The sequence below is a fragment of the Helianthus annuus genome, chromosome 4, assembly GCF_002127325.2.
Source record: "Helianthus annuus cultivar XRQ/B chromosome 4, HanXRQr2.0-SUNRISE, whole genome shotgun sequence".
Taxonomy (NCBI): domain Eukaryota; kingdom Viridiplantae; phylum Streptophyta; class Magnoliopsida; order Asterales; family Asteraceae; genus Helianthus; species Helianthus annuus.
Window position 1 is genome coordinate 49192063 of NC_035436.2, and position 72089 is coordinate 49264151.

General features: G+C 37.7%; 3 protein-coding genes and 1 long non-coding RNA gene across 30 annotated transcripts; 3 read left to right on the plus strand and 1 right to left on the minus strand.

Annotated features, from left to right (window-relative positions):
* Positions 1-22892: 22892 nt before the first annotated feature.
* Positions 22893-26952, minus strand: LOC110936386. 17 transcript variants are annotated; one of them, XM_035988890.1, is made up of 10 exons: positions 26837-26952; positions 26148-26488; positions 26007-26080; positions 25864-25938; positions 25220-25382; positions 24846-24964; positions 24469-24521; positions 24206-24255; positions 23220-23278; positions 22893-23108 (listed from the first exon to the last, which is right to left on the minus strand). In XM_035988890.1, exons 5-10 carry the CDS (start codon positions 25238-25240, stop codon positions 23048-23050), a joined length of 363 nt encoding a protein of 120 aa, XP_035844783.1. In that variant the 5' UTR covers positions 25241-25382; positions 25864-25938; positions 26007-26080; positions 26148-26488; positions 26837-26952; the 3' UTR covers positions 22893-23047. The 17 variants fall into 17 exon arrangements, 7 of the variants coding, with proteins under 7 accessions (XP_035844783.1, XP_022034450.1, XP_022034448.1 ...); XM_022178758.2 differs by having other exon boundaries at positions 25220-25388; XM_022178756.2 differs by having other exon boundaries at positions 25220-25427.
* On the plus strand, positions 26733-31425 carry LOC110936385 (protein RCC2 homolog). The gene is made up of 15 exons (XM_022178753.2): positions 26733-27112; positions 27209-27270; positions 27663-27730; positions 28522-28643; positions 28744-28849; positions 28943-28994; positions 29089-29206; positions 29292-29322; positions 29433-29456; positions 29542-29666; positions 29755-29836; positions 29919-30041; positions 30128-30181; positions 30511-30580; positions 30674-31425. The coding sequence occupies exons 1-15, from the start codon at positions 26926-26928 to the stop codon at positions 31229-31231; spliced, it is 1782 nt and encodes a 593-aa protein (XP_022034445.1). The 5' UTR covers positions 26733-26925; the 3' UTR covers positions 31232-31425.
* A 1584-nt stretch (positions 31426-33009) lies between these two features.
* LOC110936384 (60S ribosomal protein L7a-2) lies at positions 33010-35636 on the plus strand. The gene is made up of 7 exons (XM_022178752.2): positions 33010-33088; positions 33168-33209; positions 33313-33514; positions 34542-34711; positions 34809-34937; positions 35182-35274; positions 35362-35636. The coding sequence occupies exons 1-7, from the start codon at positions 33086-33088 to the stop codon at positions 35491-35493; spliced, it is 771 nt and encodes a 256-aa protein (XP_022034444.1). The 5' UTR covers positions 33010-33085; the 3' UTR covers positions 35494-35636.
* Positions 35637-39134: 3498 nt separating this feature from the next.
* On the plus strand, positions 39135-42113 carry LOC110936382. Of its 11 annotated transcripts, none has more exons than XR_002589944.2 (6): positions 39135-39383; positions 39475-39678; positions 39803-40150; positions 40422-40469; positions 40562-40975; positions 41796-42113. It is a non-coding gene; the product is annotated as an uncharacterized LOC110936382 (long non-coding RNA). The 11 variants fall into 11 exon arrangements; XR_004891076.1 differs by having other exon boundaries at positions 39803-39956; positions 40088-40150; positions 40422-40975; XR_002589947.2 differs by having other exon boundaries at positions 39803-40699; positions 40848-40975.
* Positions 42114-72089: the final 29976 nt, after the last annotated feature.

Consider the following 72089-nt stretch of genomic DNA (forward strand, 5'->3'; position numbering starts at 1 on the left):
CTTGCTAGATTATGTGTTTAATCACAATCTAGCAAGTTTCATATGATGTTTAACATCATAAACACAATCAATCAACAATCAAGAAGCAAAACAACACTTATCAACATGTATTCTTATGGTTTTAAGCTTATGTTAAAGTTTTAAGTTCAAGGTTCTTGATGTTCTTTGAGATTAACAACTAGTATCTTCTTTTAACCACTTAAACATGAGGTAAAATGAAGAGTAGAGTGTGCTTACTTGTAACACCACGAAAATTCATGTCCAATAGAATAAAGACACGTGTCAAGTAAGACAAACGTGTCAGGAACCCGGATCAAATAAGGATGTATGCTAGGATTTGAAAAAGGGCGTCATTTTATTAAAATACCTCTGAACGATCCAAGGGCGACATGTTATTAAAACACCTCTGAGCGACTCAAATTTATAAATCCCAAGATCCTTAAATCGTTTGATAAACATCTGATATATTAGCCGGTTGTTTCTAAATAAATACTTCCATTCTTATATGGAAAATTGGATTCTTTAAATTGTTACAGTAACATTCAGTAAATAAATTCCGGATTAGGGGAATTACACTTGAAATTTAATTCTTGTCCAACTATATGAGAATCCAAGAGAAATTCTTGAGATTTCCGTCATTTCAAAATTCCCACAAGATGCCAAAAGTTGTAAGGCATGCTAGGCATGCAAAGGCTGAGCAAAATGGTCCCCATCATGGTTAAAGGACCCAAAATTCGGAGTCTACGAAGTTGCATGGTCAAGGCTTGAAAGTTATAAAAATTTTTGGTTCTGGTCATCGGATACGGACCGTATGGCCCTAGGCTTACGGTTCGCAAGATGCATATCTGGGCGTATCTGACCAGGGTCGGTTACGGACCGTAACCGTTTAATCATAAGGTCCGTAAGAGGAGCATACGGACCGCAAGAGCTTTGGCTTACGGTCCGTAAGGCTATCGCTGGCAGCAGAAAATGGACAGCTGCTTGTTCAGCCAGTTCCACCACCTTTCATGAGTGGTTTTCGAAATCAGGGACTTACTAGGCAGTATATAGCATAGTAGGAACACCTGGGATGATCTTGTAACACATGTAGACTATTTTGACAACATCTTGTGACATCTTGTTCACTATATAAGGAGATGAAGTTGTAACCACTTCACTTGCTCACTTGCATTTTTGTTCAAGCATCTCTGGAGCTCTCTGGACATCAAGCCAACTTCCTAGTGATCCCTAGCAGTAATTAGGACTCTTGTAAGTGTCCTTAATCCTCCTTAATCCATTTAGCTTAGTTATTTAGCTAAAAGTCAAACCGTCGTAATTAAGGTTTGACTTCGAGATTAGTCAATAATTAGTCAGTAAAATCTTGAATTAAAAATACCTATAAGTAGGTAATTAGGTGGGTAACAAACCCTTAAAAGGGTATTTCCGGATTCCCACTCTAACTATGTTAATTGTCGAGTCAAAGCTTACCTTAAAAAGTCAACAGAATGTTTATCCTTCAAATTAATGCATAATTTGCAATGTAATGCAACCTGCTTGTTCATTTATATAATTTGGTAATTAATGTAAGAACATGTCCCAACATGTTCAACTCGACAATTTTCAGTTTAGGCTCGGTTTGGAACCGAAAGTCGCATAGTTTGACTTCTGCTTTGACTTTCAGTTCTGACCCGTTTAAGCCAAGTTTAGGATTGCCTTAGAGCTTCTTTTGGACCTATTTACATGTTAGTATAACCCTCAGTGATTATACAACTTGGTTCATTAGATATCCTATTCACATGCATGTTTTCATTAAATGCTTATATGTTGACCATTATGCCCAAATGACCTTAAAATATGATTTTTGAAAATATAAAAGGGTAGACACCTTAGCTACTGATTTATAAGCTTGCACCTAAAATTTGAGATCAGTTTGAGGTATAGATTAAGAGTTATGCTCATTAGCGTAATTAGAAGCTTCTTTAGTAATTAAATGGCGTAAATTGCATATAGCCTATTTAAGCCCAAATTTTTATACAAAACTGTATACCTACTGACATAAAATAATATTTTGGGATTTTTAAAGATTTTTATTTAATTTTAGGCTGAGCATAACTTAGTGTTCTAAGCTTATTTCGGCTAATGCCGGTTTTGTCCTTTTTGGCTATAAAATGAGTTTTATAAATCCTTTTGACCTCAAACCTTTTTCTACTGATTTATTATGTTAAAATAATTATGTTGAGCCCTCTGGAATATTAAAAATATCAGCTTTTTATACAAAACCCGGAAATGGCTCCAAATCGCCTTCTTAGGCATTTTTACGACATAGTTTGTATCAAAACAAGTTTATATGTATAAAGGTTGATACCTACTGATATATTCAGTAAATTTTTATATTATAACAGTAAACTAAAGTTTTAAACTCAGGTTTCCAGTTTTGACCTTTTAGGCTTATGTGAAATTACCAAAATGCCCTTTCGGTGCATAGGATGGCTATAATTAATAAAATTCACATATATATGATACCCTACTGTTGTAACATAATAAATTAAGTATAATTACTGATTTATTCAGATATGTAACTCAGGTTACTAGTTTAACTCTTTTACACCCTTTAAATGACCAAAATGCCCTTATGAGGCATAGTTGGGTTTAAAACCATTTGGGACATAATGGAAGGTATCTTGCTGATATCACAACATGTTCAAGGCATATTAACTTAGGAAACTTGTATATGATTCATATGGTTACCCGTTACGCACTTTCGCGTTCGGATCGGCTTATGTAACTAGTTTACACATTCTAACCGAAACGGGTCAAACCATGTCTTTATTGTCTCAAATCCAGAATGTGATTTTGTTGCCCATATTAAACAAGCATGCAAGCTTGTCGGGTTAAAAACCACATTCTAATCCGGTCTTCGCCTTTCATGCGATTGAACCGTATTCTTTTATTAAAACTAACCGGTCTAAGCTTAGGCAAATTAAAGACCCGTTAGGATTCTAATAGGTTATTATAAACCTTCGTTCCAGAATAGGAGATCCAGTAAAAGAAACTTGCACTTGCTTGTTGTGGTTTGTACTTGCTCAGGTAAATACTTTTAACTTATTTTCCCTTATACGGGCTTGGGGTACGGTATATAAAATACCGCTTGGTCGGGCATTTAACCTTAATCGATTAGTGGTTAAGTATTATCAAGATGACCCGTTTGAAAATTGGTTTTGTTTGTTTTACGCCTTTGGGAGTTTAATAACCATGTCCCGAATATCATTGGCATCATTCATGAAATGGCCACGACCTTGACACGCGGGTGTAGGCGTACACCCGACAATGTGTCCATATTTGTTAAGGTATAACCGTTGGTTTCCCGCCGCGGATATATACTATGTGGTGTGTCTATTAATCTTAAACCCGACACGAACCGGGCGACTAAACGCATAACAAACATGTAATTCTTTTACAAGTTTAAACTTGATTAATTATCCCAAGTTATAAAAAGTTTTGTGCCATGTGCATTCAAATCAATTTTTAAAACCTTTTCAAAATGAGTCAGTTAAATTGTATTTACCAGTGTAAACTGACGTATTTTCCCCAAAATATTAAGTGCAGGTTCTACACGTAATAGGCTGGCCTCTCCTTAGCATCGTTTAGAGTCTCGCAAGCTTGGATGCAATGAATCTGTTGAACAATTCTCCTTTTTATTTTGATCCGCCTGTGGATCTATTTTGATCCGCCTGTGATACTTAAAATATTACAATAATCATTTGGTTGGAATAAATCTATCTTTTGCTTCCGCTGTGCATTATAATTTGTGTTGTTTGACTATGATGATATCAATTACGTCACGATACTCCCCCACCGGGCCCACCGGTGACACGTGGAAATTAGGGGTGTGACAGGTTGGTATCAGAGCCAACACTGAGTGAATTAAACACTAGCCTTTTGTGTTTAATCTCAGTGCACAAATTGCACATTCCTCGAGTTCCGAGTCTAGACAAAGAACATAGGACAAACTCTGTTTTGTTTGTTTTATTGGTCTTTATTTTATTATATACTTTGGTTGTTATCTTAGTCATGTTTACAGGTAAGAATGCCGCCAAGGTTTTTGAGAGGAAGAGGCAAGGGCCCAATTACGGGCCATGATCATGAAGTCAGACCTTCGCACCGGCGTACCCCATCGATTACGATGAGCACTAGCCCTCAGGAGTCGTGGAGGGTTTATGTTGAACCCGGGAGGCGATCAGTCTCCTTAAGTTCCTCACCGTCTTATTCGCATTCTTTCGGGTCGCAATTCGAAAACGAGCCCGACCACCCTCCGCCTTCCTTCATACCGTTGCAGCGGTCAAACTCTCACCATTCTTTTGGTGACCCTACCCCTGCTTTCCAAAGCCGGTTTAACCCGGCTAATTTCATTCAAGAACCCGTGGGTTTTAACCCACTAGGACCCGAGGATCACTTCTCGGGTGAAAATGACATGGATGAAGATACGGATCCCATGGAGCCTGCCACTGGGACCCCGAACCACCCCATCGAAATCTCTGATGGGTCATCTTTTCACGGATCACCTTACCGTGGTCCTGACAGCTATCAGGCGAGGTTCAACCAGTGGGACTGGTATTTTACCCCATCTGAACACTCGTCTCCTTACCAGCAGCAACAGCAGCAAGATCCTTCCGAGGATTCTCGATTTGTGGCAGTTACTCCGCCACCACCACCACCACCAGTGGAACAGCAACCGCCTCCGGAGCCACCGAGGCGGAGAAGGTCAAACGCACGGATGTCCGTGTGAGGAGGAGTCCGCATCAAAACTCCTCAGCCCTTGAGTGGCAGTCATTATCCGCCACTCCAAGAAGAAGAAGACCCACAGATGGGGGTCCATCAAACCCCATCCCAGAGATCAACTCTGCGCCTATGGCGCCATCGTTGGGTTTTGACAACCCAATCCCTGCATACGCCGGTTCAGCGGCGTATAACCCTTTTGAGCAGCCGGCTCATACCCATTATGAATACGCCAATGTGGACCCATACCAGGAGGCATGGGACTACAATGCTCGTCACCCAGAGGGACCCTATGGTGGTCTTTGGACCACTGGTTACCCAACTTATGGGTACCAGCGTCCGCCACCTCCTCAACCTCTGTATCAGCCGCCGCAACCGCAGCTGATCCCGCCGGAGCGCCAGCAAGAGGTCCTCGATAGATTGGACCACTGCGAAGAGGAAATTCGAACGGTACGGGAGAGCAACCGAGGCTTCTTTAAGGGTCTGTCGGACCTACTCAAAGGGAAGTCCAAGAGAAGAGGTCATTAAAGACCTTTGTTGTTTGTTTATTTAGTTGTAATCAGTCCCTGTGTGGACTTTTTGTTTCTATAATCAGCTCCTGCGTGGGCTTGTTTGCTTCAGTATTCTGCCCCTGCTTGGGCATGTCTTTTAGTTAACCCCTGCGTGGGTTTGTTGTTTGTTTCGCCCCTGCGTGGGCATGTCTTTTTCTAGAAGTCCCGTTTAGGGCAAAATGTACTTGTTTGAAAAATTATTTATGAGATGTTTAATTTAAATTTTCATTTTTGCTTATAAATTATTATGTGCATAATCATGAAATATAACATAAATGAAATTAACTTTTTATTAAGGGATCTACCATTATATTAAAATGGCAAAAATCTAAAAAGGACAAGACCTAGCCATATGTCATCTTAAGACAAGGCCAAGATGGCAGTTCCATAATTAGATTTAGATTCAATTTAACATCTCAAATTAGGATTGCTCTGCGTTAATTATTAAAAGAATCTTGGGGGTAAAACCTAGCCACGTGTCATTGTAGACATGGCCAAGACGGTAGAACCTGTCCAAAGGATTCCAATCTTTGATAACAGCTCTGAGTATGTTAACATTCTTGGCAAACTGTGAATCAGTAAAGTCACACAGGCCATCTTTTAAAAAGGGTTAATTTAAATTCCCTTAATTATATAACCGCCCCTTAAAAGCGAAGTGCCTGTGGGCAATACTTAAATGTCCTCTGGGACTAAGGACAGTGGTAGCTTACGACTCCCTGTCAAGAAAAGGTGATGAACTGTGGTTCAAACCTAAATACCTGGATACTGTAAAATCCTGGTTTATAAATAGATTAAATTGTCCTTGTGACTAGGCGTTATGTGCTAATATTAATTTAAAATTTAGGGTAATGATAAAGATCCTAAAATTTTAGCAAATTAACCTAAAATGGCAATTTAAAACCATGGTTAATAAAATATAAATTACTGTAAAAGCTTATAAATAAAACCTTGCCCATTATTTTTACATGTAGCAATTGAAGCTACATGGCCGGGTCGGATGAAGCGAATAGTCATCCGGTGGAAAACCACGATAACGCTAGAATATAGTTAACTGGTGTGGAGCTGCAAGCGCTAGTGGATAATGCTATCGCAAACGCTTTGGATAGACAGAACAGTGAGTCCTCTGTAACCCAAAGTAGAACCCTATCTACACCACATTCTAAGCCTAAGACCCATTCTGAAGCTCACAGCAAACCACCACCTACCCCACCTAAGTCTAAGAAGGATGAGTCTAAGAAAGATGATGATCGACATTCTTCAAATGAGAATAGTGTTCACCCCAAGAAGATAGTGTTTGATAATGCACCTCGCGCTAAAGGATGCACGTACAAGTACTTTGTTTCATGCAAGCCCCGAGATTTTACTGGGGAGAAGGGCGCTGTGGATTGCATGACTTGGCTGGATGAAATGGACACTGTTGTGGACATTAGTGGTTGTGCTGAAAGGGACATTGTAAAGTTTGTATCCCAGTCATTTAAGGGTGAAGCCCTAGCGTGGTGGAGATCATCGATTCAAGCTTCAGGAAAAGTTCCATTGTACAACATGTCATGGGAGCAATTTGTTGCTCTTATCAAAGAAAATTACTGCCCTCAGCATGAGGTTGAAAAGATAGAGTCTGACTTTCTATCTCTGGTCATGAAGAACCTGGATTACCAGGCTTATCTCACAAGTTTTAATACTATGTCAAGGTTGGTTCCTTACCTAGTGACCCCAGAACCCAAGAGAATTTCATGTTTCATTGGGGGTTTGGCCCCAGAAATAAAAGCAAGCGTGAAGGCCTCTCGGCCCGCTACATTTAGATCCACAGCTGATATATCTCTGTCCCTCACACTGGACACAGTGAGACAGAGATCACTGAGAAATGCGGATGCGGAGAAAAGGAAACGTGAAGATGATAATTCCCATCGATCGAGCAAGAAGCATAAGGGAAATCAGGATCACAAGAAGGGGTCAGGAACTAAGAAAGGTGATCAGCAATCGGGTGATAGACCCAAGTGCAAAATTTGCAAGAAGCGCCACTTTGGGAGGTGCAGGTACGAGCAGAAATCCCAATCCCTGCCGAAGGCATGTGGAATTTGCAAGTCCTCTGAGCACAGGACCCTAGATTGCAAAAAGCTGAAAGATGCAACTTGCTATAGTTGCAATGAAAAAGAGCATATCAAGACCAACTGCCCAAAACTGGCAAAGAAAGCTGAGGAAGGGAAAAAGACCAACGCCAGGGTCTTTCAAATAAATGCTCAGGAGGCCATCCAGAACGACAATGTTATAACCGGTGACACGTGAAAATTAGGGGTGTGACATTACTACTAGCTCAAGGCTAGGGAAGAACACAAGAAGATGAAGATGATAAATGTGATGAATAAAAGCAAATGAAAGAGGTCCTTCAATCTCCAAGAGCTCCAACCTTACTTGTATGAACTTTAACACCCTTGTATGGTCTTGTAATGGTTGAAGGAGATTGCATGATACTAGCTTGTTAAAATGCTTATTTTTGCTGAATTATGCTGAATTCAGCACTTTGGGTGAGTTTTAGGCACTTTCTGGCACTTAAACTGTCACTTAGGAATGCAGTTTTGTGGTCCTTACTTCCCTACACTCTATTCTAGTGTAGTACTTAGTCTCTGGCCCATACTGGGTCTCAAAACACTTTCTGTCTATGTGCTGAGTTCTGTCAGCATTTTCAGAGTTATCCGCTAACTGTGCTTTGTGCATCATTTATGTCAATATGGTTTGCATGTAATAATGATGTGACATTATGCAATATGTGATGCACATGTAAGTATGATGCAGTAATCAGAAAGCAATTAATTGTAATTCAGCACAGTCCTTAAGCACTAATCATGGTTAATTAATTGTACGGATACCTGGATTATTGACGGTTGTCACAATCAGTTTATCTCATAGGTCCTGAAGTATCGATTTAACGTCATCCTGAAGCATTTTGTTAATAGTATATAATAAACAAGTAATGTATATCCGAAAAGGAGTATTATGAATCGGATATACATACATATACATTTCCTAACTTCTCTCCCCATGTATATGTTCGTCAATTATTTATACTAGTAGGGTGCCCGTGCGATGCGGCGGGGGCGACACTTTAGATTGCGGCACCCATTTCTGGTAGTTTTCTTATTCGTATGATATTTATGGTAACATTATTGGGGTGGATATATGTCATTAGTTTTACACATATGTAAAGTTTTTTTTATGAAAATTAATAATCAAAAGACAAAAAAAATGGTTTTTTATGAAAATTAATAATCAAAAGACAAAAAATAAAAGATAAGTTGCTATAATTGTAAAGTATGTTTATTTTATTGGTTAAATTATAAAGTATAAATTTATTCTTTAAAGTTCATAACTTTTATTAAATATCCACATAGTACTCATCCAATAAACTTTAAGTTTAAAATTTTCGTTTTTATAAAAATAAAAAATAGTATTTGACTCGTAAGTACGTTTTAGAGCTTTAACTTAAATTGTTAAATTTCGGTTTTTAATAGATATAAAAAATTATATTTTAATAAAATTTTAAGAACTGTTTTTATAAAAAAATAGGACGTTAAGAGTTTATATCTTTATTTACTTTATATCATACTAAGTTCAGATTTTTAGTTCCTAACTAATCTTATCTACATGAGTCTACTTTTAACTTATAATCCATAAAAATATGCAACACAAGTCATGTATCTAGTCAAGTTAGTAAAGAATTCTTTTGAAACTAAGTAATGTTATCTAGAACAATATAGTTGAACTTACAATTCCTAAAAAATTGCAACACAATTTAGCATTTATCTAGTAAAGATTGTAAATTTATGGAGTATTTTATTTATATTAGTTGTTACAAAAAAATGTTTATAAAATAATTATTTTTTTGTAAAACAAAATGTTTTGTTTATAAATAAAGTAAAAAATTGTTTTACACATGTAAAGTTTCGTTTTTTTTTTATTTTAAAGATGATAATCAAATGACAAAAAATAAAAGATAAGTTGTTATAATTGTAAAGTAAGTTTATTTTGTTGGTTAAATGTTAAAGTTTATAATTTTATTATTTAAAGTTCATAACTTTTTTTAAATATCCACATGGTACTCATCCAATAAACTTTAAGTTTAAAATTTTTGGTTTTAAAAAAATAAAAAATAGTAGTTGACTCGTAAGTACGTTTTACACCTTTACCTTTAATTGTTAAATTTCGTTTTTATATATATAAAAAATATATTTTTATAAAATTTTAAAAACAATTTTTGTAAAAATAGGATGTTAAGAGTTTATATCTTTATTAACTTTATATCATAGTAAGTTCATTTTTTTAGCTTTAAAGTTTATTACTTTATTATTTTTAATTAAGAAATACAAAATATTAGATTAATATCCAAGAATAACTGCAATATTTAATAATTTCAGCTTGACTATATTTAACTGCAATTAGGGGTGTGTAAAAAACCGAATTAACCGAACCATAACCGAATTAACCGACAAAATCAAACCGAAAAAACCGAACCAAATAAAAAACCGGTGGGTCGGTTAATGGTTTTTTTGAAAACCGAAAGTAGCGGGTTGGTTATGGTTATTATTTTTTCCATACCCACCATAACCGAACCGAACCGACATATAATAAATCTTTGTAGGATTTAGGAATTTCACCATATTTTTATTATTTGATGTTTTTTTATTGAAGATTTTTAGTACTTATCGGTTTTTCATATCATTTTGTGGTTTTGGTTAAATGTTTATTTGAATTTATGGAATGTATCATATCACTTTATTTGAATATTCGATAATAATTGGTATTAATATTGTAGATTATATGTATTTTTAATGCTATGTAATATACTAATATATACAAATGTGCAAAAATAATTTATTTTATGTTAAGAAAAATTAAACTATTTTTAGCTAAACGAAATAGTAAATAAATGGTTAACCACTCATAACCGACCCTCTATAACCATCAAAACCGAATAACCATAACCATCATAACCGATCGGTTATGGTTATAGTTATCCAATAACCGACATCGCGGTTGTGACACTCTAGGTTTTCCCGAGTAACCCTCTTGTATTAGCAATGTGTACGTACGAATTATTAAATGAAAGTTGTGATCATATTGTTATGCTATGTGTTGTATGTATGTATAAAATATGTATGCGTGTATATGCGTGAGCCGAGACACAAGGACCCGACTCGAGACCGCTTGGTCTTGAGTGAACAGTTGGGCCGCACCCCTCCCTTGAGCCCACTCGGAACCCATTAGGGTGTACCGACCTTAGAATGGGTATAAAACCCACACCCAAGCCAGCCATTCCTCATTCTTTGACATTTCCATCATTCTCCCATACTCACTCCCACACACACTCCTTCATTCTCTCTCACTAAAACCCTAACAATCAAGCTCACCTCCTTCTCTCTCTCTCTCTCTCTCGGATTCAATCGGCAATAACAAGGAGCCTCGGTCAAGCTCATCATCATCACTCGGACACTTCATTTTCTCACTTTCTTCCTTGACTCGGTGCCTTTTCATCAACCGGTTAGTGTTTAGATATTCACTAGGTGTTATGTGTATAGTGGTGCTACTTGCTTTGAATGATTAAAATGATGAATGAAATATGTGAACTCTTGTATGATAATGAAGTGCTAAGATATTTGAATGATGAATGATTGTAGTTTAGGATGCTTATGGTCATTTGTTTTATGTTAGAAATTATAGGACAAATGTTGTATAACATGTTCCTGTTTTGGGTAAAATGCATGTTAGATCTAGGAATTTAATATCCATGTTGCTGAATGATTATGAAAAACCATAAAAGATGAACCATATGAATATGTTATGAATATGTTATGAATATTTGAATATGCCATGTTTGATCTGTTTTGTTTAGAAATTAGACAAGGAAACATGTTTGTGCGATTTCATTGGATAGTACACCAAATCACAACAGTGGAATTCTATTGGTTAGTACAAGTCTCGCAGTTGCATCAGAATTAGCAGGCAAACGAGTCGAGACCACTGGTTTCGACTCGAGACCACATGGTGACAACTCGAGACCGCAGTGATTGCGACTCGAGACCTAGACCAAGCAACTCAAAGCAGACTTCAGGGACTCGAGACCATCAAGGTCTCGACTCGAGATCACCTAGTCTCGACTCGAGACGGGACTCGAGACCTCCGGGGTTTTGCGAGCCATGCCTGCACCGCTCGAGACCAGCCATTACAACCCGAGACCTCCTGGTTGCGACTCGAGACCGCATGTTCTCGAGTCGAGACCACCTTGTCTCGACTGGGCTGCTTACTTTAGTTATTGGGCCACAACGTGATTTGTTTGGGCTGCCTGTTTAACTGGACTGTATGTTAGTTGTTACTGTTGACTGAATAGTAGAACAGGCCTAATAGCTCAACATGTAACTGTATGCATGCTATGTGTTAGACTATGTGTAAATTATACATGACGTCTCTGTACCCAACCTGATCTATACTGGTGACCATGCTAGGACGTGGTGACCAGCGTGCTTGACCAAGTAACCTAATCTGCCGAGCAACCCAAGGTGAGTTCACACACTAAAAGCATGCGTCCCAGGGAGGGACACGGACAAACTGCCAACTTTGGGAAAAATACTTTTGAACTATTATTTCCGGGGGAATTATGAATGGGTACTTTTAACTTACTATCTCCGGGGGAGATACGTTTGGATATTATTTATAAATCACAACTAGCCAAGCTAAACGAAACTCTATCACCTTAAGTCCCTGCTTACAGTACCGATTAATCGCCGGGAGTGAACGGGTTATTAGTTGATAGCGCTATTAGGTTTGACAACCTCACACCGTGACCGGGGGGATCGGGCGTGAACTAGTAGACCTTGCATCTTGGTCAATGACGATAGACATTGACTCGGAGCACAACAACTTTCCGTCAACAGTTTCGGTATCTACAGTTTAGTGAGCTTACAGATGGGGTAGCTCCCCATAATGTGATTATAAATGCTTTATCTAAACAACTTACGTTTTCAAAGACTAAAACTTGACACCTTGTGGACTCGCCAACATTATGTTGATACCCTACTGCATGCTTTGCAGGTACCCAGTGACTCAGGAGCTTGCAGCTTGTGGATGTGTAGTGCTCGTCTAACCCGTATGTTGGGTTCTAAACAAACTTGAACTAAGAACCTTGTTTTTAAACTATTTTGTCTATGCTTCCGCTACTTATCTAGACTACTACTTGAACTTAAAACTTTTGAACTTTGACTATGATATTTGCTAACTGGTGGTTGGTGAGTATTAATTATGTTAAAATTATATTGCTCAGTATAATTGGTGGCTGGATCCTGGTCAGTCACGCCTTCAAGCGGTGGTACTTCGCATGTGGATTTTTGGGGGTGTGACAGCGGTTATGGTTATGGTTTTTGGTCAAAACCGACCCGAACCGACCCATGCACACCCCTAACTGCAATATCTATTTATTGCAACTTTAGGATATTAACTTATATAAGTTTAGTTGACTTGTAAATTTAGGATACTAACTTTATTTAGAATTTTATTAATATGGTCAATAACTGCATTATATTAACACCAAAAATAAAGTTCAAATATAAAATAAACTTTATTCATACGTCTAGATCAAACATAACAACTGAAAATGAAAAGAAAAACATAAAAACACTTGATATATTTCATATTAGACTGCATGAAATCTGTTTCGCTTCTGAATTGACACTCGAGGTATTTTTAATCGGGTTTTCTGGTTTGTGCTTGAATCGGCAGTAACTTCTAATTCCTCTTCTTTGTCATTGTCCCTAGAATCGTTTAATTTAATAACCTCACTCCATTTCCATTCAGAGAGTCTCTTCCTTTGAGTCTCAAACTTCCGATCCTTAAAAAGGACAAAAATTGAAAACAAAAGTTAAAAAAAAAGATTAAATAAACCTTAAAATTACCTTTTCACTAAATTCACGTTAAAGATTAGCCTTGTATGGACTAAACACTGTACCATAAGAAATAATATCAACACTTTTATCATTGTCATCCGGCAATAAAACACACATATAATAACATAACGAACATGTTAAGACGAAAGATATGCGAAAAAATAATACTTAAAAACCAACAAAATCAATACCTTAGAAGCTTGTTCGACAAATGGGTTGTTTAAATTGGCATGTTCATCATGGAACTGAATCTGAAAAAAATCAAATAAGTTAACATTCACATAAAATAAATAAAAGAAAACAATTATTCCCTGCTGCGATATAACAGAACTGACCTTAAAATTTTGAATCTTGCATGCTTGGTTTTTCGCAACAATTGAATTCAGAAATGGATCCATTTTTTAACTTTGTTTAGCAATAGATATAGGGGTGTCTTGCTATGTATTTATAGTAGTAACTATAGAAGTGCATTAGGGTTTAATTTTAGATTTGACAATCCTTTATTTAGGAAGTTAGTTGTAGTTAGTTTTTAAGTTTTTATAAGATATATCTAAGTACAAATATTAGGCAGTTTTAATAAAATAAAATGTGACACATAATATCTTCATTTTATATTACGGTACTTTTAATTCTTTTTGTTTTTGTTTACATAGATGGAGCTCATATTTGTAGATTAGGCGTATTAGATCACAAATATTAATTACTTGTACATTAAGTATTATCAACTTGTACCTTTTAATTTGTGCGTCGATATTGAACAAGACAACTACCGAAACGTTGACAAAAATGTGTTGGTCGTCATGCTATCTTTGGATTTTTTTAAACAATATAGCTTATAAGATACGTCAAGAATACGTAAAAAAATTATAAGTTTGTTATGAATGGGTGAATTGTAACTAATTATCTATAATTTTGTTAAAAACTTATGGATTTAAGTGTAATAAGTTTAGGGGCTAAAAAATAAATAGTGTTTAAAAGACTAAACTACCCTCATTTTAGGGTCTTTCTATAAATAAAGTGGGGGAAAAGTTCTTATTTTTTGGGTATCTTAAAATACCTCTCCCTCATGCATTATAATATACTAGTAGGGTGCCCGCGCGATGCGGCGGGGGCGACACTTTGCATTGTGGCACTCGTTTCTGGTAGTTTTCTTATTTGTATAATATTTATGATAACATTATTGTGGTGGATATATGTCATAAGTGTTACACATATTTAAAAAGTTTTGTTTTTTTATATAAATTAATAATCAAAAGACAAAAAATATTGTTTTTTTTATAAAAATTAATAATCAAAAGATAAAAGATATTGTTTTTTTTATAAAAATTAATAATCAAAAGACAAAAAATAAAAGATAAGTTGTTATAATTGTAAAGTATGTTTATTTTATTGGTTAAATTATAAAGGATAACTTTATTCTTTAAAGTTTATAACTTTTTGTAAATATCCACATAGTACTTATCAAATAAACTTTAAGTTTAAAATTTTTGTTTTTATAAAAATAAAAAATAGTATTTGACTCGTAAGTACGTTTTAGAGCTTTAACTTAAATTGTTAAATTTCGGTTTTTTACAGATATAAAAAATTTATATTTTTATAAAATTTCAATAACTGTTTTTATAAAAAAAAAAGGATGTTAAGAGTTTATATCTTTATTAACTTTATATCATACTAACTTCAATTTTTTAGTTCCTAACTAATCTTATCTATATGAGTATATTTTTAACTTATAATCCCTAAAAATATGCAACACAATCTACTATGTATCTAGTCAAGTTAGTAAATAATTCTTTTAGAACTGAGTATTATTATCTATTACAATATATTTGAACTTATAATTCCTAAAAATTTGCAATACGGTTTAGTATTTATCTAGTAAAGATTGTAAATTTCTGTGACAACCCTCAATTTACATGTATTTCGTACAATTTATTAGTGTTAATTAAAGTGCTTGATGACTGTGCTGAATCATTTAACTGCTCTCTGATTACTGTGTTATACGTACATGTGCGTGTTAGAATACTAGTAGTATACAGAAAAGTTACTAAATAGTCCGGTATGTTTTCCTTTGTGTTAGGAATAAATTTCGTTACAAAAATATATGTGTAAGACGCCTTACGGAACAATTAAACAACTTAACGGAATAGTATCCTACCGAACAACCAGACATTACCCGGGACACCAGATATTTGTCAAACCTATTGTTTAATTATTTTTGGCTAGTCATGATCCTCGTTTACCATAACACCCGTTAAATATCAAGTAACTAGTATATGTAAGTTTATACTTAACAATAAACTAACCTTTGCAATTTAGTTACAAAAACTTACATCAAGACCCCCCCCCCCCCCCCCATGTGCAACCGTCCCCAAGGGACCCATAAATCATCACCTCCATACTCCATAAATCCTACTAGATTTCCCCATATATTTTGTGTAGATATGATTAGATATGTTGTTTGATATCTTTGCCAAGATATTATAGAAATATTGAAAAGTATGGTGCAATCATTATAAAATCCCACCAAATCATCACCATATCTCCTAAAGATTATATCTATATTTTATTGGATTTCTTACTTGTAATCTTGGACATGATATTTGAAAGATTCTATAAGTATGCACACTAGATCACTCCATCATATCTTTACAAAAACCAACTCCCTCACCTCTCTCCTCTCTCCTCCCCTCGGCCACACTACAACCGCCACCACCTTCACCATTTCACCACCATCTTAATCCATTCTTGAGCTTCATCCAAGACTAGAAGGTGATTCAAGGAAGCTTGCAACTTGTAGATCATCAAGGGCTTCATACATTGCTTTTTCACCATCATTTTCTTCATCTTTCTACTAGAGATTCTGTGACACCTCGTATTTTCGATCTTTCCATTTTTGGCAAGTCTGCTTGTACTTTCTATTTTTGTAAGTTGTACCTTTGTCGTATTTGATTCTGTTCCCAAATTGTACTCGAGACTTGAAATCATAATGAAAATGCATGATTTTATTCATATTTGTGTTTGAATGCAATGTATTGTCGAAACAATTGAAAGCATGTTGAAACTATGTTAAATACGTAAAAACAGTGAAATTACATCTTAATCTCAGCTCTTAAAGTCATCATTGCCAAGAGATTACCCTAAACCGTACAAAAATTGGGAACTTATGCGTTAATTCGGTAAAAATATCAAAATTTGGGTTAAAATGATTTTTATATTATTTTAAATAAATAAATTAACAATTAAAATTAAATAAATAAATATTTTACTGATTTTTTTTATGATTTTTAAGTATTTTGGGTTAATTAAACTAACTCCGTTAGTGAAAACCTAGTTAAACCAGCTAACTGGGTTAATTTTATCAAAGGGCAGCACTAACTGAGTTAGAAAACTCAGTTAGTGGCTAACCCAGTTAGTTAGTCTGTTATTTAAAAAAAAGGGGTTCATATGCGTGGAACCGGAATCGAACTCAAGACCTCAACTTCAAAAAACACGCGCTCAACCACTCGGTCGAGAATACCACATCCGACATATGTTGAAATTAAATTGTATTTAACCTGACATTAATGATGCTGAATTCAAATTAAACCGCCGAAACAGTTTGTCTTCTCCGGCCTTTGGACTGCTTACCGGCAAACCGGTGACCTTCCACTATCCGAAACCGACAGCCTCCAACTCTATATATATTCGACCACACTTTCTGAATTGTTCCTTTCATTATTCGATCCTTTCACCCGAAATAAACTAAAAACAAACCGAAACCAAACCCGACTCGATCTTCGTCACGTGTCGCCGGAATCCTGCTCTTCGCCGGAGTTCACCACCTTCGCCGACCACCAACTCGCCGGAAACTGCAAACCACCACCTTGTCCGGTAACCGTTTTCCGATTTCTTTTTTAGATATATACATTTCAGTTCCGTTTTCTTTTTACAGTTTCTATTATTCTATGTTATTTATTATTATTATTATTATTATTATTATTATTATTATTATTATTATTATTATTATTATTATTACTATATTTATTTAGAAAACAGGTTTATTAATATTGTTATAAAACAGATTTAGTAATTTTTAAATCTGAAAATAGAATTATTATTTCTGTTTTTTATATAATCAGAATTTTTATTTCAGAAATATTACTCTAGTTAAATCAGCATTTTTATTTCAGAATTATTACTTATTTAAAACCAGAATTTATATATTAAATCAGAATTAACATTTTATATATATATATCAGATTTATTAGTTTAATTTATTTAAATCAGAATTTTTATAAACAGAATTATTATTATTTTCTGATTTATTATTTAAATCAGAAATTTATTTTTAAATCAGAATTATTTTCAGAATTACAAAATCAGAATTATTATATAACAGAATTTTTATTATTAATTAAATGTGAATTATTATTCTTTAATTATTCCGATTTATTACTTTATTTAAAATCAGAATTTTTTTATATATATTAGAAATAAATAATCTATATAATCTAGAATCTTAGAAATATTATTTATTATTGTTCACTTATTTATAAATAAAATGTTATTTATTTTGTTAATTACCAAATATTAAAAATGAAACATATGATTATTATTTAGGAATGTTAATATTATTTTTGGCCTTATTATTTAAATAATCACTAAATTCCCTATAATTGACAAATCCTCAAACTTAATAGGGTAATTCTCTTGTGCACATCCTCTTGGGAAATCTATTATTCTTAATTTTATTCCAAGAAATACGCAACGCACTCTAAGGTGAGTATACTTGACCCATTTTCTTTTTCACACTTTTGGGTGTAGTATGCATTTCCTATATCAAAAACACTATGTTAAACATTTTTGCACTATCTATCCACATCTCTTGTGAATCTATTTGAATCATGTTATCCATGTTATGCTAATGTTATACATTTATGACTGTGTGTTCATTAACTTTGCAAGCCTGCCCTAACAATGGCAGCGCTGTAGGTTGTAACGCCCCTCCCATAATATTATGGGTATTGTTAGGTTTATTCTATGTTACTCATGTTACCACCCTTCTAGGGTTAGGCTATGTTAATTGCGTTAAACTTTGGTTTGAACACATAGATTCATCGTTACGAGTATAACTGTTAATATGAAATCATGTATTCACGTGGATTTGATCATGTTAAACTATTTCAAACATATTATACTATATTCAAACTTGTGTACTCGCCAACATGTTTTGTTGACTTTATTTTAAATGCATACTGCAGGATGAGGAATCAAGATTTGGAAGAAATAAATAGGATGGCTTAGAAACCCACCTTGAAATAATCTATGTTTGATGTTTTGTTATTTCCTTTCTTATGACTATGTATGAAACTTTGGTATTTTAATAAATGAAACTTAATTATATTGTCACATTTAGTGTTATGATGTCTTTGAACAGTTTGTACGTCTCATCCCGATGTTTCCGCCATCGGTTGGGGTGTGACAGATTCATCCCTGGCCCTTGTGCTAGTAGTAAGCTCTTGACAAACCCTTGTTCATCTTGTTTTATGGCTGAAATATTGTAGTATGATACTTATGTTTAAAACACTAAATAACAAGAACTAAGAAGATGAACATGAAGCTTTATTAAAGATGAACATGATGTAATAATGTTAGTATAATGTTATCTTGAGATGTTACTGATTTCTTGCTGATTACTTGTTAATATTGATTATTAGAAATGTTGTTGATCATTATGCATGTTAACAAAACCAATAGAACTCGCATTAGAATGTAAAAGCTGAAAAACAGAAAGCTGTTTGATGATTACAACCAACTTCAGTTGGCTGTAACCGAACCTTAATAAAGCGAAAAATGTGTTTTCTGAACTCTAAAATTATGAAATACGGTTCTAATGGCACTGGAATCATAATTTTTGGACTTCGTTTACTATTTTTAAAAGGTCATTTTGTAACAGCAGCTCAAGCTGCATTTTTGCTGCTGAAAATAGGTGTTATGTTTTTGGTCATAACTGGAAAAATATGATGAATCAGCTCATGAAATTCATACAGTAGATGATAACTGATGTATTTGTAATTACCCCACTGGAATTTCGTAAATCGGACACTCGATGAATTTTTAATAAATTGTTCCGTGGACTGTGGTCAGAAATACATAAATCTGAGTTCAGTCCGGAATATAAATTTTTATAAAATATTGGTAGTGAACCGGACCCCGATATTTTTACACAATTAAATTTGGAACGTTTAAGACATTCTGTAAAAATTTGGGAATTTTTGGAATAATTTAACTATTTTATTTAAATGTCCGAAAACAGCCGGTTTTGAATAATTATGCTGAAATGACATAAGCTGTAATTTGCATGTCTAAAGGTCGAGTGTGCTATTTGTAAATGATCTAACATGTTATATGTGTTACGTGCACTATCGTATGTTTGCTTATGAGTAGGGAATGGATGGGAATTATATATATACGGGCATAAACGGTTAAAGTAATGCTTGCTATGTGATAGATACGTGTAGGAACTTTGTGCTCTATTTGTAAGCCACTAAATGACTAACTGGTAAATCATACTAGGACGTGATTGACCGACCTTGACTGTTAGCGATATTTGAGAATCTAACTGAGCAAACCGAGGTGAGTTCACACTTTTCTACAAAGCATGGTAATTTCCCGGTGGGAATGGGAATGGGTACAGGAATAGGGATTCCTCGTCCTTTGGGACGCGTTCAGGAATGTGAATTCCTCGTCCTTGAGACGTGTTCAGGAATGTAAATTCCTCGTCCTGTTGGGACGTATTAGACTTACTAGACTAGAACTCTATCAGCGAAGTCCCTCCCTTTTTGTATCGACTTAATCGCCGAGGCTATGGCGAGCGGGTCATTAGTTAATAGCGCTATTAGGTTTAACAAACCTCACACCGTGCCAGTCGGACGGGCGTGTACTAATGGACTATGGCACGTCGGTGGTGATAGAACACCGACGCTAGGGCACAATTGATTTTTGTTAGTAGTCGATATGATAAACGAGTCTGGTAGTTTAAAATACTGGGGTAGCTCCGCTCCCCACGGCCAAAGTGCCGGGCTGGATAGCTAGGGAAGGTGGACATGGGATGGTTAACTAATAAACGTTTTCGAACTATGGGGTAACTCCCACAGCTGGATAGCCGAATGAGATTAAACTATGTTTTTGGAAACAACTCTAAAATGGACAACCAACCGTGAACTCACTCAACTTTGTTGTTGACTTGTTATTACATGCTTTGCAGGTCATTAGATGCTATGGAGCTTGCATATGGAGGTGGTCGTTGTGGGATGCGAACTGATATGTCCCGTATTTAATAAATAAACTTTATGAACTTATTAAACCTACGTTTTGGACTTTTAACTTAAGAACAATGGACTTATGTTTTGGACTTACGTCTTATGCTTCCGCTGTTAACTTAAAAACGGTCATTTTAGTTTGGTCACCAATAGTATTATGGTTGGTTTTCATTTACTTAATTACGTTGTTCAATATGATTGGTGGCTCGATCCTGGTCACGTCACGCCTCCAAGCGGTGATACTCCGCGTGGTGGATTTTGGGGGTGTGACAGTTTCTGGAGTATTTTATTTATATTACTTGTTATAAAGATGTTTATAAAAATTTATTTTTTTATAAAAACAAAATGTTTTGTTTATTAAAAACCAGCAAAATCAATATCTTAGAAGCTTGTTCGACAAAGGGTTGTTTAAATTGGCATGTTCATCATGCAACTGAATCTGAAAAATCAAATAAGTTAACATTCACATAAAAATAAATAAAAGAAAACAATTATTCACTGCTGCGATATAACAGAACTGACCTTAGAATTTTTAATTCCGCATGCTTGGTTTTTTGCAACAATTGCATTCAGAACTGGATCCATTTTTTAACTTTGTTTAGCAATAGATATAAGGGTGTCCTGCTATATATTTATAGTAGTAACTATAGAAGTGCATTAGAGTTTAATTTTAGATTTGTCACCCCTTTATTTAGGAAGTTTGTTGTGGTTAGTTATAAGTTTTTATAAGATATATCTAAGTATAAATATTAGGCAGTTTTAATAAAATAAAATGTGATACATAATATCTTCATTTTATGTTACGGTACTTTTAATTCTTTTTGTTTTTGTTTGCATACATGGAGCTCATCTTTGTATATTAGGCACATTAGATCACACGTATTAATTACTTGTACATTAAAGCATTATCGACTTGTACCTTTTAACCCGTGCGTCGATATTGAACAAAACAACTACCGAAACGTCGAAAAAAATGTGTAGGTCGTCATGCTCTCTTTGATTTTTTTTTAAACAGTATAGTTTATAAGATATGTCAAAATATGTAAAAAAAATATAAGTTTGTTGTGGAGTGGTGAATTGTAACTAATTATCTATAATTTTGTTAAAACCTTAGGGATTTAAGTGTAATAAGTTTAGGGGCTAAAAAATAAATAGTGTTTAAAAGACCAAACTACCCTCATTTTAGGGGCCTTTCTATAAAAAAAAAAAAGGTGTGGAAAAGTTCTTATTTTTTGGGTATCTTAAAATATCTCTCTCTCATGCATTTTCAACATATACATTTTCAATGGCAGGGAATAGTGCTTCTGCCATTGGTCAAAATGGGCGGCCGCCCCCTCTTTTATTGGACCAACCATTTTATTATTTTATATCCACTTTAAAATTACGGTTTTGCCTCCAGTTTAAAATTACGCTTTTCTCCCAACTAAAAAATATAATCATCCTTTTGCCAGCAGCTCAAAATTACGATTTTGCCATAGGTTCAAAAATTACGCTTCTACCCTCAGCTTTTTATTTTACACCCGTTTTAAAATTACGGTTTAGCCCCCACTTTAAAATTACGTCTTCGCCCCCAGTTCAAAATAAAATTATGCTTTTGCCCCCAGCTCAAAATTACGATTTTTCCCTTGGTGCAAAATTACGATTTCACCCTCATTTTAAATTTACTTTTTTGCCCCAGCTAAAAATAAAATTATGCTTTTCCCCTACCTCAAAATTACGATTTTACCCTCGGTTAAAAATTATGATTTTCCCCCACTTCAAAATAAAAATACGACTTTACACCCAGCTAAATCGAAAAGATGATTTCGCCCTCTGTAAAAAAATTACGCTTTTACGCTCAGCCAAAATTACGTTTTCACCCCAGTTCAAAATAAAATTTTGTTTTCCCCCCCGGCTCAAAATTACGATTTTACACCAGTTTATTATTTTATATCCACTTTAAAATTACGGTTTTTGCCCCAGTTTAAAATTACGTCCTTGCCTGCAGTTCAAAATAAAATTATGCTTTTTCCTCCATCTAAAATTTACGATTTTCCTCAGTTCAAAATTACGATATCACCCTCAATTCAAACTTACGTTTTTTTTGCCCCTGGTGCAAAACAAAAATACGGTTTTCATCTAGTTAAAAAGTAGGATTTTACCCTCGGAAAAAAATTTTGATTTTCCCACAAGTAAAAATAAAAATATGACTTTGCCCCAGCTAAAAATCGTGTCAAGGAGTTGCCTAACACTCTTTTTACCTTTTCTTTCTAGCAAAACTATGGTACTGTTTTTTTTATTTGGTTAAGAATTATTCGACCATTGCCCCGCAATACGGCAAGGCAACACCTAGTTATAATATATAGTATAGATACGTATAAATAATACTTTATCTATATGGGAGACCAAGATTCAATACAACTAGAATTTTTACCCGCCGCGCGTTGCGGCGGCGTAAAACACAGCGTACAAACTTAAGCAACTGATTGCGATTTTTTATTATACAATGAGAACCAAAATTATAGTGTGCTTTTCATGCTTTGATTGATTGCCACTGTAGTTGCCGCCTGCCGGTGTCATTTCTAGTAGCATTCCTAACAATCAAAAACAAGGCTATATGTTGGTTAGTTTCAATCTAGTTATGTGAGAAAGCAGATTCGCTAGTAGGGTAAATGGTTTCGCAGATTGGGTTCATTTAAGCATACCTTTGTATTCGGAGACGGATGTTGAAGTGACAAATAAGCTCTTTACGGCGACCCTTTCGCTATTTAGATAAAAAGACATCTACAAAATCACTGAAAATCCACCACCACCGCCAGCCCTTTGCCCACCATAATTTACCATGTCTACTTCAGAATGCACTTAAACTAAAACTAACTCAAATGGGTTAAAAGAATAAAAGTCACCTAAGTGTATTTTCATTTCATAAAAACTCTTAAATCATTTCACACATACATATCTTGTTTTGCTACATGTTTGATAACCGTTAACATCTATGGCCATACCATCACGATCAAATGGATATTCATAACAATAAACATGATTTGAAAAGTTAATTAACTCAGTTTTAGCAAAGAATTAAGCTGGAGGGTGTGGTTGGAGCCCCCTAGGGGCTTTATCAGGCCACGTCAGCGCCACCTAGGATCCACCTCAGCCATGGAGCCCCCTTTAATTTGATGGTGTGGATGGAGCCCCTTATTAAACAAATTAAAAAAAAAAAAAGATTTCATTGGTTTAAATCAGGTGGCCCCCTTCTATAGCGCCCCTTCTCCATCGTTACCATGATGGAGCCCCTCCTATAGCGCCCCCCTTTAAATCCGAGGGTGTGGAGGTATAGCGCCTCGGGGCGCTATAGATGATGAGTTGGAGAGGGTGGCGCCCGTTACCAAACCAGCTCAACCCTGTATAAATCTATATACAATTCATGTAACTACAAAATTCAAAAAGCAAACTTAATTTCAGTGATTAAACTGCAACAACAGATTTAAACGAAATTTCGATAACTTTATGAATTAGGCACTATAATCAAAGTTTCAACATCTGCATATAAAAAGGATAAGAGTCAACAATCTATTCTTGTGAATTTTACTAAGAGGTTGACAAATAAATCTAAGTATTGCATTAATATTTATATTTACATTTCAAGTGTAAATAATATGCAATTTGGAAAGAAAGAACCTCTGAACCTTACCTTGCTTGCCAAATTAGTGTACTTGAAATCTAAATCGCTCGTCGCAAAGCCTGAACATATTGGGAAAAGAAAAAGGTAGAGCATTAACTCATAAACTGCAACAGAACATATATATAATCAAAATGTAATGACATATTTGTATGCGCTTTGGAATGCTTAGGGGCATTTAAAAAAACCATGATTCAGAAACTTGTATTAGATATAAATATATAGCCAAACTGATACAGATGATTACGACATATATTTTCAAGAAAACAACTTACAACTAAGGGTAACTTTGTAATCGTTAGTTAGAATTCCATGTTTTGAAAATAACCTGAAAAGTTTATTTTGTTAATTCAACACATTCAATATGGCCTGATCACATATTACAGTTGAATCAGGTTGGGTTGACATGAAACAATTTAACCGCAAAGTTATCTTTTTTTTTATTTTATATGTTACTTCAATGGTTTAGATGCAGTTTTAAGCATCTCATGAATATGGTTCTATATTTTTCTAAATAAAGTTTGATGGATATTGGATATGACTACCAAGATGCATTACGAACGATCATTCATTCATTCAAATCTGGATGAATCAAAAATGAAAAAAAAAATCACTTAAAAATGCAATTTTGTATCTGTAGTTCTGTACATACCTGCCATATAATACCACACACTTGGGCATCTGATTACTGGTATTAGAAAGAGGAATCCTCAGAAGGTTGCTAGCAAGCTTGGTAACTGCATGCATCTTCACATCACAATTTCGAACCTCCTATTGTTGTACAAAAGAAATTGTTTAAATGAAATAACTTGAAACCATAAGCCCTACATAAACCACGAAATTTACTGAAAAATAAAAATGTGAAAGGAAGCATCTCTAAATATTAAAGATCGGAGACAACTACGGTTATCACCAATCAAAATCAAAACGAAACAGACAAAATTTGCCACAAAATGGTGATAAATAACATTAACCATAACAGAGGTTTAAATAAAAAAAAACCCATCAAAGCATTTTCTTGAATACCTTACATACATAGCGCATCATCGTAAAATAGTAACCTAAATTGTCAAAGCATACTTGGCAGAGTCGTAATCGCCTAACGAAAGCCTTCGAGTTGGTCGTGGTTGTGTCGAGGGCGTCAAGTTTGAGAGCGGAGTAGTGTTGAGCGTTGTTGCTTGATGCCCTTCTGAGACTTGAAAGTTTAAAAAGAAACAGTCGATTTTTTTCCAGCCTAATATTGGGCAAAATATATTTTCATAAATCACAACTAATTTGCAACAAAACCAACTTTATAACTAGCTTTATAACTGACATCTTATAATTTTATGATGCTTTCGACCCGTTTGACCCATCTAATTTAAATAATTCCTTTGGACTCTTGATATCAACAATCCAACTTTCTCACTTGATGTTTGCATTGTCAATAACTTATTTATTGATTCTTTTAAAAAGGTAACATAATGGATGAATCATGTTGACCCCTACAATTTTAGGTTCAATAACAATATTGAAAAAGGCATGCATCATATATATCCCTCTTTAATCCCAAAATTCATCATTCCAAATCCACAATCCAACAAATTTGACAACTATACTCGAATAATTGTCGGAATCATCATCAGTAACTTGAAACAATGAAAATGAGTAAAGAGCCCAAAAACACTAACCTTTGTGGTTATCGATCTACACTGGTGTGGAACTCGCCAGAGACTCTAAATCGGTGAGCGGAGCACCTACGGTTACTGAATCAACACATATCATTAGTTTAAGAGCCATGTGACCCCGACCTAACTGTAGCTAGAAGACGCACATCTGAATCAGGGTACCCGAACTTTGCCGGACCTTCACCGGAACCCTAGCATCATCTCTCCGCCGCTCAAACGCCTTCAAAGACACCGATCTTGGTTAAAAAAACGACATGCAAAAGAAAAGAGGCTTACCGAAGACTCACCGGAAAATATGTCGGAACTAACTCGTATGGCAGTTGTCTTCATCTCCGTTGAATCTGTTAACCATCGGTGCTCATTAATCAGAACACCATCAACGCCGCCGCCATATGAGGTCATGGCGGAACCCTAGGTTTGCCGGACAGTTACCGGCATCGCCGGAGAGTTCCTCGCGAGACAGCTGGTTTACACGTCGGCGCAGTGGTGAAGCGTACACAATGGAACCACCGTCTCCACCCCCTTCTGTGACGCCTGGAACCACCGTCTCTCCCCTTTCTGTCGCTCTCTCTGTCTAACCTTATGACCATCTTTGTAGGCAACTGAAATTACGAAGACACCCCGTGTACTGTTCAAAGCGTTACTATTCATTAAGTTCAAATTTTAATATATAGGAAGATATCCGATTGTTTGTTATCAAAAACCACAATCACTAAAATATCCAATATTATAATCAAATAATGACAACACATAATTCAACTTCTCCATGTACATACAAAAACATGGAATATGGTACTATAGTAGTGGCCTAGTGGGCCATACTCCATATCCACCCAAATCCATCTAAGAAACAACCTATGGAACATTATCCAAACAAACCCTAATTCAAAAAGGCGGGAAAATCTCACTGGCAACAACTCAAAAACAAAAAATATTGTTTTTACAAAAATGAAATAACATTGGAAATGAAACAAACCTTCTATATTTAAAGACTGAATACATTTCCTGTTTTCAAAAGTTAGGGTTTCAGTAACCACAATTCTGTTTCCGGCCATTTGATCGGAGATGACGACGGCGACGGCGGAGAATGAGAAGAAAGAAGAGGTGAAAGGCGGAGAGTTGTTGTTCTGTGGTGTGACTGAGTGGGACGACGTTGGCCGCCGTAAGGGTTCATCGGAGCTTAACTTGGTTTCTCCCACGCGGCTCCGGCCACTCGTCGGCGTTGATATTCGTTATGTTGCAGCTGGTTGTGGTGAGTTTTGTTGAGTAATACGTCGCCGTTTTGGTTTAGAATGATTTTTTTTTGTTTCTAGGGTTTATGTAAATTTTTTTACCTTTTTCTGTGTAGCGGCTGTACATTGTGTTGCACTGGATGTTGATGGACGTTGCTTTACTTGGGGACGCAATGATGTAAGTTGGTTACATTTCTAGTTCAAATTGCTGTAACAAGTTTTTTTTTTTTTTTTTTTTTTTTTTAAATTATGTTTTCTTTTTACTAAAAGCTTAAGTACTAAACTTCATTGTGAAAGATTGTTGTAACAAGATTTTATTTTATTTTTATTATATGACCAAAAGTTGAAGTACTAAATTTTACTGTGAAAGATTGTTGTAACAAGATTTTTATTTTATTTTCTTATATGACCAAAAGTTGAAGTACCAAATATTATTGTGAAATATTGTTGTAACAATATTTTAATTTTATTTTATATTTTTTTTGTTGACGAAATGTTTAAATACTAAACTGCATTATGAGAAATTGAAGCTAATTTTGTTGTTGTTTGAAAATGATTGCGTGTATGCAGAAGGGTCAGCTTGGACATGGAGACCGGGTTCGACGGGATATGCCCACCATAGTCTCGGCGCTTGCTTCGTGAGTTTTTATTTGGTTTTTGTGCACGGATTTGTCTTAGACCATGTGTGGTGGCAAAGGAATTGGGCGTTTTTTGCCCCATGATGCCTAACCACGCCCACCACACTGCCCCCCTAGGCGTTTTCTTTCAAAAAGTGGCTTGGGCGTTTCATTTAAAACGCCTGTTGATCAAAAGGTTAATTGACTGGGCCAATAGGAAATTTGGAAATAGAAATGAGTAATCATTTGGAGCATTATTGGGCATTATACCACTATACTCATTTTAAACTGATGCCCCATAATGCCCCAATGCTGACTGGATTGCCACGTGTCGCTTCATGCCCAAGGGAGGGACATTAGTTTTAAGCCCCACTACACATGGTCTTAGCGGTTTATTTTGTGAGATTGTGTTTTAATCATGTGGGTGTGCAAACTTAGGGTATGCTTGGATGTGTGTTTTGAAATTGATCATGTGATATTGAATAATGAGAATTAGAATATACTTAAAAGTATCTTTGAAAGTTTGGTAGCTTATGAATCTTTAATTTTTTAATGATTTAGTAGACTAAAATAAAAATATGACGAAAACAACATTTTTTTTTTTGTAAAAAGAGGCAAGATGTTATAGTCTGGATAAGTTTATTATCCAAAACCTATCATTTTACACTCAAATTTAGTCTAGATTATCATCTAGATTGTACCTTTAATCTTCAACGGTATCCGTTTTGACCCATTACCAAATCCATGCATTTTGCCACTTTTAATACTCAATAGTCAGTGTTTCTTGATTTGTTTTTTTTTAAATATTTCAGGTACAAAGTTGTTAAAGCAGGAAGTGGGAAATCTCATACCGTCATAGCAACCGAAGATGGTCTCTCTTTTTCTTTTGGTTGGAATAAACACGGTCAGCTTGGTACAGGCTCAGCAAAAAAGGGTGAGCTCATCAAACTACTTGTTTTATCGAGACCACAATGTTTAATTATTTAACCCCTAAATAACCTGATAACTAAAGCAGAATCTATTTTCTTTTGTAGAATTTGAGTTGGACCCGGTACGCTGTTTGGTAACTGAAGTCACAAAGGTTGCTTGCGGAGCTGACTTTACCGTTTGGTTGACTTCTGTTGAAGGCGCTTCTATACTGTATGGTGCACATATTTTTGTTCATAATGTTCATTTGCTATATGTCAAATTAGACCAAATGTAACTTGAATTTACGTTGTTTATGGCTTCTAGAACTGCTGGACTTCCACAGTATGGTCAACTTGGACATGGATCTGACATGGAGGTAACGTTTTTGCCACAGTTTTCTTCGTTTTAGTTATTTTCATTAAAAATTATAATGATTATGAGATCATAAATTTTTTTTATTTTATTTTCAGTATAATACTAAAGATAGCTCTGTTAAGCTTGCTTACGAGGCACAACCTCGCCCCACTGCAATAGCTTCTTTTGCTGACGAAACCATTGTAAACGTGGCGTGTGGATCAAATCATACAGGTTTTTAACTTTTTATATTAATCTTGTTTGTTTTTTTTTATTTTTTTTGTTATGATTCTTCTGTATCTAACGTGGTTGTGTTCAGTTGCTGTGGACTCAAAGGGCTACGTTTACACGTAAGCTTTCTTGCACTCTTGTTACCAAATATTGATGAAATGAAAGTTTTTTGATGATTAATTGATGTGGTTCTTCTTTACTAAACATTTGCTTCGTAAATTTGCTCTAGGTGGGGCTTCGGAGGATATGGAAGGTTGGTACTTCTTATTTTAAGTCCCGTTAGTAACTTACTTTTTTACCGTCCCGTTACATTTAAATTTCCTTATACAATGATACAGGCTTGGACATAGAGAGCAAAAGGACGAGTTTACTCCTCGTCGTGTTGATGTTTTCACCAAGCATAATGTTTTACCTCCGGGTGCAATCCTTTCTGCTGGTTCTGCAAATTCTGCTGTTACTGCTGGTACGCGCTTTTGTTATTTGCTTCTCGGACACAATTTTTGGTGATCGTTTACGTTCTCTTGGATCGAGTGGCAAATTTGTAATTTCAGGTGCAGGGCAGATGTACATGTGGGGCAAGATTAAGAACACCGGTGATGATTTGATGTACCCTAAACCGCTCATGGATCTCAGGTTTCCACCTTCTTTTCAACTAATTTTGATGTCATGGCAACTTTATGGTTTTTAATTTTATTTATTTTTATCTGTTTTTTAGCGGTTGGAATGTACGGTGCATGGATTCAGGCTATATGCACCATTTTGTTGGTGCTGAGAGCTCGTGCATAAGTTGGGGGCAATGTCACTCGGGTGAACTTGGATATGGGCCCCACCAGCAGAAGTATGTTACTTTTCTTATTGTTTCGTTGTTTGTGTTTTTTCTGTCTTCCAGCGGGTCCAAATTAATTTTGTGTTTATGAGTTGCAGATCTTCTGCAATCCCGAAGAAGGTAGACGCCCTTGAAGATATGCATGTTATCAGGTTAGTTAGTACTTGGTTAAGCTATGTGATAAACGTATCATGTTTTATTAACCTAATAATTTGAGTGAGATTTTTAATTCGCCTCTAATTATTTCAAAAAAGAAATGTTATTTGTGGTCATTTTATTGAATAATTTTAAATTTATTGAAATTTGTCAAATACTCGAACATCTGATTTAAGTTATTTTTACAATTCCAAACACTATTTTCTACAAACCTGTTTCTAAATTCTAGCTATCTGATTCTAAGCATCACACACGCATTTTCAAAATGTGCATACAAAACACGTTAATGTTTTTACACCCGTGTGATTATTATGTTATCGTGCAGTGTTGCATGTGGTTTTGCGCATTCTTTGGTGGTTGTGGACCGAACAAATGCCGGTGATCAACTTGATCAGGTAAACCGAACTTGTAACTTAGAATCATTTTATTCCAACTATTTTTAATTTTTTTTTTAATATTTACTGGAATACGTCACTGGCTCTGTGCAGCTTGAAATTTATGATGGTGAAGGCGTCGAAGAACCTAGGGCGGAACCATCACCCGCCAAACAATCAAAAAAACGGGCTGCTGCTGCTGCAAAAACATCCAACAAGAGGAAGCAATCCAAAGAAGCTTCTGATCTAGAAGACGAAGAGGAAAACAACAATGAAGAAGACGGTGATGATAGTGACCCAGAAGCTAACGCTGTTGCTGAAAAAAAGAGTAAAAGAGGCGGGAAGGCTGCTGGCAGAGGCCGTGGAAGAGGCCGCCCTCCTGCTGCCAAAAACATCCAACAAGAGGAAAAACGGGCTGCCGCTGCAGCAAAAACATCCAACAAGAGGAAGAAATCCAAAGAAGCTTCTGATCCAGAAGACGAAGAGGAAAACAATGAAGAAGACGATGATGATAGTGACCCAGAAGCTAATGCTGTTGCTGAAACAAAGAGTAAACGAGGCGGGAAGGCTTCTGGCAGAGGCCGTGGAAGAGGCCGCCCTGCTGCTGCCAAAAAGGAGGATAGTGGAGCTGCATCGGCTAAGAGAGGAAGAGGAAGGCCAAAGAAGGCATGAGCTGACCTTGGGGTGTAAGTGGTTTATAATGTATCGTGTTCACTAACTTTGTATTCAGATTCACTTGGTATGTGGATCGAACGTGAGCGAGCTAACGGTTAGAGGATGATTCTCTTTTTGTAACGTTGAACGCTTTTATTAGTACGTTTATGGAACGTTGGTTTTTGGAAGGTTCATCAGGATCTCTTTGTTTACACCCTGGTTGGTGGTACATGTAGCGGTTGATGGTTTGATGGTCTATTGTCGTGCAAACTTGAGTTGTAGCCTACTGGACAAGCTTACGTATGGACTGTTGGTTCATATGATATCTGATATGCTACTACATATATTTGAAATTGGATCTTTTGTCATGCCAATAATGCATGTTGCATGTTTGTTTCATATTATGCATCATTGATAAATTTATTTGGTTCCATAGGTTAGTATGTTTCAATTAGTCCCATCATGCTTATGTCATTGCGACAATAGGAGTGATACCATATTACCATCCATGACGTATGATCAGTCTACAATGTCTTCTTTTATATGCTTTGAGAGCATCTAACCACTATGATACTTGTTTTATAGAAGGCTTAGGGTGAAGGGAGTGGTTACCTATTTGGAATAGGTAAACTCCTCATTCACCCAATCAGACAGTGCTATGTCAATTCACCTAAATTGTTTACCTAATGCTCAAAAACGTTGGCGGTGGTTTACCTAATGGGGTTTAGGTAAACTATGAAAAAAAAAAGAAAAAAAGTGTGATTGGTTGAGAAGGCATGGATCCCACCACACACCTATCTCTCTCTCCCCGATTCGGTAAAGGTTCACCGATCATCCATGTTTGCCTAGCGGTAAACACAGACAGTGGCGGTGTTACCGCTCGGTAAACCGCTTTGCCACTGTGTTTACCGATCCACTCCGTTCACCTTATGAGCCATCCATATGATGTTTGTATAATTGTATATATATGTTTTGATACTTAGAATATTTTACACACTTTGGTCTAAAGTCCTATACACGGTTATGATACTTATTTTAGGATTATGCGAGCTTGATGAGTATTCCTTTATGATTTAAATGTTCTTTTATCTGGTTCGACCATTTTTGTCATCTTGATGCATTTGTTAAATAGGTTATCTATATGTTGAGATACTAGAAGGAAAAGAGTGTAACAATTCTACAAGGGAAAGAGTGTAACAATGGTAGCATATAAATTGAAATTTAAAATTAGTAATTTAATCCACTCTTGTCCACTAGGGATGCAAGCAAACCAAGCCAAACCGAGCTAAGCCCGAGCCTTTCACTACCGGAGCTTGGCTCATTAAGCTTTGCTGAAGCTCGAGCTCGATTCTAGCCTAGGTTTTTGGGCTTGAGCTCGACTCGTGTATAGAAATTGAAGCTTAGGATCGGATCAAACTAATTTGAGGAAAGTCTTAAACAAGCCAAAGCTTGGCTCGAGCTTGTCTGCACCCTGCTATACCTTAAATGAGCCAAAGCCTGACTCGAGCTAGACCGGATGTTAATTAATACTTAGAAATCTAAAAAAAGTTTAAATTAAAACTAAAAAGATAAACAAGACTCGAGCTCGGGCTCCATAAAACTACACTCCTTTTGAGTTTTTTTATAGATCCGATCCCGAGTCGTGAGTGGCTTGCAACTACCATTCTTGTTCCTATACGAGTGTGGCCTAGCCCAAACATACCAATAACCTCAACTCTAAACGGGCTTCAGGGCTCAAGAAGCCCAGCCCAATTCATCAGCCCAACACACATGAAACCCTAACCTATCAAAACCTCATCTTTCTTATAAACAGAAAAAAACTCTTTTCACCACCGCCGTCTGCAGACCTTCTTCAATCTCAAGCTTACAACAATGGTGAGTGCCCAATTTTATCATTTTCAATTTCATTTACTTACTTCTTACATTTCACTAACATAATTTCAATCGACTGAAGGCCCCTAAGAAAGGAGTAAAGCTAGCAACGAAGAAGAAAACGGTACGATCTCTCAACACAACATTTGTTAGGGTTTCTGTTCATGTTCAGTTTTAACTTTTAATTTACGATTTAAATTTGAATTAACGCTGTTGTGGTGGTTCAGGAGAAAGTGGTGAATCCGTTGTTTGAGAAGAGGCCGAAGCAGTTTGGAATCGGTGGAGCGTTGCCGCCGAAGAAGGATGTGCATAGGTTTGTTAGATGGCCACAAGTTGTCAGGATTCAGAGGAAGAGGAGGATTTTGAAACAGAGGTTGAAGGTTCCACCGGCTTTGAATCAGTTCACTAAGACGCTTGATAAGAATCTAGGTATGTGTTGAAATAGTTCATCATTTTGATAGTTAATTCATGTTTTTTGTGGATTGATTTGTTTGTGAATGTTGAGCCTTTAATAATTGGTTGTTTGTTGGTGTTGTAACACCAAAATGAAATATAGCTGCAAGTCTGATAATGAAGCATGTGTTGATATTGATTTAGAGTTTAGGTTTGCTTGGTTTAACTACTGAATAATAATGATCATTGCTCTTAGTCATTGTTGAAAGTTTTGTTCAAGTTTTTATAGGAACTTTAACTAATTTTTATTGTTTTATTTATTTATTTATTTATTTATAGGTTGGTTGTTAACTTCTATTTAGAGAAAATAGATGTTTAGAATGTTTAAAAATGGCTAACTAGTTACAAATTGGGTGCTTCGCTTGCTATGTTAGTGTTAAAATGCTTTTTGGAATGCAACTGTATGTCTGTATTATTTTTTTTAATGGTTTGTTTCTCTCGCACTTTGATAAGACCATGTGTAGTGGGAGGGAGAAGACCCTTGGGCATTTTGCGTCATGTGGCGGTCGAGTCAACATGTGGGCATTATTGTAAAAGGGGTGTAGTGGGGATATCGGCATTGTGGGGCATTACGTTAGAAGGGGTGTAATAGAATTAAATAAAAAAACCATCAAAAAATTGCTATTGGCCAAAGAAAAATTTGAAGGCGTTTAAAAAAGCACGCTGTGGCAACTTTTTTTTTTTCAAAAAAAAAGCCCCCTGGGGAGTTTAGATGGTGTGTTTGGGCGTTTTTTTTGGGGAAAAAAAACGCCAAAAACCCCCAGTACGGGTGGCCTTACAAGTTATGAAAACTCCTAGACTGAATATTTGCTAATAACCTCTTTAGAAGTTAAATAGTGGTTGATTTTTGAGTGATGTTTTTTGTTTGGCTTTTTTCTACCTGTTTTAAACTGTTGGAGTGTAGAAGTATATTAGAACATGTAGATCAAACAATTTTCACTAGTTTATGATTACGCGTATTTGTTTTAGCAGCTGTTTGACATATCTGTTTTTTTCCATGTAGCAACCAATTTGTTCAAGATGCTGCTCAAGTACAGGCCCGAAGACAAGGCTGCCAAAAAGGAACGCCTTTTGAAAAAAGCTCAAGCTGAGTCTGAAGGAAAAACTGTGGAAGCAAAGAAGCCTATTGTCGTGAAGTATGGTCTCAATCACGTCACATATCTCATCGAGCAGGTTGGCTGTCACATTTTTATTTATACGAAAGTTTTTATATAATGTTTACTTTAATTTGCCTTGTGCTAACCTAAAACCTTTATTTTGTTATTTCCAGAACAAGGCACAATTGGTTATCATTGCTCATGACGTTGATCCTATTGAGTTGGTTGTCTGGCTTCCTGCGTTGTGCAGAAAGATGGAAATTCCTTATTGCATTGTAAAGGGAAAATCTAGACTTGGAGCTGTAAGTTTTTCTTATATAAAATGTTTTTATTTTATTATATTTTATTTGGGGCAAAAGGGTTGTTTAGATCAGTTCAATTATACTTTTATAATAGATACTAAGCAGATTCAGCCTCTACTTTTAAAAACATTCATATAGACATAAAAAATTGTATCAACTTTGGGCAGTAGTTCAAATTTTACATATATACCCATTTATTTTTATTTACAATTTATTATATTAACATGTTTTTGTCATGAATCAGATTGTTCATCAGAAGACTGCAGCAGCTTTGTGCTTGACTACAGTCAAAAACGAGGATAAAATGGAGTTTAGCAGGATCTTAGAAGCTATCAAGGTTCGTTTCTTTCCATTAGTTAACTGTTTACTTAGCTTTTAAGATGATCAAATAAGTTTAAACTGGCTTTGATCTTTCTTGTTTTAGGCCAACTTTAACGACAAGTATGACGAGTATAGGAAGAAGTGGGGTGGTGGAATCATGGGTTCCAAATCTCAGGCGAAGACAAAGGCGAAAGAGCGGGTTTTGGCCAAGGAGGCTGCCCAGAGAATGAATTAGACAATCTTTGTTATGTATTGCATGCTATATTTGATATGTTGGAGGGCCTTGCATTTAGAAACTTCTGTTTTTAGAACTTTATTTGGTTGTTTGATACTTTTTGAATTAAAATATTTAATGCTGGAGTTGCTTGTTTCAGTTTTGATCGAGTTTAGTGGTGCTTATTCATCATTTATTATTAATAACTACGTAATTCTTTTACATAATATTTCACAATAGAAAGATATTTATTGCATACCAGATAAGAAAATACTGTATTCATAAAACTACAAAGCAAAATCGAAAACAATTACCAGATAAGAAAATACTGTATTCATAAAACTTTTTAGCTGATTACAAAGCAAAATAGAAAACAATTAAAGATAAGAAAATGCTGTATTCATAAGACTTTTTAGCTGATTACAAGGCAAAATAGAAAAATTTTAACAGGTAAGGCTATGTGGTATGGTGATGGTCTTTCCTTGGAGAATGATTCGTCACGTAGTCATGTAGACTGGGTGTGAGAATGAGGCAAAGAGGATGGAGTTAAGGAAATTGGGGATAAGCCTAAAATGTATATATGTATGTGCTGTATGTATAGGTGTGTGAAAGAGGGGTTTGTCCTGTAGTGGACCGTCTCCATCGTCCATATCTCGACGATCTTGACGCTGCCGGTGTGTGTGTGTTGGGGGGGGGGGGGGAATGGAGGGAGGACCGGCGCCGGACCTAAGACGTGAGGGCACGAACCCCCATACCGTCTGGCCTAAGAAAATACTGTATTCATAAAACTTTATTGCTGATTAAAACGTTATAATTAGAAATCAATGTTGGAAAAAAGATAATATAGTAAGTACGGAGTCCGCAGATTATTTTTCTAAAACTAAAAGAATGCACGGGCAGTGTGGTGAGAAACACATATATTGTCAAGAGTGATATCATACGTTAATCTATTTTATCAACCAAATGATTTTTGGTTAACTGGTTTTATTTATTTGTTAAAATTTTTGGTTTTTGATTTGGTTTGGTTAATTTCGATTAATAACCAAACAAATCTGATGTTTAAGTTTTTTCTTAGAAACACATGAAATGAATATATATAACATCACATGTGATAAAGTTATAAAAATTAAAAATGTATGAAAATATGAATTATTCGTTTCGGCTAGTTTTGGTTTTTCAAAGGTACAAAAAAAGCTGATGAACAATTTTTTTTGTTAATTTGGTTTTGGTTAATTTGTTTATTGGTTAATTTCAGTTCGGTTTCGCCTGCCTTCGATTCATTTACAGTTAGAGGTGTACAAAATCTCCGAATATGAAAGCAACCCCAAAAATAACGCAAAACCGATTTGATGGGAAACCAGATTTTTTTTGACCGGATATAACTCGGCAGGATCCGTCAGATCCAATGCGAAATTTAAAATTTTCGACCCACCGGATTTGTTCTGGATCTTCTCGCATCGGATCTAATCCGGATTTTTTTGGATACGGATACGAATTTAAAAAAAATCCAGTTTCTTATATTCTCTGTGAATGTTATTGAGTTTATTTTACCCATGTATTATTTATTTGCTTTATTTTTTTTACCTTATATTGTAAAAAACTATAAAGATGAAGTTTGGGAAGTTTATTTTAGTTATTTATTTATTTATTTATTAATTTTATATGTTTTTAATGAATTTATGCTATGTAACTATAGGGGCAATCTTGACCCAAAATCTTTCAAGTGGGCCAGTTTGGGTTGATTTTATAATTATATGGGTTGGTTTGGGTAAATATTTTAACTACATGGGTTACAATGAGTCAGTTGAGATTTTATCTTGTTATTTTTGGGTCAAAACGAGTCGACAACTTTAAAGAAATGGGTCGACGTGGGTTAGTGCCTTAAAGAAACGGGACTGGTTTCGGATTGGAATGGGTTTTGGGCCAGCGCAAGTATTCGCATGAGACGGATTACGACACGAAACGAGTTTTGGATCGGACAGGTTCAGTTCGAATTGAGTTTCGGGCCGAGACGGGTTTCGACACAGGGCAGGTTTTGGATTGGAACAGGATTGGTTCGGCTTGAGCCGACACGGGTTTCCGCACGGGACGGGTTTCAGAGCGCAACAGGTTTTGGCCCGACAAGAGTTTCCGCACGGGACGGGTTTCTTTTCGTTTCGTTTTTTTTTTGTTTCAATCTGATCGGTTTTTTCGGTTCCGGTTCGGTTTTGATTTTTTGTTTCATTTTTTTTGGGTTTAGTTTTGGATCGGTTTTGATCTTTTCAGGTTTTTTTGGTTTCGTTTCGTTTCAGTTCGGTTTTGGTTTTTGTTTGGTTTGTTTATTCGGTTTCGGTTCGGTTCGATTTGTTGTTTCGTTTTGATCAGTTTTTTCAGTTTCGTTTCGGATCGGTTTCGATCTTTTCAGTTTTTTCTATTTCGTTTCGGTTCGTTTTTTTTGTTTCGGTTTTCAGTTTTGATTTTTTGTTTCGTTTTGACCGGTATTTCCGGTTTCGTTTCGGACCGGTTTCTTCCTTTTCAGTTTTTTGTTTCGTTTTGGTTCAGTTTTCAGGTTTTTGTTTTGGTTTGGTCGGGTTTCGTTTCGGTTTTGATTTTTTGTTTCGTTTTGATCGGTTTTGATCTTTTCAATTTTTTGTTTCATTTTCATTTTGTTTAATATTAGAAATATGAAAAATTTGGATTTTTCATATTTTATTGCCCTAGACTTGTTAGTCGGTTTCGTTTCGGTTTTGGTTTTATTGTTTCGTTTCATTTTCGTTCGGTTTTGAATTTTTCATATTTTTTGTATCGTTTTAGCTTCGTTTTTTTGGTTTTGTTTTGGTCGGGTTTTTTTCGGTCTCTGTCTCGACTCGACCGAAAGGTATATTAATGATGAAATCATGTTTTTAGAATTGGCAACCCGTTTTGACACGAAACCCATTTCGAACTAGACCCGGACCCGTTTGGACACAAATCCATTCCAACCCGGACCCGTTCTGACCCGACCCAAAACAACCCTATTTTAATTTGACCCATTTTGATCCTAACCCAGTCCAACTCTAACCTGTTCTGACCCATGACCTGTTCTGACCCGACCCAATCCGTTTGCCAGTCCTATACATAACCAATAAATAATTTTAAAAACAGATAACATATGAGTTTTTTAGATTAATTTATATATCTATTTGTTTTATATGTTTTTTAAATCAAAAAATTGGGTGTATATGATTGAGTTTTGTGGACCTTCGATCTGAATTTTCACAATCCGGTTTTGACCATGCTTTGACTTTATCCGAAATGGATAAAATCCGATATGGTTTAAAAAAATACGGTTTGGAGTTGTACACCTCTAGTTTAAGTTAAAGCTTCGATTATTGCTCACCCTAAACACTAAACACTATTAATCAACTAAGATAACAATTCTTTTAATTAAAAAAAACTACAATAAAATTATACTCAAATGAAATAGAATAAACTGCTCGTATTTATGGTATAATTTTTTTAAATATAAACGTATGAAAAAGTGTGGCCGTTTCAAAATCGTGAGATAGTTAATAAAAACAATAGGGGAAAAATATAATTACTAATTAATTAACCAAAATCTTCCTATATATTAAAAAACTAAACGTAATGAACAGTAATTGAAGGCTATTTTTGTAAATTTAATGCCAAATCAGTTTCAAAGGTCAACCAAATACGATGGTCAGCTTTAGAACCCGGTTGAGAGAATCAGATAGAGATAACGCTGAGAGACAGACAGAGAGCGATGACGAACCTTCTCGCCGGCGTCAATAACACTTGACGACAACGAGTTCATCATTGTGGTGGCGGCGAACATGGTTTTTACCGGAGAGTGACGAGGTATGTTCGATCAGTTGCTGCCACAGCTCTGACAATGACGGCGGTCAAGCGGTTAGGGTTTCGATCAACTTCCGGTAAGCCCTTTTCTATTGCATGTTCACTATTTTTTTAGATCGGTTGTCACTGAACCTTAATCCGGCGTCTAATGTTGATCTGATGAGTAAGTAACGTCTGCTGAGGTTCCGGTGAACGGCCAGGAGAAGATTTCAATGAACGGGTAAGCACACAACCCTAATTATGCGTATTGCTTCAGTGTGACGTTGATGATGTTGTGACGGTGTGGCTGTTAGGGTTTGTTTGCCCTAATAAGTCGTTCTCGAACCCTAGCTGGAGATAAGAACCGATGATGGACCAATGAAGATTGATAAGGTAATTTTAACTGTTTATGATTGTTTGATGATGGCTTTAATATTTGAATTGTGAATTAAGTGTTTGATTTGTTGTTTTTATGGTAACTGGATTGTACTAATTAGGGTTTGTTTGAATGGTTTAGGTTTAGTTGGTAAGAGTGGGTCGAAATGGAAGTTATGGAGGAGTTCTTCGGTGGAAATCGATTCGGGATGGAAAGGGTTTAAAGGGAAGTACAGGGGAGTGGGATCGGATGGGTCGCATTCGAGATAAAATCTCCCGTGCAGAAGAGGCAACAGGTTGAATGGGAAGTTGCATGTTCTATGTATATGGCATTGATTTGATCTTTGAATCAATGATGATTTGCAGTTGTTCTCATTTTTTTGTTGTTGAAAAGGAATTTTACATTCTATTTTTGATATGTTTGTAGCCACCAGGAACAATATATGCTTTGAAGATTCTGAGCTTCAACAGCTAATGCAGGAATGAACATGTATGTACTGCTTTAATGTTTTTTTAGTTCTCAACTTTGTTAGAGGTGAAGTGGAATTTAGAAGACGCAAGTGGTGCCGGTTCGAGGACGGCACCCACTTTTTTACTTCTTTTTGTTTTTTCTACTTCCCTGATACACGACAGAGAAAGATAAGGATATCAAGATCACTGCTTTCTGTTGTCTGCCTTCTTTCAATACTAGAAAAGCCCCAAACTACTCTATATATTTGTTGCCTTTTCCCGAGTTATTGATTTTGCTTATTAATTACAAGATATCGCCCATACCGATCCGCTACATTTGGTTTTCACCAGCATTTTAGGTAGGTTTTTATTTCTGGAAATTGTGGGACACATGTTTTAGGGTATATATTCCTCTTCTAAACTTGCCACATATATTCAACCTATGTGCTAGCTACCATTGTTCATGGAATAACGCCGATAGTTTGGACAAGACAGGGGGTTACGGACAAAGGAGGAAAGGTGAAAAGAAGAGTAAGAACGATTGAGGAAGTTGAACACAAATGTTTTTTCGCCTCTCAAGCACCTGTAGGTATTTGTTTTGTTTTTACCTTTGCAGTTTTTATGAGTTGGGAGCTGAATTAATTATAGGAAGTGTTTTCTTCGTGCTGGATATGTGCTACGTGAGTTTGTAATGGTTTCTAAGAGGCATGATCTTTTTAATCGAATTTCCATGTCAGAGTTTGTCCAAGTCATATTTTGGTTTATTATATGTTTGGAGGCTCTTTACCCGGTCATAGCTAGATGATTCCTTAAATCTTTACCAAATGGTGGGGGAAAAACCAAGTGAAGCCTATAAATATTCACTGTAAGTATTTTAGAGGTGTTTATGATTTTTGAGTCCTGGTCCTGTTATAAATAGTTTAGTTCAGTGTGCTTTTTTTAAGCTTATGAAGTTTTTTTTAAAGCTTATAAAATGGTGTTACATGTCTATATTCATAATCATTATAAAAGCTTATAGTATGTTACATAAATAGTCCAAATGAAATAATGTTATTATCTTCTATTAATATATTTGCTCCTAAAACATTGCTTAAAATTGTTGTTTTGTTAACCCAAGTACCCAGAGTAACAAATAAATAAGCCAGCTTAACTACGTTTGGTTGACTTGAAATTTTTGCTGATGGTCTCACTTTTCTTAAAAATTAGCTTCATAGAATCTAAATATTATAATCACGTGAGTAGTTTCAGTCTCTTTTCTTTTTAACTATTTCCTACTTTTGCTGGTTTGAAATGTTAGGAAGCCCAAAGTCCACATTTAACTTCAAGTTCACCATAGTTAAAGGCCTTTAGGGTTTTAAGTTAAAGACAATAATTTGGCTATTTTGTTCCACTGAATATTGTTATATTTCAAAGGCGAACATTTTAAACTTAAAATCAAATGGTTAAGTTTTTAGATGAACCATGGTCAAGTTACATCAAGTGTAGAATAGTGGAGTTTGAGGTCTTTGAATGACTTGGTCAATGACATGTAGTATGAACTCATTTAAATTAGTTTCAACACTTCGTTTATTTGGGTTGATGTTGTTCTTGATTAATTGGTTGTTTCAATTCTCTATGCTTGAAGGCACATAAATTTTAACATCTTATTTACAAAATATTTTAATAAATCACATTATTAAATGCAGGTCCTTCCTGAAACTATGGTGTTGAAGAAAGGACGACATGATGACACAACTAACTAAAGCACCGACAACGCTGTCGAAGAAAGGAAGCTGCATCCAAGATCCGCTTATTGTTTAATGTAAAAGACTTGATATGTAAACACCAAAACTACTTAACTGGACCATGGGGAAAGTCCTTTTGATAACAAGTTTCTAATGTTCCGCCGCTGTAAGGAAAACACAAACGTCTCTCGCGCAATGCGCGACATCGAAAACACACTAGTTTGATTAAAGATAAAAGATTATGTAATTAATTTTTCAAAAAAACTAATTTACCTTTTGTATCTTATGTATTCAATTAAAATTTGTACATATCTTAAAATATCCTTTATCAAATGTGTTATAATTTATAAGGGGAAGAATTAACTAAAAAGTGGATTTTGTCTAAGTAGCCTAAGAAGGATTGTGATGATAACATGTGTCACTCCTTATAAGTATGAAAAATGGACATTTTGGTACTAAAACATTTTGGACCTTGTAAGTATGAGTGTGAAAATGACATGTGCCACCCTTTTTGTTTTCTAAAAAATACAAAAAAAAAAAAAATCAAGCACAAAAAATCCATGTTGGACCGTGTTCCGACCCTAAACAGTCAGTTGAGAACGTTCATCTTCACGTACGAAGGCGGAATCAACGTAAATGAAGTTACACAGCTTTTCCTATTCAATTCCTTCTCTTTTATTGCTTTCTGATGTAATTTTGACAGAGTTTCGTTACAGCAATGATGTATTGCAAAATACATACTTTTATCGTGTATAGTTTGTATATTTTATCGTTAATTTTAGTTTAGTTTAGGTTAGAATTGCGTGCTATTGATCTTTATTGCGTTTTCCAGGCCTTGATACATAAAAATGCTGGAATTGGAGCAAAACCGAGCTGGAATGTCGAATGTCAAGTCCTGGAATCAATACACAAGGTGTTAGAATAATTTTCAAGGATTTTGGAGAGTTGAACTAGCCTTTGGAAGCAACATTCTGTGAAAAAGTCCCACTCGCGTAGCGCTAGGGTGACACCCTTACCAGTCGCGCTACGCTACTGCCACAGTTTGATTTTTCGTTGACCTGGGATGCGCTGGTGTAGCGCGAGCGCATAGCCCTTATCAGTCGCGCTACGCGACTGATGCAACTGACGAGCCTGAATTGCTGGATTATTAGGGTTACGTATAAAAGCTTAATTGATCATCATTAAACAACAACACACGAACCAAGAACCCTAGGGCGAATTCCATAGCAGATTTTGAAGGTTTTCGAGGCATTCGAGCTTGCAAGAATCATAGGATCGAAGCACGGAGCGTAGGAAAGAAGATAACTCGGGTCTTACCTCCCGTTTTCACTATTTTCGCGTTTTGTTACTTTAATCATGAATTCTTGTTTTGAAACTGATTTGTTTTCGTTAGACATGATGTTTCTTGGCTAGATCTTCGTAACTACCTAGACTAGATGATGGTTTAATTATTGTTTGGATCTTTTAAAGGTTTTTATTTGTTAGACTATGGATTGATTTCTGAAAGTAAATTGTTCTAGATTTTCTGATTTGGTGCTTATGCATACTTGACAATTGTTTTATAACTGCTTGTTACTTCATATGATCCTTGGTGACGGTCTTTATCACGTAATAGGGTTATATTAGGGTTCTTGATTTAGGTGAGTGTCTATATCACGTTATAGATCATTAATCCTTTAGGGTGAAAACGCGTAAGTAACTTTAGAAGTAATATTTGGTAATTTAATAAAATCAAGTGTTCTGCTTAGCTTGTCGCTGAGAGGCTCGAGTTAGTTATTAGGTCGCAGTGTAATATATATCTAAGATAGGTTTTGAGAGAAGTCGATCTTATTTCCCTAATTGCATTTGTGTCTAGTAAACCAAGTCAGAACCTAGAATTGCCTTAGATTATCGCGCTGAGAGGTAGATAGTCATATTAGGGCACTTTTAGAATCGTTAGAGGACTGAGAGGAAATCTAACAGTCGGTAATCATAACAGCCTTGTAGGGTTTCCTAGGTTTCTTCCTGAGAAGGGTCGGGAAGTCTTAGCATTGAAATACCTTAAGGTTTAGTACTTAACGATCCCGGCTCCATACAACAAATAAACCGTTAGAAGTCCATTCATTGTCAAACCGGATTCATGTCTAGGTAGTCTTTAAACTCATCTGAATTAAAACCTTAGTTTTTCGTGCGTGCTTTAGTTAAATTTTAATTTAATCACAATTTTAGGATTTTAGCAAAACCCCCCCCAAACACAATATTTGTTAGTCGTGTCAGTATTTAGTCTTAACTGAGTCGTTAACGTAATTCGTAGAGTCCTTGTGGGTTCGACATCCGGACTTACTTTTCTGTGCTAGAATCGACCGGTACACTTGCCGGTGAGTAGTTTAGTCTGGTTTAGGAGTCTAGATTTTTATTACTTGAGTCTTAATTTAGGGTAATTTTAGTTTAATTAGTTGAACTACTTTTTCCACATCAAGTTTTTGGCGCCGTTGCCGGGGATTCTTGGCAATTGCGTTAACTGCTTTGTTTGGATTTCAACTGATATCGTTACGTGCTTTTTGTGTGTTTGTGAGTCGTAGGAGTCCAAGTACTTTGAGTATCTTTTTCGTATTTCTTTGAGTCTTTTATTGGAGTCGTTTTACTTGTTTGTTCTTGGTTTTGCAGTTCATGCCCCACACGCGTTCGCAGGGACCAGTGAAGCCACCAATTGACAAGTCTTCCGTCTCCACACCAATCCCTCAGGTTCGAAAACCCCCAACTTCATCTTCAGCCCTTTCTGACTCTACACTTCCATCTAAACCACCGAACTTCGACTTTACCCCTAAGTCATCACCCCACAATTCCCCACCACCCTCCCGTCACCCTAGTCCACCACCAGTTCACCAAATGGCCGAAAACCAAACTGTCCACCAGCGTTCCACCGCGGGTTTTACCGCAAACTCACCCATCACCCTCCCTGAAATCACCAATGATAAGTCTTGGCAAATTCCTTCATACATCATGACTGCCATTAACAACTCTTGTCAGTTTCACGGATCCGGGCCTTTTTACCATCCCGTGCTTGTTTGGGAGTGATACCGAGTGTAGGGCCCTAGCCGACCTAGGAGCGAGTATAAACCTAATGCCATATTCTTTGTATGAGAGGTTAGGTCTAGGAGAGTTGTCACCTACACGCATGTCTTTGTCGCTAGCCGATAGGTCCGTTAAGTATCCACGAGGCATTATTGAAAACCTTCTAGTCAAAGTGGATAAATTTGTCTTCCCCGTAGACTTTGTCGTTCTTGATATGGAAGCCGACGAAAAGGTTCCCATCATTTAAGGGCGCCCATTCTTGAACACGGCTAAAGCATTGATAGATGTTTTCTTAGGCACAATTACACTTAGAGCGGGTGAGGAGTCGGTAGTCTTTGACGTGAGTACTACGAGAGGGTCGAGTGAGAGAGTTGAGGCGATAGCATCGGTAGAGGAGAGTGAGAAGCAGGAGAGAGGTGAGAATAAGGTGGTAAGTGAGCCGAGCTTAGAAAAGGTGTTAAAACCCAAGTGTGGGGATCCACCTGATAGGAGAATCGAAGAGTTGGAAGAGAGAATGAGTACGTTAGAATTTAAGATAGAGAAACTGAGCAAGGCTCAGTGTGGGGATAGGTATAGAGATGATATGTTTAGATTCACACCGTTTGATGACGAGTTGAAGGAAGTTGAGAGATCTGGGAGAGATACGGGTGATATGGGAGATGGTAGTGCTACGGCCCGTACGAGTTGGTTTGGAGGTGAGCTCCACTTAAATGATCCTCCGTAATTTTGTGAACAGTTGTGATTATTTGTAGAGTTTGTATATTGAGTCGTACTTTGTGTCGTGTCGTTAGTTAGGTTGGTTTAGCGTCGTTTGCGTCTTTTTCGTGTTTTTGTGTCTTTTGTGTGTTTTGTCTGGTGTTTTGCAGGTTGCATCACCTTTACGTGGCCGAGAATATCACGCGGGCAGCATCACAGTGTTGTTGCTGTTGTCTGCTGTTCAGGCGGCCCGCCTACGATTCATACATATATGATGCGGACCGCGCGGGTAATAAAAAAGGTGCCTGGAGTTTAAGTTGAAGCGGCCCGCCCCCACTTGCATAGCACACCCATGCGGGTCGCGAGCCCACCAGAAAATGAAACGGGCTGTTTAGCCCAACATTAGTTCATCCAGTTACCCACTTCGCCATCACCATTCGGTTCGGGTCGACGCTCAGGTATGTTTGCTTGCAATTGTTGTTGTTGTATTCTGAGTCACTGTTATTGGGTTTATTACCATCTTAAGTGTGGGGAAACGGGCTGCAAATCTTTACACGTAAAAATGTGATTTTTCACCACATTTTCGACCCGTTTCCCGTTGCATCCACACTTTCGTCAGGTTGGGCACTGGGTTTGTTCGAGGACGAGCAAAGTGCAGGGAGGAGGTAAGATGGTAATTTGGTTGTGTACTTTGAGTCTTTTATTTTGTACCATGAGTCTAAATTAGTGGTTCTTGAGTCGTTTTTTTTTTTTTAGAGTCGGTATTGCTTTGGTTTGTGCTTGTTTTTGGTTATGCAGATTAGAATATGTACCACCCGTACGCAATCTTCATCCGGGTGAGTTTGGAGCTGCTATTCGAATATAAGGCATTTATCAAGCGTACCAGTGTCAGAGTCAAAGCCGATCGCGACCAAAATGCTATACGATCGTGCAGGATGGGACGAGAGATTTGGAGCATACGCATTGTTATTAATCAGCTAAGTCGTTTCCCGTGTATTTTTGTATTTATTTATTTATTTCGTCTTTCGTTTTAGTAGTTGTTAGGTAGTGTCGAGTCGTGTTTTCGTTCTTGCATTAGGGACAATGCAATCTCTAAGTGTGGGGATGGGAATGCATGTAAATAATCGAGTCTTAATTATAAAAATTCAAAATCCAAAAAAATTAAAAAAATGAAAAATACAAAAAAAAAAAAAATTTGAAAAATCAGAAAATGTCTTTCGAAATAAAAAGAAGTTTGCATTTTTGAACGGAAAATGATAGAAAAAAACAAATGATTGCTCGGGTTTGAATAATAATAATATGAGATCATAATAAATCAAGCTTGCGTCTAGTTAGGGATATGTGGGTAGGCCCGGGTTTTGTTTTTAAATCCCTTTGAGTTAATATACCTTAATTGTCGGTCTGCTAGTGGGTTCTCGCCTGGGAAATATGGGAAGCTAAAACTGGCAAAAATAGTATAAGGGGTGCCGTTATAAGCTAAGATGGTTAGAGTTTTTTGTCATATCTCGCTGAAAAAAAAATAAATAAAAGTGAGCTAGAAACTAAATGAAAGTAACACAGGCCTATGTAATCTGTGGTTGGGGATAGCGACTCTACAGCCGGAATGCCTCTGGGATGTGTGAAATCGACTTGCCGAATAAAAGTACCGAAACCTATGTAATCTGTGATTGGGGATAGTGACTCTACAGTCGGAATACCGCTGGGTTAGGGAAAGCATCGTCTAGACTCATGATTTGAAAAAAAAAAGAAAGAAAGAAAAAACAAGCTGAAAAAAAAAAATTAGATTTGATGTCAAACTCTCTTTATCTTGGTATAAAACGGTTAGGAATTGGTCAAATGATCGTTCTTTTAGCCCTATAAGCTTGAGTTGGGAGTAGGTGGACTGTTGATTCTAGTGTGAGACCCTAGGTAGACTGACCGCACTTGAACTAAATCTACATGATAAGGGTTTAGGATTAAATTCGGGTTTAAAGTGGATTAATATATCCGCAATCGCAGCTAACGCAAGTTTTGGTTTTAATTAAGTATAACTATGATTTTCGGCCCGAGTGTTTGTTTGTTTATGATTCCGTTGCATAATTCTTTTTCGGGGACGAAAAAAGAGTAAGTGTGGGGATATTTGATGTATTGCAAAATACATACTTTTATCGTGTATAGTTTGTATATTTTATCGTTAATTTTAGTTTAGTTTAGGTTAGAATTGCGTGCTATTGATCTTTATTGCGTTTTCCAGGCCTTGATACATAAAAATGCTGGAATTGGAGCAAAACCGAGCTGGAATGTCGAATGTCAAGTCCTGGAATCAATACACAAGGTGTTAGAATAATTTTCAAGGATTTTGGAGAGTTGAACTAGCCTTTGGAAGCAACATTCTGTGAAAAAGTCCCACTCGCGTAGCGCTAGGGTGACACCCTTACCAGTCGCGCTACGCTACTGCCACAGTTTGATTTTTCGTTGACCTGGGATGCGCTGGTGTAGCGCGAGCGCATAGCCCTTATCAGTCGCGCTACGCGACTGATGCAACTGACGAGCCTGAATTGCTGGATTATTAGGGTTACGTATAAAAGCTTAATTGATCATCATTAAACAACAACACACGAACCAAGAACCCTAGGGCGAATTCCATAGCAGATTTTGAAGGTTTTCGAGGCATTCGAGCTTGCAAGAATCATAGGATCGAAGCACGGAGCGTAGGAAAGAAGATAACTCGGGTCTTACCTCCCGTTTTCACTATTTTCGCGTTTTGTTACTTTAATCATGAATTCTTGTTTTGAAACTGATTTGTTTTCGTTAGACATGATGTTTCTTGGCTAGATCTTCGTAACTACCTAGACTAGATGATGGTTTAATTATTGTTTGGATCTTTTAAAGGTTTTTATTTGTTAGACTATGGATTGATTTCTGAAAGTAAATTGTTCTAGATTTTCTGATTTGGTGCTTATGCATACTTGACAATTGTTTTATAACTGCTTGTTACTTCATATGATCCTTGGTGACGGTCTTTATCACGTAATAGGGTTATATTAGGGTTCTTGATTTAGGTGAGTGTCTATATCACGTTATAGATCATTAATCCTTTAGGGTGAAAACGCGTAAGTAACTTTAGAAGTAATATTTGGTAATTTAATAAAATCAAGTGTTCTGCTTAGCTTGTCGCTGAGAGGCTCGAGTTAGTTATTAGGTCGCAGTGTAATATATATCTAAGATAGGTTTTGAGAGAAGTCGATCTTATTTCCCTAATTGCATTTGTGTCTAGTAAACCAAGTCAGAACCTAGAATTGCCTTAGATTATCGCGCTGAGAGGTAGATAGTCATATTAGGGCACTTTTAGAATCGTTAGAGGACTGAGAGGAAATCTAACAGTCGGTAATCATAACAGCCTTGTAGGGTTTCCTAGGTTTCTTCCTGAGAAGGGTCGGGAAGTCTTAGCATTGAAATACCTTAAGGTTTAGTACTTAACGATCCCGGCTCCATACAACAAATAAACCGTTAGAAGTCCATTCATTGTCAAACCGGATTCATGTCTAGGTAGTCTTTAAACTCATCTGAATTAAAACCTTAGTTTTTCGTGCGTGCTTTAGTTAAATTTTAATTTAATCACAATTTTAGGATTTTAGCAAACCCCCCCCCAAACACAATATTTGTTAGTCGTGTCAGTATTTAGTCTTAACTGAGTCGTTAACGTAATTCGTAGAGTCCTTGTGGGTTCGACATCCGGACTTACTTTTCTGTGCTAGAATCGACCGGTACACTTGCCGGTGAGTAGTTTAGTCTGGTTTAGGAGTCTAGATTTTTATTACTTGAGTCTTAATTTAGGGTAATTTTAGTTTAATTAGTTGAACTACTTTTTCCACATCAAGCAACAATGGTGTAGGCCCGCTCCAACTGATCAGGTATTTATAGTGTTGTGTGGTCCGCTTATATGGACTGACTAAAAAGCGGACCTATCAACTTGACATTCAAGCGAACCTACCTGATGACCATTCAAGCGAACCTATGTCAATACCCTATGAGCGGACCTATTAAGTTGTACATAAAAGCGGACCTAATCAACATATTACATGATTTTGACTTTCAAGACCCTATGTTGACCTATATTGACCTAAGACCTAATGCAGACAAAGTCAACAGACATTCCATGCATCAACAGACTCCCCCTTGGATGTTGACGTAGTCTTCAGCTCCTGAATATTTCGTCTTGGTCTTTTCTCCAACTCTCTGTCTTCTCATCAAAAGCATTCTTCACAGGTTTCGAATCACAACCTGACTCCATCTTCAGACTCCCCTTTAGCTATTGATCCAGACTCCCCCTTTCACAGACTCCCCCTCTCAATATGCTAGAATCTGAGATATCTAGTTCAAGCTTTGACAATTAGCTTCCATTGGGAATAATGAAGTCCAAACCTGTTACTCAACCAATAACATTACAATTCTATCCTTTTAACAATAAAACACAAATTCAATCAGCTTTAGAAATCCACTCAAGTATCCAGGTTCAAGTCAATGACCCTGATTACTCAATTAATCTACCAAGTTCAATTTAATGACCTTGGTTGATCATTTGACGAATCAAACTGATTTTATAAAAAACACTTTCACATTTTCTAAAAACAATGTAACAAGCATCAACTTAATGAACTTGTTTTAACTTTGAAAACATTTCAAACTCCAACAAAGTAAGCTCTACTCATTCTTCAGCTCAGAATCTCCTGCATCTGCTTCTAATTTCAAGAATCAGACAATCAACTTTCCACTTTGGTTTGTCAAAAATAAAGCAGAAATAAAATCTTTTTGGATTTTAAATTGATCTAAACTTAGAAATGAAATAACAGAAAACTTAAATTGCAGAAAAATAAAGAAATTGAACTATACACAAACTTATTTTTGGCGAGCGTGTCAGGGAATCATATAGGCTTTTCAGACCAATTACTAGTACCGTTAAGCTTAATTACATGCTCAGATTTAAACAATTCACCTCGATTGTCGATATACTGATCCATCTTAAATTCTCACACAGATTTCAATCTATTCAGGATACGATTTAGATGTTTTATGAACTTAGTTCAATTCATGTGTCCCACCTCTTGAATATACTCCCGTATCCAGAATCCCAATATTCAGTCTTACAGGTGAGTATACTACAATGATATCTGTTCATAAATTAGGTATGCGAGGGCCGAGGGATCTCAGGTCGATACTTCCGTATACGCAGAGAGATATTAGCTTCGACTTTTCAGTATGTCCCCTTTAGAGGATCTTTTAGCTACAACAACAGCGGCTATCAATTTTATTGTTTCATCTGCATGCTGAGGGTTTATGCTATGTTTCAAGCATTTTGGTGAAAGTATTAGCCAAGGACTAGGTCAGAACTTTCGTTCAGTAGAAGTCCCGGAATAATACCCCAGACATCATTGAGTATAAAAACCTAGTATATCAGAATACAAGACCTTTCAAACGAGATTTCAGGGGTTACCTATATATCCAAGTAGTGTTCCCCACGAATTTCACAAGTTTGAAATTTTAGGTTTATATCCCGAATAAATCTACTAAATGTGTGAAAACCTATCGACACATCATCAGTGAGATTGTTTAACTCATTTTATCTTTACAATTCTTTAGCATACTGTAATTGTCTAGCCGATGTACTATCATTTTCCCTATATACACAAGCTCTTTTTTCAATTTTATCATGTTTTTGTATTTTTGCATTTTTTTTACTGTTTTTGTATTTTCTGAAAATATATCTATTTACAAAAACTATCTACTCCCCCTAAATACCAAAACACGTAAAAAATCGACAAACCATTTGTCACACCCTGGCTTTGCGGAAGCGTGGTTAATTTGGTGTGACTTCTTAATACCATGGCTTAATCATAACAAGCTACATGAATTAAAAATATGCAAGATCATCCATTAAAATAAAGTCAAAATATTGTCTTAACGGGTTAACACCCAACAACCATAAACTTGTCTAAACATTACAAACCCAAACATAACATAAACATGATTCAAGGACTGTGACTTGTCCAGGAAAGAGTCACATTCCCCGAACCCTGGATGACCCTGGTGACTTATGCAGCGGAAAACATGCCATACCGTGCCAGATCTTTAATTCCCTGAAATACATGTAAGTTGAAAAATCAACAATAATGTTGAGCGAGTTCATGCGAAAGTGAGTAAATAAACCTTTGTATTTATCAAAAATCCTGGTATGTAGCAAATAAGGAAAAAGAGATCACCAATGGTTTGCAAGTCCACTGATATGTGTGAAGTGCAAGTAGGAAGACTCAAACCTAGCGGATTTCGCGTCGGGCACAAAGTCACCCCGAGGTCCGTTATGCTGGACCTGGAGTTGGGCTCGCTACACCCAGATAGATCTACCGCTTACGTCCCTCGGTCCTACCATGAGGATTAATGGCCTCCAGTTCCCGCCTACCCACTCACATGATCTAAGTAATAACCCTCCTTACGCTAACCATACCATGTATCAAGTATTTCATAATCATAGTAACATGTATTTCACCCCCGCAGTTTATAAAACTGAAAAGAGTTAAGAGAAAAGGGGGACATGAACTCACAGTCAGTGCGTCGCTAAATCAAGCACTCCAAATGTCCGAAAGCTGTGCAACGACCTACATGTGCTAATTCTATTAGACGGATGGCCGTGCTTTAGCTTTATAGTTTAACTTTCGGGAAACAGTTAGACAACCGTTCCTTGTATATATTTGGTAGTTAATCTCCTTCCCAAGGATGGGGGAATTAATACATGCGCGTTTATAATATTAAGTCTCACTTAATATATTTTACTTCTCATTCCAAAATATAATTATTTTTCTCAAAAAAATATTATATTTTCTCTTCGCATAATACTTTCCAAAATAGTACGTTGACAAAATACGCATTTATGAATATTTCCGTATAAAGCGTAAGTTACGTTTTGGCGATTTAGTGGTAATAGTAATTACCGCTGTAACTTATATGTTTGTCGTGTAGGCGTTGGTATTATTTTGGGTTCGTCAAAGTTTGTAAATATTATTTTTACTCTAAAAATAATATTTATATATTTTCACAAAATAATCATAAACAGCGTGGTGAAAAATATATTTATCGAATAAATATTTATCACGTTTAGTTTTTGTGAAAATCCCACCTCCGATTATTTAATAAATAAAGTCTTGGCGAAATGTATTTTGAAAATATTTCAAAATAGTTTAACACTTGCAAATAATTCTAAGTGTTAGATTTTAGAAAAATTTCGCCAGAGTTTCCCCTGTAACTGGAGGTGGCCACGCTTTCAAGCGTATCATTTTCTTTTACAAAATCATTCCAACACTTCTTTAAATCAACCAATCAATTTCCGATACTTCAAACTAGTTTCAACACATCAAACTTGTAGACTAGTATGTAAAATCGCATTATTACATGAACTTGTAGTTTTTCCGAAAGTCATAGTGTAGATCACCTTATATTTAGTGGATCTATGTATAAAATAGTTTAGTCTTGTAAAAACCCTGTTTTTAGAACAAATCATCCTTTACAACTTCCCGACAACTTTCATAAAAATTGTTACTTTGTCGGATCTTTCGTTTCACAAGTGTTTATACACTTGTAGTTTGTAAAAATCATATTTGTTAACATGTCACCCAACTTTTATAAAACATGATTTTCTTGACACTTGGTTCTACGAATATACCACTTGTACATACGTAGATCGGCTCGTTTTAAATACTATTTTACAAGTCAAAATACTTTTACACAAGTTCATGTTTCTCGTGTGGTGGAGTTTCACCTTTTAACCCTCGTACCGACAGAAACAAGCTTATGTCAAGATCTATGATCTTAACAAAGTCGGGTTAAACGATGATAAGAGCCACCACATCGTAGATCGGGCCTCAATAATCAACATATTCGAATACTACAACATTTACACATGTTATGAGCTTTTAACCAACAATATTCGAGTTTTAATAGACTTTATAGATTCAAAACGCATGATTCCGACTTTTAACCGTTAAAAATCATATTAACCACTTTAGATACGATCGAGAGTGAGTTTTAAACATTATACCTCTAGCTCGGGGCTAGGGAAGAATCTAGTCGAAAATGGCGTGGATAAAAGAAAAGAAACGAGGTCCTTCAACTTCCGCTTGCTTCAAGCTTCCTTATACGTGACCCGAACACCTTGTAGATACTTGGAACTTGCAAGATGGAAATCGAAATGGATGGATGGATGTGAGGTGCTCTCGGCCGAGACCTCCAAGAGAGGGAGAGAAAGTGTGGGTGGTGAAATGTGAGGTGTGTTATCTCTTGTGCTAAGCCCTTGTATTTATAGACAATTTTAGGATTATCGTCCAACGGATCTCATGTTCTCTAGATATTAGACAAGGATAATATAATAATAAAAAAGTCGTACTCCCTTGTCACCTCTTGTTGGCCGATCCCATTAGGGGGGGGGGGGTATCCGGTTGGTTTCCAATCATTCAGTTAGAGTTTAGTTATGTTAATAGGTTAACTTTAGAGATTAACCCCGTTAGTTGCATGACGCGTTATAAAGCGGGTGTTAGGGTAATCAGGGACCCTAACTGGCTCAGAAAAAGACTAATAATATTTTTGGCAATATTTTTATGTTCCGGGTATAGTCCGGTTGTTCGGTTGGATAGTAATCCGTTAAAGTGCTTAAGTAATCTTTTAAGCGTCGTAAATAATATTTTTAGCGACACAATTTATTCTGCAAAGTGTCAGGAATATTTCCTTATGTTTTGGCACTTTATTAATTTGCTAGAAGCTAGTGTGTTAATAAAAGTGCTGTGTTTTGTGCTTAGAGTACGTTTTAGGCACATCCAATCTCTGTATCTTATTCCTAGAGGCGCAGTTTAACAACCCTTGTATCCCTACACACACTATGGGTGTAGTAAAATATTTCTGGCTCATTCAGGCCTTTAGAGGCAGTGTTTGCCTGATGCTGGCTATATCAGCATGTTCAATAGGTTATCCGTTCAAATGCTACTGTGCTTTTGTGCATCATGTTTGTCACTAGAGTTCAGTAAGTAAATAATGTAGTGACGGAAATCAAAGTATGATGCAGATATGTACATGTATCAACAGTCAAGTAGCAGTTTATCAGTAATCTCAGTCAAGCACAGTAATTAAGCAACAATTAATAGTTAATTAAATCGTACGGATACCTGGTTTTGTGAGGGTTGTCACATTCTCCCCCCGTTAGAAAAATTTCGTCCCGAAATTTTAAATTCTGCTTGTAGAAGCAGAGTTCTCAGGAAATAAGTGGGGGTATTTCTCTTTCATTCGGTCCTCACGCTCCCAGGTGAATTCAGGACCATGTCTAGCATTCCAACGAACCTTGACGAGCTTGACACTGCTCCGGCGGGTCTTGTTTACTTTCCAATCCGTGACCTCGACAGGTTCTTCAACGAAATGGAGCGTGTCATCAACATGAATTTCGTCGGTAGGAATGGCAACGTTATTCTTGAGTTGGACTTCTCTTCAGATTGGATACATGAAATGTATCGTGAACACCATTTAGTTCGGCAGGCAAATCCAACTTGTAAGCTACTAACCCGATTCTCTCCAAGATCTTGAATGGTCCAATATACCTCGGGTTCAACTTTCCACGTTTCCCAAATCGTGCCACACCCTTCCAGGGTGATACCTTCAACAAAACCATCTCACCATCCTCAAACTCTAGAGGTTTCCTGCTTCGATCCGTGTAGGTTTTCTGCCTGTCACGAGCCACGCTGATACGGTCTCGGATCTGTGCGATCTTATCGGTGGTTTCCTGGACTACCTCAGGACCAACCAATTGTCTATCACCAGCGTCAGATCAAATGAGCGGTGATCTGCACTTGTGCCCATATAAAGCTTCAAACGGCGCGGCACCAATACTGGTGTGGTAGCTGTTGTTGTATGAAAACTCAACCAGGGGTAAATGCTTATCCCAGCTACCGCCTAAATCCATCACACATGCTCTCAGCATGTCTTCCAACGTCTGAATCGTCCGCTCACTTTGACCGTTGGTCTGTGGGTGAAAAGCAGTGCTCAGATTCAACTTTGAGCCAAAAGCTTCCTGGAAGGATTGCCATATTCTCGATATGAACCTTTCGTCTCTATCAGAGATGATCGAGAGAGGTACTCCATGGCGTGTAACAATCTCTCTCATGTAGGTTTCAGCCATTTTGCTTGTATTATCCTTCTCGCGGATAGGTAAGAAGTGTGCTGACTTCGTTAATCGATCCACTATCACCCAGATAGTGTCATGGCCTCTTGGCGTTCTTGGCAGTTTCGTAACAAAATCCATGGAGATTTGTTCCCACTTCCACTTGGGAATCTCTGGTTGTTGCAGAAGTCCCGAAGACTTCTGGTATTCCGCCTTAACCTTGGCGCATGTCAAGCATTTGCTCACGTAAACAGCAACATCGCCTTTCATCCTAGGCCACCAATAATAATCTTTAAGATCCTGGTACATCTTATCCGCTCCAGGGTGGATAGAGTACCGTGACTTGTGAGCTTCATCGAAAATAACCTTCCTTAAACCACCAAACAAAGGAACCCAAATCCTTTTCTCAAAACACAACGTTCCTTCCTTGTTTGGTACCAACAACTTCTCCATCCCACGGAGATACTCTTCTGCAAGGTTTCTTTCCTTGAGAGCTTCTTGCTGCGCTGCACGAACGCGCGAGGAAAGATCGGTTTGGATAATCATTTCCAAGGCTCTAACCCTTATGGGCTTGATTTTCTCTTTACGACTTAGGGCATCGGCGACCCCATTCGCCTTCCCTGGGTGATACTTTATATCGCAGTCGTAGTCGTTCAGCAGCTCGACCCATCATCTTTGCCTCATGTTCAACTCCTTCTGGTTGAATATATGCTGGAGGCTCTTGTGATCTGTGAAGATCGTACACTTCGTACCATACAGATAGTGTCTCCAGATCTTCAAAGCAAAAACCACTGCGCCAAGCTCCAAATCATGCGTGGTATAGTTCTTTCCGTGCACTTTCAGTTGGCGTGACGCGTAGGCAATAAACTTTTGGCGTTGCATCAACACACAACCCAATCCTTGACGCTTAGCGTCGCAGTATACCACAAAATCATCTGTACCTTCCGGTAGAGCTAAGATTGGCGCGTTACAAGGCTTATCTTTCAATATCTGATACGCTTCTTCCTGTTTGATTCCCCAATCAAACTTCTTATCCTTTTTCTTGAGGAGCGTTAATGGTTGAGCGATCCTTGAAAAATTCTCAATGAATCTTCGGTAATAGCCAGCCAATCCCAAGAACTGCCGAATCTCGGTTGGCGTCTTTGGCGTTTCCCAATCCTTGATCGCCTCGATCTTGGTTGGGTCCACGTGGATTCCATCTCCGTTTATCACGTGCCCAAGGAATTGCACTTCTCGTAGCCAAAACTCGCACTTAGAGAACTTGGCGTACAACTGGCCTTTCTTTAGCAGCTCCAGAATGGCTCTTAAATGCTGCTCGTGCTCAGCCTTCGTCTTTGAGTAAATCAAAATATCATCGATGAATATGATCACGAACTTATCCAAGTACGGCTTACAAACTCGATTCATCAAATCCATGAACACTGCAGGTGCGTTTGTCAAACCAAACGTCATAACGAGAAACTCGTAGTGTCCATATCGAGTTCTGAAGGCTGTCTTTGGGATACTCTCCTCCTGTATCCGTAGCTGATGGTATCCAGATCGAAGATCGATCTTGGAGTAAAAGCTTGAACCTTGAAACTGGTTGAATAGATCATCAATCCTAGGCAAAGGATACCTATTCTTGATCGTCAGCTTGTTCAACTCTCGGTAGTCGATACACATGCGGAAACTACCGTCCTTCTTCTTGACAAACAAAACTGGAGCTCCCCAAGGCGAGAAGCTTGGTCGGATAAACCCCTTGTCTGGCAACTCTTGAAGTTGTGTCGACAGTTCCTGCATCTCAGACGGAGCAAGTCTGTAAGGTGCCTTAGCCACAGGCGCGGCGCCTGGAACTAAGTCTATGCGGAACTCCACTTGCCCCTGAGGCGGCAATCCAGGCAAGTCCTCTGGGAAGACTTCTGGATATTCCCTCACGACCGGGATGTCTTCGATCTTTGGCTCAGCAGCCTTCTTATCTACAATGTGTGCCAAAAAGGCAGCACATCCCTGTTGCAAACTCTTTCTTGCCTTCAGGCAGCTAATAATCCTCAACGGCGTCTCACGCTTCTCTTCGTGAACAACAATGGTCCCACCATCATCGGTCGGGATACGAACGACCTTCTCATGACCAACTATCTCGGCCTTGTTACTCAATAACCAATCCATCCCTACCACCACGTCGAAGCTTTCCAATTGGACTGGTAGTAGATCGAGAGCAAACTCACGCTCTCCCAACTCGATTACGCAACCTCGAATCGCCTCGTTAGCTTCTACTAACTTCCCATTCGCCAATTCAATTGAGTATGGAATATCTAATTTACTAGCGGTTAAACCAAGCATATTCTTAAATTCTAATGATACGAAGCTATAATCGGCCCCAGTATCAAACAAGATAGATGCGAAAGTTTTGGTTGTTAAAGAACGTACCAGTAATCATGCCTGGATCCTGGCATGCTTCACAAACTCCGATGCTGGGTGTTCTCTCACGGTCTTGTTTCAACTCCGGGCATTCTCTCTTAAGATGTCCAATGTCCCCACAATGGAAGCATCCTAGCACTCGGCCATTTCCTTTCCTGCTTCCACCTTGAGCGTTGTTACGGTTTTCTCCTTGTTTGGGACTCTTCATCCCACAACCATCCTTGTTGTGCCTTTTCCTCCCGCACCTAGGCTTCCGACATCCACATTCATGGTGATACTTGCACCCAGCACGTCTTGCTTTAGTTTCCAAGCAAATCTTATCATTGGCCTGTCTGTTGTTAGGGCAATCTTTCTTGAAATGCCCTTTGTCTCCGCAGTCAAAACAACCTCGAATAGATCTTTGTTCATCATTATTTGTTCGGGTATCTTCTGTTGGTGCACTTGTGTCTGTACTTTGTCTGTATTCGGTCTGTATGAAAACGATGTCCTAAGTTAGTCTGTAAGTTGACCAAGTCAACTATCCTCCTAGTTTGACTTGGCCAACAAGATGTAATATGTTTGTCTGTATCGAAGGATAGCCTCGAAGGATACTGTTGATCCTTCGAGGTGATCGAAAGATAGGCTTCGAACTATAGACCTCGAAAGGTAATCTTTCGAGGTCCTTGCTGATCATTCGAGCACTGTGTCATCGATAGATGATCCTTCGGATCATCTATCGGATCCTTCGACCAAGACCTGCTGTGCTGGGTATATATATACCCATGCAGTGTAGTGTGAAAGATAGAGGCACACACACAGACAGAAAGGAAGTTTGAGAGAGTTCTGTCCGAAACTCACACACACTCTTGAGAGTTTGCAAACTGATTGTAAACATTGTGCTTGTAACCGGAACCTTCATACGTATTAATACAGTGGTGTTAATCGGTGAAATCTTGTGTGTTTGTTTCTCTACTTGCTTCATCTCGGTTTGCCTACTAGCTTGGATTCCGCACTTGCTAGTAGGTTTGTATAACAAGGTTTAGGTTTGTTCTCGATCCTCCGAGAAAAGGGACCTACAAGTGGTATCAGAGCCTTGCTCTTTACCTTGTTTAAAACCGAGTTGTTCGAGTTCTTGGTGTGTTTGGACACTAGGTTTAGCACCCGTTTTGGTGGTTTTTCTTGCTTGTTTAAACTGAAAAACGGTTTCTAAACCTTCGGGAGTGTTCAAGGTTGGGTTGGGTAACTCGAAAACTTGTTTTTGAGTGTGTTGGTAAATTCCGACCATATTCCGGTCATTATTCCGGTGACTGGTTTGGAGATAAGGTTTTCCATTTTTGGCATATTTTATTTCAAAATCTTGGTTGGTAAGATAGCTGTCAGCCTGCCATACCCTTTTGCCGAAAGTTGACTTACCAACCACATCAACTTTTCACCAACCTGTCGTACTTTTGACAGTGTGTCAGACGTCGAAAGATAACTTTCGAGCTCGAAGGATCATCCTTCGATCAAGGAGATTCGAAAGATAACCATCCTTCGAACATCCTTCGAAGTCAGTGTGTTATCCTTCGAGTCAAGGAATCTTTTCGATAGATACATCCTTCGAGTTACTGTTCATTACGAAAGATAAGGATCCTTCGTGTTGGGTGAATCTTTCAAGGTTATCTTTCGAGGTTATTGTTCGAGCCATCAACAGTGATCCTTCGAACACTGCTGATTCTTCGAACAAGTGTCATCTTTCGAGACCTGTGATCGAAACATAAGGAGAATCTTTCGAAATCATCTTTCGATAGATAAGGATCCTTCGTATAAGTCAATCTTTCGAAGTCATCCTTCGAAGTTTTTGTTCGAAACTCAACAAGGATCTTTCAAACCCTGTTGATCATTCGAACAAGTATTGATCTTTCGAACAGGTTGCATCTTTCTATTCATATCTGTTTCTGCACTTAACAGTTTGTGGTGTGTAGGTTTGGTAATTAATATTTGATCAAAATGAGCTGTACAAGTCCATGGGATTGGAGTTTGGACTCACGAAACAATCAAGAGTTAGTGACTGCTGCAGATTGGGCAAAGAGTATGGTTCCACAGCCATCAATTAGTCCAAGTCAATGGGCTTTGGTATCCAATCAAAGTCAAAGTCTTCAGAACCTTCTGATTAGTGAGAGTGAAACTGGCAGCAACAATCGTCCACCTAAGTTGAACCATATGAATGATTTTCCATCATGGAAAAACCGTTTTCACACATATGTTCAAGGGCAAAGCACTGATCTTTGGACGTGTTTCATCAATGCGTTCAATACTAATCTTGAAACTGCTGCGTCAACTTCAGAGGGTTATGCAAATATGCTTGAAAATGACAAGAAGGCTTATGAATTGGAGAAAAAGGCCTTTGCCACACTTACTCAAGCACTCAACAAAGACATCTACCATCAGTTCTCATATTGCAAGACCACAAAAGCATTGTGGGATGCCTTAGTTGCTAGAGGAGAAGGCAATGCAGCTGCTCGAAAATCTCGGCATGATTTGTTGAAGAAAGAGTTTGAATCCTTTCAGTTTTTGGAGAACGAGACTCTGAATGATATGATCACACGTTTCTATCATTTGATTAGTGAGATGTGTGCTTATGGAGTTGTCGCTACTCAACAAGAAATGGTGAGTAGATTTGCTGACGCCTTACCTCCAAAGTGGAGTTCCTTCATTGAACTGTTGAAGCATACTGGAACTCTAGATCAAGTCAACATCTATGAGTTCATTCAAAAGCTGGAACATAAAAATGATGAAGAGATTAGGAAAGCAAGGCGTGCTCCAGCTCCTCAGAATACGGAAATGTATCTTCCAGGATTCGATGTTTTGGCAAGATCTGCTGCAGCTCAGCAACAGCAACCTAAGCTGCAGACTGCATTTGTGTCCAATACAAGTTCAAGTTCCTTTCCATTTCCTCAATCAACAGCTGCTCCACCACAACCTCAATTCGATCCGAGGTCCTACATTCCTGTTCCAACACAGCCACAACCACAACCTCAACAACAACAACAGCAAGCTCACTATACAAGCAATCCTCAACCTCAACCCCAAAGTCATCACACAATCCGAGTCGACAACTCAAATCTTTCACACCTTAGCATTGAAGTTGCTAAGGAACATATGGAGATTATCAACACCATGGTCAGTGCATACTGTGGTTTGGTAGCAGGTCAGCTTGGAAACATCAACATGACCAATGAAGATTATGATCAGATCGACAAGGAAGAAATGGAGTTGATGGATATTAAATGGGCTTTTGCTAGTGCGGTTAGAAGGGCAAAAGATTTCATGGCACGAACTGGAAGAACTTCGCTGGAAGGAAAGAAAAACACGAAGTATGGGTTTGATATTAATGCCGTCACGTGCTTTAACTGTGGCGAGAAAGGGCACTTTAAACGTGAGTGCACTCGACCAACAAAACACGGCAATCACAACCCTTTCAGAAACCAGACGAATGTGAATGCCCAACAGGAAAACCGTGAACGGAGGATGGTGGCAGTGAATAACAATCAGGGACAGCCTGGAACTACCAATCACAATCGGGCTTTGGCTGTTCAAGCTGATGAAGGATGTGACTGGTCAGTACAGTTTGGTGAAGGAGATCAGGGAAGTGGAACTGCATTGTATGCTAAGGTCATCGAGCAGGTACATAAAGAAGAATCTTCTGGGAGCGATGACAGTTCTGGTTATTCTGGCAGTTCGGATGAAGAAGGCTCTGTTTCTGGGGATAATCACTCAGAGCCTGATGAGGAGGAAGAAGGTGAAGATATTCAGGATCTTCTGAATGAAGCTGATGAGCTTAAATGTCAGAAATCAATTCTGATTAGGAAGGCTGCTGCTACATCAACGGAAATGGAAAAGCTATTTTCTGAAGATGGAGCTTTTTCTTTTCAAACTGCCTTTATGGCAAACGGCTCAGCCTCTACCAGTCAGGTAACTTCTGAACCACCTGCTCCTAGTATTTGTAAATCATGTGCTGAGATGAAGCTTGAATCAGAAAAGCTTCATAGTCATAACCAGAATTTGGTTGTTGAACTGTCGAAATGCAAAGAGGCAAACATGGCTTTAACCCGGAATGAAAAAGAATTTAAATCTGTAATAGAAACTTTAAAGAAAAATGTGTCCGAGGTTAACAAAGTAGTTTACCACAAACAAGTGAGTATAAATGAGTATATTAACATTGTGGAAGAAACTAAAAAGCAACTAGCCATTGCCCAATGCGAACATGATGCGATCAAACAGAAATTGGATAGTTATTCTAACTCCCAATTTGTGCTTGATCACATCATCGATGTTCAACAACTAAAGGGAAATCAGAAAGGCATAGGGTATAACAAATGTCCACCCCCTTTGATGAACAACTATACCAAGATGCCTGACGAGGAAGAAATGCCTCGGTATGAACCTAGTGTGCCTCTTGATGTTGAGGAGTTTGCTACTGGCCTTGGGTTCAAACCGGACAATTCTTCAAACACAGCCCCTAAGGAACAAGAAGCTTCACCATCCATGAAGCAAAGTCCTCCAATTATCGAGGACTATGAGACATCGGATGATGAATCAGATGTGGCTGTAAGTGATCAGGATAAATCACTTAGCAAGATGAAAGGAGTAGATATTCCACGAGAGAATCACATCCTTTGTGATCCTGATACTCCTGAGGTTCCATCTGTCAAAAAGCAAGTGATTGATTCTGTCAAGGTTGATAAGCAAGGTGTGTCTACTGTTAAAAGCAGTAATGTGTTGTACACTTTGGTTGGAGATAATAAAATCTACTCAGATCATGTTTTTCCAATTAAAAATGTAAATAAATCTTTGATTGACAAAGTCTTTGAAGACAATACCAACAAATTTTTGGGAAAAACACTTCCGGGAATTGTGGTAACACAATGTGATCCAATTCCTAAGGCTGAGATTAGGAAACAATTTGGTAATCAAAAATCTCCAACCACTCGACAACCTACTGCTTCTAAGGGTAAACAACCACAACGAGCTCCAAAGCCAAAGGCTAAAGTTGAATCAAAAGGAGCTCGTTACGTGAAGAAAGGAAAAGATGTTAAATTTGTAGCATCAAGAGGTACAGATAAAATTGAGACTTTTGAAAACAAATCAAACACTGATTTTGTACAACAAGTCAAAATTTTGAAACGTAACAGTGATAACAATTACACCCAACACACAAACGGGTGTGATGAAAGAGCAAGTACCTCAGGTTCTACAGGCTCAACATCTGGTAGTCGATCAAGTTCTCCTAAGTCTGTTGAAAGGAGAACTTGTTTCAAATGTGGAGAAATTGGGCACATTATCAGAAACTGCCCAAATGCTCCAAAGAAGAAATTTGTTGAGAAAACTCCACCTGAAACAGTTCACCCTCAACGTCGGTCAGTTTCACCTAAACAAGATAAGCGAACTGTAAAAGAACAAGAAACTAAACAACGACGTAAGAACATAAAAACTGTTGAAAAAGCTTTAAAATCTGAAGTTAAAACAGTACAAAAGGAACAAAGTGTGTCACAACCTGTAAAACCAGAATCTTCAAAAACTGGTAGGCACAGACAAACTTGGTTACCTAAGTCGGGTGACAATTCAGGGGGAGCAGTTGTGCTTGAAAACCATCAAGAGATAGAGCTTACGTATCGTGATGCCGAGGGACGACCCAAGACCACTAAGGCTTGGGTCCCCATTCTCAACTGATGTGTTTATTTGACATGTGCAGGATGTTCTAGGAGGAACTATTAATAGTCATTGGATTGTTGATAGTGGAGCATCCAGGCACATGACTGGCGACTTACGGCTCCTGTATGACGTGAGAAATATCAGAGGAGGGTATGTTGCTTTTGCGGGTGATAAAGGCGGGTACATCACTGGAGAAGGAAGTATCTCCAATGGCATCGTGTGTTTTGATAAGATCAATTATGTGAAGCAAATTGATCACAATCTTCTGAGTGTGTCGCAAATCTGTGATAAAAAGTTCTCAGTGATTTTTGATGACGCTGGCTGTTATGTGCTGAAGCCTGGATTCAAAATTCCACAAGAATGGATTCTCTTATCGGCTCCGAGAGTTAATGATCTCTATATTCTCGACATGAGCCAGGCGATTACAACATCTGCACAAGTTACTTGTTTTGTCTCAAAAGCCACAGAAAAGGAGTCTATATCTTGGCACAGAAGAATGGGACACATTCACTTGAGAAAGATGAACCATTTGGTGAAAAATAATCTTGTGAATGGTGTGCCTGTAAGAAGTTTTCATTTGCAAGATATCTGTGTCTCGTGCCAAAAGGGGAAGCAAACAAAGAAGTCTCACCCTTTGAAGAAAATCAACACTGTCAGCATGCCTCTCGAACGTCTTCATATGGACCTTTTTGGACCTATGAAGCACAAGACAACGTTTGGTGATGCCTATTGTTTAGTAGTTACTGATGACTACTCTAGATTTTCTTGGGTATCCTTTATGGCACACAAGAGTGAAACTCCTGGCATCCTCAAGGATCTTCTTACAATGTTAGAAAATCTCTATACGTTGAAAGTGAAACGGATCCGAAGCGACAATGGAACTGAATTCAAGAATCAAGTTATGGATGAGTTTTGTACTTCTAAAGGAATTCTTCATGAGTACAGTTCTCGTTATACTCCACAACAAAATGGTGTCGCTGAGAGGAAGAATCGGACGATCATAGAAACTGCAAGAACAATGTTAGTAGAGTCGGAACTCCCTATTCAATTCTGGGGAGAGGCTGTATCGGCTGCTTGCTACACGTTGAACAGAGTTCTTACAGTTAAGAGACATGGCAAGACTTGTTTCGAACTTCTTCAGAAAAGGAAACCGGATCTTTCTTACCTTGAACCGTTTGGTGCTCCGTGTACTATGATTGAGCCAGATGGAAAGTTTGGTGCAAGAGCTATCGAGGGTTTCTTCCTTGGTTATGCTACTCCGAATTTTCGTGTTTGGAATCTAGCTACTAAAAAGATTGAGCTATGGAGCGAAGTTAGGATTCAAAGGTACACGAGTCCTGTTAGGGCTCCGGGTGATCCGTGGATGTTCGATTATGATGGGCTATTTGACTCCTTCAATCTGCCAACCTTTGACGAAGAATCAGCAGCGGCTAGAATGTTGTTGGAAAGTGACAATGCTGCTGTCTCGCCATTGGTTAGACCCATTGTTGTTGACTCTCAAGCTTCTTCATCAGTCAACAATATGGTTCAAAATGAGGTTTATGAAGATGCTGCTGATTATAATGACTCTTCTGAAGATGATGAATATCATGATGCAGCCGAAGGATCTTCAGCTCCAGCTGCTCCTGTTCAAGGTGCCTCTGGTGATACACCTCATACGCAGAATATAGATACTGCTGAAGGGAATGCATCCACCTCTACCCACATTCCAGGTGTGGAGCTGGTTGTTGATCTTAATCTGAATAATTTGGGTATCAATGCTCGTGTACCGGATAATCCTGAAATGAGGATTCATGATACCCATCCCCAGCAGAATATCATAGGAGATGTCCATCGCGGTGTGCAGACGCGTAATCAGCTGAGAAACAACCGGAATGCTGGTTTGTATTCAGCTATAAGAGAATCTGGTCAACAAAATGACTGGTCCTTCGCGTGTTACGTGTCACAAGAAGAACCAAAGTCGTGGAAAGAAGCATTGAAAGATAGTGCCTGGGTTGAAGCCATGCAGGAAGAATTACAGCAATTTCACAAGCTTGGTGTTTGGAAGCTTGTTGAAAAGCCTGAGAATTACAAGAAGATTGGCACTCGATGGGTCTTCAAATGCAAGAAAGACGACCGTGGAGTTGTTATCCGAAACAAAGCTCGTTTAGTCGTTCAAGGTTTTCGTCAGATAGAGGGGATCGACTACAACGAAGTCTATGCACCAGTTGCACGTCTGGAAGCTATTCGGATCTTTCTGGCTTATGCCTCATTCAAAGGATTCAAGGTTTACCAGATGGACGTCAAAAGTGCATTTCTACATGGTGTGGTTGAAGAAGAGGTATATGTCGAACAGCCTCCAGGTTTTGAAGATCCTGTTCATCCCGATCGGGTTTGGTTGCTCAACAAAGCTCTCTATGGTCTTCATCAAGCGCCACGAGCTTGGTATGCAACCTTATCTACATATCTGCTGGAGAACGGTTTTCGAAGAGGTCTTATCGATTGTACTCTCTTTATCAAAGAACAAGATGGAGATCTTCTTCTGGTTCAGGTATATGTTGATGATATTATTTTTGGTTCTACTAATGATGTTTTGTGTAGGAATTTCGAGCGCATCATGCAGGATAAGTTCGAGATGAGTGCTATGGGGGAAATGAATTTCTTTTTGGGCCTACAAGTGCAACAAACGGAGTCTGGGATATTCATCCATCAGACTAAATATGTCGGAGACATCTTGAGCCGGTTCCAGATGTCCGATGCAACGCCCATTGGTACCCCATTGCCAACTAATCACGGAATAACTCCTGACTTGAAGGGTGAACCTGTTAGCCCTTCATACTATCGCGCGATGATCGGATCCCTTATGTACCTCACAGCATCAAGGCCAGATATAATGTACCCAACGTGCCTACTTGCCAGATATCAAGTTAATCCGAAGGCCTCACATCTTGCAGCTGTCAAAAGGATTTTTCGTTATTTGAAGGCGTATCCAGACACCGGTCTGTGGTATCCTAGGGATAATAACTTTGACTTGGTCGCATTCAGTGATTCTGATTTTGGCGGATGTAAAATCGACGGCAAATCCACAACGGCTGGATGTCAGTTTTTAGGAAATCGCCTAGTCACATGGCAGTGCAAGAAGCAGACGTGTGTAGCTATATCAACATGCGAAGCTGAATACATTGCTGCCTCAAGTTGTTGTTCACAAGTTCTTTGGATCCAACAACAATTGCGGGACTACGGTTTTGAATTCCTAACTACTCCTATATACGTTGATAATTCTGCTGCTTTAGATATCACTAGAAATCCTGTGCAGCATTCAAAGACCAAACACATCGAAATCAAATATCACTTCATACGTGATTGCTTTGAGAAAAGGCTAATCGATGTTGTTAAGGTCCACACCGATGACCAACGTGCCGACTTATTTACCAAAGCTTTTGACAAATCTAGATTTGACTTCTTATTATTGGTAAATGGCATTAAGGTCAAGCAAGAGTAAACCAACATCGGAAAATCATTTTTGTAAATATCTTTGTGTGTTTTTAAAATTTATCTTAGTTTATTGATTTTAGGGGGAGTAAATCCAAAAATCGGAAAATACAAAAACATCGAAAAATTTCAAAAACACAAAAACAATAGAAAAACAAAAATGAGTTTCCTGGCGAGCAAAAGAGAAAATGATAGTACATCAGTGGTCTATCCTAACCTCTTTAAACCTTAAATGCAAAACGATAAGCAGCTCTATATAAGATGTATCGGTAGGCTCACAATCATTTTAAAGTGTGCAGGGTGATATAAATCTTAATCGACTGAAGACCAGGTGGGAACCATTCATTGGCATATGGTCTTAGTACCGAAATTTCGTTTGATAGATTGCCGAGGTTCTGAGATATTCGGTCTTTATGCTGCTTATCATCTGGGTATCATGGTTGCTTCTATAAATAGACTAAGTCTAAGATCTTCCATGATACTATACATACGTGTACATATTACATACTGCATTCGAACTCAATAAGTGATAAACAATCACATGTCCAACTCAAATAAGTGATAAAATATCACATTTATCCGGGTGTCAAGTTCGTCTCTCTGCTGTACGGAAGTACTGACCTGTTCACGGACTTGCACCTGTGCCCTCATGCATACGAAAATCAAGTTCCTCATCAATAAGTGATTATATCACATAGGGCTTGTTTTCAAACCAAAATAAGTGAGTATCTCACATTTTATACGGTCAAACAGATGATAATCGGTATACTCACCGGTAAGATGAACTCTCGTGCATACCTTGATACGGGAATGTGTCGTGATGTGGATGAACACCGGTCGGTAAGTATAAATCATACATTAACGTATCCTCTAAACATGATTACATCTGATAAGTTGAGCTTAAGTGGACAACAATACCGATAATTGTTATAGGATGCTTATCTTAATATTAACTAACTGAACAACAAGAGTGTTGGCATGACCGTACACTGATATGATTCTCTTACCCTCGAAACTCGCAAAAAGAATGTTTGTATATATTTATTTATTTACTGCTCAACTTTTATTATTTTCTTTTAAAACAGTTTCGTCGTTTGGTGCATATCAGCACGACATTAGCGGTGATGTCGTTTGATAACACTCAAAGGATTTTAAATTGTTGTCTTTTACTTTCAAAAATACCAAAAAGATTTTAGGCGTGTTTTAATATAAACTTTATAAAAAGCCAAAAAGATTTTCTTTCTACTTTATTTTCGATCGTACGATGTTGGAGCTCGAGTCTTCGTTACCTGAAACCTGACTGAAAACCAAACTGACTAAATCTTCATAAACGGTCGAAATTTGCATGGTTTTGAAAGTTAAAGACTTAAATTGACAAATTTATTAAACTTTCAAACTGTCGGACGGTGTTTGATTGTGACATGGTCATTCGTGTGTCATTTGTGTATACTATATTCCAAGCAGTTGTTCTCATTATGCGTTTAGATTTCTTGCATGTGCAGATTCTAAAGGCTAGGAGAACATGGTCGATGACAAGCTTTGGAATGAAGACACGACGAGAAGGCGCTCAAAAGATGAAGATGATCGAGTTGCCGCTGGCCATTATCAACACTACAAGGATCTCACTTCATAAAGATAAAGTATTTCACGAGCATAACTCAAGGGGGAGCTTATGTTAAGGGGGAGTTTGTCAACACACTGCCTACATGATACGGGTAGTTTGTTGATACACTCTCTGCTTTCAAGACGTGAAGACTTTGAAGATCCTCCGACATTGAAGACTTGAAAGGACATCAGAGTCTTGGGAACTCAAAGACCAAAGACCGTCGAAGTTCAAGACGAGTCTGCAACTATAGAAGATAAAGACAAAGCTACAGCCAAGGGGGAGTTTGTTGGTGCACTTGTGTCTGTACTTTGTCTGTATTCGGTCTGTATGAAAACGATGTCCTAAGTTAGTCTGTAAGTTGACCAAGTCAACTATCCTCCTAGTTTGACTTGGCCAACAAGATGTAATATGTTTGTCTGTATCGAAGGATAGCCTCGAAGGATACTGTTGATCCTTCGAGGTGATCGAAAGATAGGCTTCGAACTATAGACCTCGAAAGGTAATCTTTCGAGGTCCTTGCTGATCATTCGAGCACTGTGTCATCGATAGATGATCCTTCGGATCATCTATCGGATCCTTCGACCAAGACCTGCTGTGCTGGGTATATATATACCCATGCAGTGTAGTGTGAAAGATAGAGGCACACACACAGACAGAAAGGAAGTTTGAGAGAGTTCTGTCCGAAACTCACACACACTCTTGAGAGTTTGCAAACTGATTGTAAACATTGTGCTTGTAACCGGAACCTTCATACATATTAATACAGTGGTGTTAATCGGTGAAATCTTGTGTGTTTGTTTCTCTACTTGCTTCATCTCGGTTTGCCTACTAGCTTGGATTCCGCACTTGCTAGTAGGTTTGTATAACAAGGTTTAGGTTTGTTCTCGATCCTCCGAGAAAAGGGACCTACATCTTCGGTAAGCTTCCTTTTGTTCTTTCCAGATGACTCTACCTGAGTCTCCCTATCAGGGTTTGCAAGTTTTTCTAGTCTAATGGCTTCCGTAACGAGTGCCAAACCCATCTTGCTTGCAGCAATAGTTGTTGGTGGCGTAGATGCTGCCATTAAGCTCATGACTTGTGGTGCCAGTTCCCAAATGAACTGTCCCAATTTCCTCATTTCTGGTTCCGCTAAGTGGGGAATAACTCGTGCCAAGTCATGAAGTCTTTGCATGTATCCCAACATTTTTGGACCTTCCATTATCAGGCTCTGGAATTCCCCTTCCAACTTCTGGGTTTCCTCTTGGGAGCAATACTTCTCATGCATCATTCCCTTCAGTTCATCCCATGATAATGCATATGCTGCGGTTTCGCCCTTCATTTGAACCTGAAGGTTCCGCCATAGTCGAGCTCCATCTTGAAACAACTCAGAAACGTATAGGACTTGTTGTTCTGGCGTACAACCACTCATTCGAAAGATGGAATCCATACTTTCAATCCATTTCACAAAAGCTATGGCACCTCCAGTGCCGTCGAACTTTGGAGGCTTGTAGTTGAGGAAGTGCCAGTAGGAACAACCGTTATTTTCCGAGGTACCTCTGCTAGGTTCAGAGCGTAGGGCCTCGTGTTGTGCTAGAATTGCAGCAATTATCTCTTGAAGTTCCGCCTCTGAGGTGGGCATGCGCATTTCGCGTCTTGGTGGCATCTTCTAAAAGATGTTTCACGTAGGTTAGGTCGTAGCAGGTAAAATGTACGTATGTATTCAACAATATCAGCACATAACATCTCATGCTATCAATAAATCAGTCACATAACATCTCATGTCATAGAACATAAACCATAGATCAAACATCACAAGTGATGAGAATACTGCGATTGCATTACCACAAATCGAGACCACAGTGTAAAGCGTATACGTACATAACTGTATCATACAACAATAGTGACTTAGTAGGGGACGACCCTAGGCAAGTCGTGCGATTGCTGGACATGTTAAGGAATCTCTGGTCTCTCCATTTTCAAATTCCAGAACTCCACCTTAAGCTTCTGAATTCCAGTCCTAGAACAACATTTCTTCTCAATCATTTCCTTGAGCTCGTCCTAGCTCAGTGCATAAGCAGCATTCTGTGCCAAGACTTGACCCTGATGGTCCCACCATGAGATTGTGCCACCTAGAAATGACCCCGAGGTAAAGGTATCACTCTGTTGGGGCGAACAGTTAGTCTTTCGTAGAATGGAGTCAATCTTTTCGGGCCAACGAACAAATGCAATGGCGCTTTCTGTTTCGTCGAAGTTCAAAGGCTTGCAGTTCAGGAACTGCTTATAGGTGCGGTCAGCTAGGGATTATTTCCAATAGTGCCATTGCTGTGCTAAAAGCGGAGAGCTTCATGTCGTGCAATTGCCTGTGAGTTGCGTTTTTGCAGCTCGGCTCCTATCCTTGGCAACATACTGGTGTTTGTGTCACGCCTGGGTGGCATTCTCTTCTGCCGAAATGGCATGAAGTGGGTTAGACAACTTTCCAATCGTCTATGAGATACATAGCACCGTAAGCCATCATGTACTCACCCAATTTTACACATAAATATACTCAATGTATGGGTGGGGAAAATAAATTTTCTGAGCCTTCACATAGGCTTGCCAATATGGCTTGTTGCTTGAAATGGAATGAACTCGAGGCTTCATCGCCTTGGTCATTCGTGTTCGAGTTATTTCTTGCTACATTGGTTTTCATTAGCTTGACCCGCAGAGTCAACCAGGATTTCTGTGCACTACAAGTCGTTATTACGTGGGCCCCCGTAATAATAAATTGTCTTGCACAGTTACCCTAAATTTTCTCTCGCCCAAGCAGATGATCAATCAAGGAGCAACAGCAGGTGCATCGGCATGAACAGAGTCATGCTCTAATGCGGTGTTAGGAGTGACGCCTGGCTCAGGGGCTGCGGCTGGCTCCGGATTAACAAACTCCATCTCAAAATCAGCTGGATCAACCATCACAGGGGGTTACAGGATCCTCCAAGGGCTGGCCTAAGCGTATGAACTCAAGGTCATGGTCTGGATCAAAACCAGATGGAAGAACAGGATTACCCACAATACTATAATCAAACTCAAAGCTATGTGCGGGAACCGGTGCAGCTGATGATGCCGTGTCAGGGTCGGCGTCGTGTGAATGGTGCTGCACTCCCTGTATATGCGAAAATGCGGATGTCAGGAACTCAAATGAGTCTGGGACATGGGAATGGGCATGAGTTTC

Bases quoted from the DNA above. Each gene is read 5' to 3' on its own strand.
- LOC110936384 (XM_022178752.2), top strand. The intron at 33,210-33,312 runs GTACGATCTCTC...GTGGTGGTTCAG, and splicing joins TAGCAACGAAGAAGAAAACG to GAGAAAGTGGTGAATCCGTT. The intron at 34,712-34,808 runs GTTGGCTGTCAC...TGTTATTTCCAG, and splicing joins TCACATATCTCATCGAGCAG to AACAAGGCACAATTGGTTAT.
- LOC110936385 (XM_022178753.2), top strand. From the start codon at position 26,926: ATGACGACGGCGACGGCGGAGAATGAGAAGAAAGAAGAGGTGAAAGGC. The intron at 28,644-28,743 runs GTGAGCTCATCA...TTTCTTTTGTAG, and splicing joins TACAGGCTCAGCAAAAAAGG to AATTTGAGTTGGACCCGGTA. The intron at 30,042-30,127 runs GTATGTTACTTT...TATGAGTTGCAG, and splicing joins TATGGGCCCCACCAGCAGAA to ATCTTCTGCAATCCCGAAGA.
- LOC110936386 (XM_035988890.1), bottom strand. From the start codon at position 25,240: ATGATGCGCTATGTATGTAAG. The intron at 24,522-24,845 runs GTATGTACAGAA...TAAACTTTTCAG, and splicing joins TGTGTGGTATTATATGGCAG to GTTATTTTCAAAACATGGAA. The intron at 24,256-24,468 runs GTAAGTTGTTTT...CAATATGTTCAG, and splicing joins TTACAAAGTTACCCTTAGTT to GCTTTGCGACGAGCGATTTA.